General features: G+C 36.2%; 1 pseudogene; it reads left to right on the top strand.

The window, feature by feature from the left end:
• Nucleotides 1–39,072: 39,072 nt before the first annotated feature.
• On the top strand, nt 39,073–71,746 carry LOC141511955 (eukaryotic translation initiation factor 3 subunit E pseudogene; annotated as a pseudogene).
• Nucleotides 71,747–72,089: the final 343 nt, after the last annotated feature.

Below are 72,089 nucleotides of genomic sequence, written 5' to 3'. Positions count from 1 at the left end.
GGAAATATCATTTTACATTGAAAGATCTAAATGGTATGTCTACATTTCCTGTAGAGTTTGGGTTTTTTTCCTCCTGGGGGGGTCTCCATTGTGGTAAGTGAGGATGCTCCTTCTTTGCTGTTCCTTAGCTGCCACATATAGTATTTATGCATTTTTTCTGATTTTCTCCCATTCTGGAGAACTCTCCTTTCTCTTCCCTGTCTCTTCCATGACTTTCTACAAACCCGAACTAAAACCCCACCTTCACCCAATTCCTTTTAATTCTGGTGCTTTTTCTCTGTTCATTTCTTATAAATCCTGTACATAGTTCATATACATATTGGTTGCATGTTCTCTCTCCCATTACTTTGAGAACTCCTCGAGGGTAGGATTGTCCTTTGCTTTTCTTTGTATCCCTAGAACAAAGTACAGTATCTGACACCTAGTAGGCACTTAATAAATACTTAGAGATTGACTGAATTTGCCAATAATGGAGACATAAATGCTGATAGTTGTTAAGATATGGCCTTGAACTAACCATATGAATTTGACCATTGATTTTACTTTCATTTTTATGTTCCTAGGAAAGGGTACTCAGTGGCAGCAAGACCTGGCATTGGTCACCATATTTCCATTAATCTAGAATTTTATCAAGAATTAGCTATTCTTCTGGTTAATTTCACCAGTTTGTGAAAATAGTTGCATTTACTCATGTTTATTTCTCTGTCATTTCTCCTGTTCAAAATGCTTTCCCAGAGATCCTCAACTTAGTTAAACAATCATATCTTCAGCTTTTCACTTCTCTGGGTTGTAATTCATCCATGTCTAATGACTTGAATTTAAAAAGCCAACTCTCTTATTATGTTCCTGTTTATCTTGGGTTTCTTTACATTACTCCAAATTTTTTTATGTTTCCTAATTTAAAGATCATTTTCTGGGGTAGAGGAAAGAAACAAAATGATTAGTTCTGCCTTCTCATTCATTATCTATTATCGTTCACCCTTTGAACAGTGAACCTTTGCTTTCTTTGATATTCTTCTTGCAAATATCTTTTTTAAAAATCCTTTTTGTTTCTTTGGCATTCATCAAAAGCTTCAATTTGTTCTAGTACCTACAATTTCTTCTATTATTGTTAAACAACCAGCTCTTCTTTTCTATCCATCTTCAACTATTATTTTTCATAATAATAATAATAGCTAGCATTCATCTTGAATAAATAAAACCAATGTAGCCAAGAATAGAACAAATGCAGAAAATTGGATGGAATTCATAGGCAGTCTCTCAGAATATGATTGTGCTGGAATATCACTGTGTGTAGTAAATGATGAGCTGGTTGATTTAGAAAGACACGGAAAGACTTAAACCTATGAAGGAAAATGCTATCCACCTCTAGAAAAAAGAGTGGGCAATTGGAAAGCTGCATAGTAGGTCTTATAGATATGTACATGTTTATTGATAATTATGTGTATAGAAACCTACACACACACACACACACACACACACACACACACACACACACACACACATATATATATATATATATATATATATATATATATATATGTATATACTTGGATTTCTAAATCAACCAGATCATCATTTCCTATTCCACAGCAGTCTATAAAAGTTTTTCTCCAATTCTTTCTATTCTTGGCTACAAGATGATTGCTAGTTATTAAGGCTTATAAGAACATGGTATTACAATAGTCACACCCCCAATGAATCTATTATGAAGCACATAACCTATCTTCCTGACAAAGATGTTATAGAAGAAGATATGTGTCTGATATGTACATTGTATGAAAAAAGTAACGGTTTTTTCTTTCTAATTTTAAATGTGGGGTAATGGTGAGAGAGAGGGGGAGGGAGGAAGGGAGGGAGGAAAGGAAGGAAGGAAGGAAGGAAGGAAGGAAGGAAGGAAGGAAGGAAGGAAGGAAGGAAGGAAGGAAGGAAGAACACTGGTTTTGGTTCTGGGGGAGAGGGAGGGAGGAAGGAAGGAAAGAAAAAAGTAAAGGACAAAACAAAGGAAGATGAAAAGGAAGGAAAGAATGAAGGCTAGAAGGAAGGGGGGAAAAAGGAAGAAGAAAACAAAAAGATGGAAGCCACTACAATATTTCCAACAGCGAATAGAGGAGAACAGAATCAAGTTCAGAAGGAACCAAAGAAAAGCAGGACAGCTTTTTTAAATTAAGTAAAATATCATTCAACAAGCATTTATTAAGTGCTTACTATGTATCAGATACTGTAAGCACTGTGAATACAAAGAAAAGCAACAAAACAGTCCCTGCTTTCATGGAGCTAGCAATCTAATTGAGGAGACTAAATGTAAACACCTATACATACACAAGATATATACAGGGTAAATTACAGGCAATATCAGAGGGATTCATGATTCATCTTACTAGCTGTGTGATCCTAGGCAAGTCATTTAACCCCAATTGCCTCCCCCCCCAAAAAAAGGATTAATGATTTATATACAATCCCTTTTTTGTTTGTTTTTTTCTTTGTGAGTAGAATTGCTATTTTGGGTATTTTATTTTTAATTCAGAATTGTTTTAAGTCATGGCATTAAGGAACTGAGAGGGTCAAAAAAGTCTTGGGAGTCTATCCTATAAATGGATTTTGTTTCCATTCCCCACCACCACCACAATGACAAAGGAATTGTTTTATGACAAATTAAGGATGATTTTATTGCATGAGTTTTCCTTTTCTAGTGCAGTACCATGAAATATTCCATTATTTGATGTCTGGTGATTTGTCTGATTTGAGACTGAGCTTATATGGAGAATATATTTCCCTTCCTACATACTAAAATCAAGCACAATATGGGAACACCAAGTGTGAGACTCATGGCCATTATGACATTTCTGTGGATGATCAACAGGGATTTTTTAAATCATTTTTTGTTCTAAGGTAAATGTTGCCAGCTTTAGCCTCCTCCATCCCTTCTTCCCATTATATTCTAGGGAATGAGGGTGTAGGGTCAAGTAGAGGCTGCCAGCACTAACACTTCAGGGACCAATTGGTGATATTTTTTTTTCCGAATCTAGGCTGTAAGTTTTTAGGCTTTCTTGCCTCTTTCGCAACAAATGTGTGATAGTGATAAAATGCCATACTGTTTTATTCATAAGAATATAATTTATTGGTTTATCATGAGAGATATTTTACATATGTAGTATATGCATATAAATATTATAGATAGATGATAGAAGGATAGACAGGGAAAGAGAGAAAAATGGATAGATGGATGGATGCATATTTATACTTACATGATAAATTTGGAAATAACCATGGTATCAACTCAGTTACTATAGAACATTGCTATGAACATTTGGGGAGTCCTTATTGGGTATGACAATGATATTGGAAAGGGATATTTGATGCTGTCAATTCTTGGGGGAGGGTGGAAAATGCTAGTAAATTTAAAAGAAAAGTAGAAAACTCAATGAATATGCTTCATAGGCTTCCAGAAATCATGAAGCATTCCTAAATCCCCAAAGAGATATCTGACAAGTGGGATACCAGGACACTGATGAACAAAAGTTGGTAAAGGAGCTTAACACTCTTGGTAAGAGCAAGATGGACTGAATAGGATGTAAAAAGCACAGCTGAATGGAAATATGTCCTCCTTAGCATCCAGGAACCCTGTGGCAACTTCCCTCATATCTATTGTTCCAGTACCAAAAATGTTCTCTCTAGGAGCCAGTATTCCAGTAGCAACATGGGCAGGAGCTAGTTAGTTGTATAGTTAGTTAATCAGTACAATTTGGAGGGGCTCAATAAAGTTTTGGTCAATTCCAGGGAAGTATCCCTTGTCACCAGAACTGTGGAAACTCTGAACCAATATACACTGAGGGACCAAAAGTCAACCCAATATTTGATGAATGTTGGTTGAAACCAGTAGGAATATGGACTGCCCTTGCTGGAACTTTACCAAGATAGAAGTTGCCTTATATTGGGTCACTGCACAAGACCACTTCCTTGGGTAGTGTGAGCAGGGTCCTCTTAGAAAGCAGAAAGTCAGGGGCAGCTAGGTGATGCAATGGATAGAGCACTGGCCCTGGAGTCAGGAGTACCTGAGTTGAAATCTGGCCTCAGACACAATAATTACCTAGATGTCTGGTCTTGGGCAAACCACTTAACCCCATTGCCTTGCAAAAAACCCTAAAAAAAACCCAAAAAGTCAGCGGCTAAGCAAATATCCTGTTAGAGCTACAGCAAGAAACAAAACTAGTTCTCACAGTTAATTGTCCAGGAAAATATAAAGATGCAGTACTTGAGTCTTTGCACTTTTGGGTCAAGGTTTCAATTTATGACTGGCAATGCAGATAGAATTAGAGCTACTCCTGGGCCACCAGGAGGCAGAAACAATGGCAGAAGATGAATCCTGGTCCTAGCCATCACTAGCATCAGCATTGAGACTGAAAAGAGGGTAGAACAAGTCCCCCATGCAATAAGGCAAGAAGGGGTAGAGAACAGCTGCCTGCACAAAGTCTCAAACCATAACATGAGACTGGAGGCATAAATAAATAGAAGAAAATGCAGAAAAACAATAAAAAATGTTATGTTAAGAGAAACCCAAGAAGTGAATTTGGAAGAGCAAAATATCTCCACAAGTAGTATAGAATAGAATGATTTGACCACAAGAGATTCAACAGTAGATAGAAGAAACGAAGTAAGAGAGAAAACATGAAATTAGAGTCTTTAAGGGAAAAATTGCTAGAAGAAAAGCTTAAAGCAAGGAAAGATGACCCATGTAGTGACTGCCCTGACAAATAGAATGAACCAAAAAGGAACTAAATAATTCCACAAAACAGTAAGAATCATTAGAATAAAGTTGAAAACCTAAAAAATTGGAAGAATAAAGATTTTCACTTTCCAAAATGACTGAGCTATAAAACATGTCAAGAGAGGATTTTTAAGAATCATCAAGCTTCCTAAAATCATAACCCAACAAAAAAACCTATATATCATATTTCATAAACCATAAAAGAAAATTTGTCATATTTATTAGAATCAGAAGACAAAGAGAAAATGGAAAAAAATCCATCAGTCTTCTTCTAAAAGAAAGTCCAAATTGGAAACACTTTGTAACATAAAGTACACGGATCAAAGAAAAATTATTTTAAGCAAACCAAAAAGACAAAGATCAAGTACCTCTAAACTACAGACAGGACCATACAAAACTTAAAACCAATAACTTTTAAGGATAGGAAATCCTCAACAATGATATAAAGAAAGAAAAGTTTGCAAACCAGAATTATGTTACCTAAAAACAGCACAATCTCACAGGGACAAAACTGAACTAACACTGAGATAGTTCAATTCTTTATAGCACTGGTCATCTTGTGGAAGAGTAAGCATAGAGGTCTAGAACTATTGGATCCATTTTAGGTCTTTAACAGATGTGGGGAAATTCCCAACTACAGTATGACCTACACCTTATATTGCTCCATACATATTCTGCACAAACTTTCACATGCCTTATAAAATTCATCTCTTCTTTCCCAAAGGATACTTTTCCTGAATGGCCTATTGCTATGGCTATTTCCTAAATGGCATGCTAGCCTACCATGACAGTAGTAATGACATTTCAGTAGATGAAGATATTATTTGAATAAATTGTCACCACCTTCAGGACAAGTAAGTGCAAAAGCTTCAAAAAAGAACTCCTGTGAATCTGTGAAATCTCCTCTTCCAAACAAGAAAGAAGAGGCAGTATAACACGCTGAGTCTGGAATCAGGAAGACAAAGGCTTTTTTTCCACTTTTTTTTTACTTTATTTTTATTAAAGATATTATTTGAGTTTTACAATTTTCTCCCAATCTTGCTTCCCTCCCCCACCTCCACCCCACAGATAGCACTCTGTCAGTCTTTACTTTGTTTCCATGTTGTACCTTGATCCAAATGGGTGTGATGAGAGAGAAATCATATCCTTAAAGAGAACAGAATTCTCAGAGGTAATAAGATCAGACAATAAGATATCTGGTTTTTTCCCTAAATTAAAGGGAATAGTCCTTGTACTGTGTTCAAACTCCACAGCTCCTTATCTGGATATAGATGGTACTCTCCTTTGCAGACAGCCCAAAATTGTTCCCAATTGTTGCACTGATGGAATGAGCAAGTCCTTCAAGGTTGAACATCACACCCATGTTGCTCTTAGGGTGTACAGTGTTTTTCTGGTTCTGCTCATCTCACTCAGCATCAGTTCATGCAAATCCCTCCAGGTTTCCCTGAAATCCCATCCCTCCTGGTTTCTAATAGGACAATAGTGTTCCATGACATACATATACCACAGTTTGCTAAGCCATTCCCCATTTGAAGGACATTTACTGGATTTCCAATTCTTTGCCACCAGAAACAGGGCTGCTATAAATATTTTTTGTACAAGTAGTGTTTTTACCCTTTTTCCTCATCTCTTCAGGGTATAGACCCAGTAGTGGTATTGCTGGATCAAAGGGTATGCACATTTTTGTTGCCCTTTGGGCATAGTTCCAAATAGCTCTCCAGAAGGGTTGGATGAGTTCACAGCTCCACCAACAGTGTAATAGTGTCCCAGATTTCCCACATGCCTTCTAACAACTATCATTATCCTTCCTGGTCATACTGGCCAATCTGAGAAGTGTGAGGTGGTACTTCAAAGAAGCTTTAATTTGCATTTCTCTAATAATTAATGATTTAGAGCATTTTTTCATATGGCTATGGATTGCTTTGATCTCCTCATCTATAAATTGCCTTTGCATATCCTTTGACCATTTGTCAATTGGGGAATGGCTTTTAGTTTTAAAAATATGACTCAGTTCTCTGTATATTTTAGAAATGAGTCCTTTGTCAGAACCATTAGTTGGGAAGATTGTTTCCCAATTTATTACATTTCTTTAGATCTTGATTACATTGGTTTTATCTGTGCAAAAGCTTTTTAATTTAATGTAATTGAAATCATCTAATTGGTTTTTGTTAATGTTCTCCAACTCTTCCTTAGTCATAAACTGTTCCCCTTTCCATAGATCTGACAGGTAGACTAGTCCTTGATCTTCTGATTTGCTTATAATATTGTTTTTTATGTCTATGTCTTGTAACCATTTGGATCTTATCTTGGTAAAGGGTGTGAGGTATTGGTCTAATCTAAGTTTCTTCCATACTAACTTCCAATTATCCCAGCAGTTTTTATCAAAGAGGGAGTTTTTTATCCCAATGGCCAGACTCTTTGGGTTTATCAAACAGCAGATTATAATCCTCTCTTGCTTTTACACCTAGTCTATTCCACTGGTCCACCACTCTATTTCTTAGCCAATTCCAAACAGTTTTGATGACTGATGCTTTATAAAATAATTTTAGATTGGGTAGTGCTAAACCACCTTCGTTTGCACTTTTTTTCATTAAGCTCCTGGCAATTCTTGACTTTTTATTTCTCCATATGAATTTACTTACAACTTTTTCTAACTCATTAAAGTAATTTTGTGGAGTTTTGATTGGTAGGGCACTAAACAGATAGTTTAGTTTTGGTAGAATTGTCATTTTTGTTATATTAGCTCTACCTATCCATGAGCAGTTGATATTTGCCCAGTTATTTAAATCTGATTTAATTTGTGTGAGAAGTGCTTTATAGTTGTTTTCAAAAAGATTCTGAGTCTGTTTTAGCAAATAAACTCCCAAATATTTTACACTGTCTGAGGTTACTTTGAATGGGATTTCTCTTTCTAGCTCTTCCTGCTGTTTCTTGCTAGACATATATAGAAAAGTTGAGGATTTATGAGGGTTTACTTTATAACCTGCAACTTTGCTAAAATTGCTAATTGTTTCCAGTAGTTTTTTAGATGATTTCTTGGGATTCTCTAGGTAGACCATCATGTCATCTGCAAAGAGTGAGAGTTTTGTCTCTTCCTTCCCAATTCTAATTCCTTAAATTTCTTTTTCTTCTCTAATTCCTGATGCTAACATTTCTAATACAATATTGAGTAGTAGTGGTGATAATGGGCACCCTTGTTTCACCCCTGATCTTATTGGGAAGGCCTCTAGCCTCTCCCCATTGAATATAATGCTTGTTGATGGTTTCAGATAGATACTGCTAATTATTTTAAGGAACAATCCATTTATTCCTACACTCTCTAGTGTTTTTAAGAGGAATGGAGGCTGTATTTTGTTAAAAGCTTTTTCAGCATCTATTGATATGATCATATGATTTCTGATAGGTTTGTTGCTGATATCATTGAGTATACTAACAATTTTCCTAATATTGAACCAACCTGGCATTCCTGGAATAAATCCTACTTGATCATAATGTATTATCCTAGTGATGACTTGTTGTAGTCGTTTTGCTAAGATTTTATTTAGGATTTTTGCATCTATATTCATCAAGGAAATAGGTCTATAATTTTCTTTCTCTGTTTTAACTCTTCCTGGTTTAGGTAACAGTACCATATTGGTTTCATAGAAAGAGTTAGGCAGAGTTCCATCTTTCCCTATTTTTCCAGAGTTTATATAGGATTGGAACCAATTGTTCCTTAAATGTTTGGTAGAATTCATTTGTGAATCCATCAGACCCTGGAGATTTTTTTTAGGGAGTTCAATAATGGCTTGTTGAATTTCTTTTTCTGAGATAGGGTTGTTTAGATATTTAATCTCTTCTTCATTTAACCTGGGCAACTTATATTTTTGTAAATATTCATCCATTTCACTTAGATTATCAAATTTATTGGCATAAAGTTGGGCAAAATAATTTTGAATTATTACTTTAATTTCCTCCTCATTGGTGGTGAGTTCACTTTTTTCATTTATAATACTAGCAATTTGGTTTTCTTCTTTCTTTTTTTAAATCAAATTGACCAGAGGTTTATCAATTTTATTGGTTTTTTTCATAATAGCAACTTTTGGTTTTATTTATTAATTCAATAGTTTTTTTGCTTTTGATTTTATTAATTTCTCCTTTAATTTTTAGAATTTCTAATTTGGTATTTGATTGGGGATTTTTGATTTGTTCTTTCTCTAACTTTTTTAGTTGCATGTTTAGCTCATTGAATTCCTCTTTCTCCAATTTATTCATATAAGCATTTGGAACTATAATATATCCCCTGAGAGCTGCTTTGAATGATTCCCTAGGTTTTGGTATGTTGTTTCATTATTATCATTATCTAGGATAAAATGGTTAATTCTTTCTATAATTTGTTTTTTGGTGCACTAGTTTTTTTAAATGAGGTTATTCAGTTTCCAATTTTTTCTGGTTCTATATCTCCTTGGCCCAGTATTGCATATGAATTTTATTGCATTGTGATCTGAGAAAGATGTATTCACTATTTCTGCCTTTCTGTAGTTGAGCATTAGGTTTTTATGTCCTAGTACATGGTCAATTTTTGTATAAGTTCCATGTACTGCAGAGAAAAAGGTATATTCCTTTCTATCCCCATTCAGTTTCCTCCATAATTCTACCATATCTAATTTTTCTAACAATCTATTTACCTCCCTAATTTCTTTCTTGTTTGTTTTATGATTCGATTTATCTAGATCTGATAGCAGGAGGTTGAGGTCTCCCACTAGTAGAGTTTTGCTGTCTATGTCTTCCTGTAGTTCTTTCAGCTTCTCCTCTAAGAATTTGGGTGCTGTCCCACTGGGTGCATATATATTCAATATTGAAATGACTTTATTGTCTATGGCATCTTTTAGGAGGATAAAGTTTCCTTCCTTATCTCTTTTAACACTATCTATTTTTGTTGCTGCTTTGTCTGAGATAAGGATTGCTACCGCTGCTTTTTTTACTTCAGCTGAAGCAAAATCTATTTTGCTCCAACCTTTTACCTTTACTCTATATGTATCTCTCTGCTTCAAATGAGTTTCTTTTAAGCAGCATATTGTAGTTTTCTGGTTTTTAATCCACCCTGCTATTTGCTTATGTTTTAAGGGAGAGTTCATTCACATTCAAGGTTATGATTACTAATTCTTTATTGCCCTCTGTGCTAGCTTCCCTCTGTATTTTCCCCCTTTCCCCCCCTTTTATCCATATTCCCCAGTATTTTGTTTTTGAATACCACCCCCTTCAGTGTGTTTGCCCTCCTATATCACACCCTCCCCTTTCTTTCCCCTTTCCCTTTTTCCCTTTTCCTTTCCCTTCCTTTTGTTATTTCCCCTTATTTCCCCCACTCCCCTTCCCTTTCTCTGTTCCCCCCTCCCCTTTTCCCCTTTTAATACTTGAAAGTTTAGATGTTTTATAAGTTAACTGAGTATGTGTAGGTTGACTTTAAGGCAAGTCTGATGAGAAGAAGATTCAGGTGTTTCTCCTCTGCTCCCTTCTTCCCCTCTATTATGATAGGTTTTTTGTACCTCTCAGTGTAATGAGATTTGTCCCATTCAATCCCCTCCCTCCTCTCGTCTCTTACCTGTACTCCTTTTTAGGGAGGTAATGTATTTTTTTAGATCATTCTATCTAAGTCATAGAAAATTCTGAGTGTCTGTCCCTTCTGGTTCAGTATATTCTATTGAATAGGGTCAAAATTCCTGAGAGTTATTAGAGTCTTTCTCCCAAGTGGGGTTAAAGCCAGTTACATCCCATTAGATAGCAATCTCATGGATAGGTCATGGATGTCCATCATTTCAAGCTAGGTGTATTCTCTCTGTTAGAGTTACATTTCTCAGGATTTATGAGAGTCTCTTCCTGCCCCCCATGCTGGGATACAGCCAGTTTCAACTTACTGGATTGCATTTTTTTTCCTTTTACCGCCCCCTTTTTCTTCTTTACCTTTCCCTGTGTCTCTTGAACCTCCTGTTTGATGTCCAAATTTTCTGTTTAGCTCTGGTCTTTTCATCAGAAATTTTTGGAATTCTTCCATTTCGTTAAATGTCCATCTTTTTCCCTGGAAGAGAAGGCCCAGCTTTGCAGGAAAGTAGATTCTTGGCTGCTTTCCAAGCTCCCGTACCCTTTGCAATATCTCATTCCAGGCCCTTCAATCCCTTAATGTTGATGCAGCCAGGTCCTGTATGATCCTTACTGTGGCTCCTTGATATTTAAATTGTTTCTTTCTGGCTGCTTGCAGGATTTTCTCTTTTATCTGATAGTTCTGGAGTTTGGCCACAACATTCCTTGGTGTTTTCATTTTAGGATCTTTTTTCTGGTGTGTGTCGATGTACTCTTTCAATAACTATTTTGCCCTCCAATTCCATGATACCAGGGCAGTTTTCCATCACTAGATCCTGTAATATTAAGTCCAGGCTTTTTTTCTCTTCAATGTTTTCAGGAAGTCCTATAATTTTCAGGTTTCCCCTCCTCGATGTATTCTCGAGGTCAGTGGTTTTGTTGATGAGGTATTTTACATTTACTTCTAATTTTTCTATTTTTTGATTTTGTTTAACTGACTCTTGCTGTCTCATGGATTCATTAGCTTCTGTAGACTCCATTCTTTTTGGGGGGCAGGAGTTTTCTTCATTAACCTTTTGCAACTCCTTTTCCAATTGGTCAATTCTACTTTTGAAAGAGCTTTCCATTTGACCAATTGAGGTTTTGAGAGAATTAATTTCTTTTTTGCATTTTCTCATTTGAGGATCTGAGAGATTTATTCTCCTTTTGTGTTTGTCCAATTGTACTTTCTAAGGTTTTGTTTTCTTGTTGCAAGGTATTAATTATTTCTCCCAAATTTTTAGCTCCTTCCTTATTTCTTCAAGGAAGTCTTTCTGTGCTGGAGACCAGATTGTATTCTCCTCAGAGGTTCCAGGTCTCTCTGAGTTGGGGTCTTTCCCTTCCAGGAATATATCTATGGATCCACCTTTCCACTGACCCTTCTTCATTATGTTAAGACCTTGAGTTGGGAGGGGCTGGTTCACCTGTGCTTGGGATCGCCAAAGGCTTTACTGAGTGCAGTTTCTCTGGATGGCCAGTAGGAGGTGATGGTTGCTTTCTCTGGAGTGTCTGTGACCTTGGTTGAGAGGCCTTCTCCCTTTGCTTGAAGGGAGGAGTTGGAGCTATTGAATTCTTTTGCCTTCAATCAATGGTGGGCTTTACCCTGGCCTGAGGTCATTCCTCAGTTGGGCTGGTTCTTTTGCTCACACACCTGGGCCTGAGGCAGTTTGCAATTGTTTGTTTTGGAGGAGGCCTCAGTACAATGGAGGTATGGACTCAGAGTTTCTCAGACCCAAGGAGCCCAGCAATGGTGTCCGCAGCTTTCCTGCACCAGACCTCTCCCCGCAGCCCCTTCCCCAAGCTCCAGGGGGACAGCACCAACAGCAGTGCATCTGCTTCCCCGGGGACCCAAGCCCCTTTTGTCCAGCCCCACTGCTGATCCAGCAGGTCCGGCTCTCGGGCCCTCAGACTCTCGGTTCCAATTCAGCTGTTAATCTGGCTGATCCAGGGCTGATCCTCCCTCTGAGCCCAGACTCACCCACCGGTACTCAGCCAAGGCTGCTGCGGGAGACAAATCCTGAGGTGGATGTTCCTTCTCCTGGCTTTTCTTTCTGGGTTTTGTGGTTCGGATTTCTTTTAAGAGGTTTGTTTCATGTGATAGATGGGGAAGAGATCAGGAGACTTTAGAACTGTGCCTGTCTTCTCTCCGCCATCTTGGCCAGAAGCCAAGACAAAGGCTTTAATCTTGCCTCTAATAACTTTCCTAAATGACCAGGGACTGATCATATCACTTCTCAAAGTCTCAGTTTCCCTATCTATAAAAAGAGAACAATAATATTGACTACATAGTATGTTACAAAGTTCAAATGAGATCATGTATGTAAATGGTTTTTCAGACATTAAAAGACTATATAAATATCAGGTAACATAATTATTATGAAATTCACAGAGATCAGGGCGGCTGGGTGGCACAGTGGATAAAGCACCAGCCCTGGAGCCAGGAGTACCTGGGTTCAAATCTGGTCTCAGACACTTAATAATTACCTAGTCACGTGGCCTTGGGCAAGCCACTTAACCCCATTTGCCTTTGCAAAAAACTAAAAAAAAATTCACAGAGATTTTTTTACTGGTCAAGAATTTCAGTATTCCTGTACCAGGCAGTTTTAGGATAAGGATCCAAATCTAATAAATGTAGTATAGTGTGGGAGGTAAAGTATGGTTAGTCTAGAGATCAGTGGTGAGGTCTTGCTCTACCTTTATCTATAATAGGAAGAAGACTGCCACTTTTGCCCAAATGTCAGAGCAAATAGGACACAATAACCACCCTCCTTCCCAATAATACCCTAAGTAGATTTGCAATAAGTTTGTCTAGTGGAAGAAAAAAGACTGCTTTTTAGCAACATCTTCTCTATTATAATATTTCAAAAGTCTTCTTGAGTTCCTAAATGAATTCCCCTTCTGTGTCCACTATGAGAATATTATCAATGGAGTGTAGCCTAATAGAAAGGATAATGCAAAGATTATCTTTTCCCACTTCTTGGAAAAACCACTGATAATTTGTACTGAGTTAAGGTTTTCCTGCAATTGAGTGAAAGTATCCAAGGGACTACAGATGCTGTGTGTGAGGGTAAAATTCCTGTTTTTCCAGTGTTATTTAAGGCAAAAATTCAAAGAATCACAGAATTTTAAGTTGGATGGGATCTGGGTGGTCACCTAATCTAAACCAACTTTGATATTAAAAATTCTCTTTGAACTATCCCTAACAAATGGTCATCCATCCAAGCTTAAAGATCTCTAATGAACAGCATTCTACTTCTACTCAAGGCAGTGCATTCCATTTTGGAATGATTATGATTTGGGGGATTTTTCTGGCATTAGATCTTAATATGCCCCTTTGTGTCCTCTATCTATTGCTCTAATCTGTTTTCTGGGACCAAAAAGAATGAATACACTCACATGATAGCCCTTTGGATACAAAAAGACAACTATCATGTATCCATTAAGTCTTTTACTTCCCCATAGTGAATATTCCTAGTTCCTATAAGATTTCTTTATGTGGCTTAAACTTCAGAACCAGACTCATCCAGATGACTTTCCTTTAGATCCTTTTCAGTTTAGCAATGCTTCTGAAAATGTGTTGCCCCAACCTGAATACAACACTCCAGATGTGTCTTAAGAGCAGGGCTTGCCTCTTACCTTTCTTTCTATCCTTAGTACTTAGCACAGTTTCTGGAACATAGTAGACTTTAAATAATGTTGATTGACTGGTTGACAAGGACAGAGTACATTGGGACCACTATCTCCCTATTCTTGGACACTTGTTTCTCTTAGTTTGTCCCAAATCACATTAGCTTCTTTTTTGGTCATCATATACTGTTCATAGATTTAGAGTTGGAAAAGACTTTAGAGATCATCTAGACAAATACCTTCATGCTGCCTAATTATAATGATCCAGAAAAAAAATGAGAAGAAATGAGAAAATGCAATTCATTCCCTCTTTATAGAAGTAGGGCAATATAGGCATGGACACATATTATCCAATTCAGTTAATTGGTCAGTTCTGATGTAAACTCCCCAAACACACCACCACCACCATTACCACCACCTCTTTTTTATCTTATTTGTTACAAGGTACGGCTCTCTAGGTAAGGGTGAGGAGAGAGCTATTTTTAGAGATGAAAACTATATCAAAAGGTAGTAATAAAAATTTTAAAACATCAATAAAGAACTAATACTGATAGGTATATAAAAATTTCTCATACATAATCCTGTGATCATAGATTTTTAGACAGCATTTAATTCAACTACTTGATGAAGAAATGTTAAAATGACCTGCCCTAGATTGCTCAGTTAGTGAATAGGAAACCTCATTTCATAGATGAGGAAACAAATGGTTGTGATTGTGTGTGTGTGTGTGTGTGTGTGTGTGTGTGTGTGTGTGTGTGTGATAGAAAGAGAGAAAGAGATAGAGACAGAGAGACAAAGATAGACAGAGACAGAGACAGACACAGGATCAAAGTCAGAAAATAACTATAAATTCTATTATCTGATAATTTACAGTTGCAACTAGTTATCTCAGTTGGTTTGAGGATGGAAATAATGATGTCAAGGTCACAAGTTTAATTCCCTTTAAAGGAAGCATGCAAGGCATGTTTCAAAAAAATATTTCCACTTTCACAGAAGACTGAATAACATGGTGTCCCATTGGTTCAGTAGACATGTACAACTGTTACTGGAAAACAGCTGGACATTGCCTTCACATACAAATTAAAGGCAGCGTGGTTATTTAGCTAATTTATGGCCTTCCTTCTCACACCCCTTTCCATCACATGGAGCACATATTGAGCAGAAAGATGCAATCTCCTTCAAGTATAACAAGAGTTAATGACTTTGAATAGAACTCTGACTCTGGAGTTCTCTCCTGTACAATTGCTGAATGTGATTTAAAGGGTGAGAATTATTATGATTATAACTGAGTTAGATGCTTGACAGGTAGCTATGGCAGCACCAAACATCTCTGTGATCTAGATCTTTCTGGGGGCAGAAGTGAATGGTATTAGTCCTATATTGAATTTCTTTAGTTGAAAAGGTGAGAGACCTACTGAAGAGGAGGAAATAAAGGAAATATAGGCAATGTTACAATAACCTTGAGTGAAAGGTTATTGTATAGTGTTATATTGTATTGGAGATTTGGAGAAGAGTATTGTAGAAAGAAAAATATGGGTTGTTAAAAATTCTAGGTGTGAAACTAGAGAGACTGTTGATAAGAGCTGATGAGGCCTAGGGAACTGAATACTGCTTTAAGGGTTGAGAGCTCTCGGGTCTTTAAAACTTTCATGTTTCCCTGTGCCAGGTCTTTTTTCATCTTTAAAATGATTCCTGCTCCTTCCCTTCACAAGTAGTAGAGATGTTCAGGAGATGAATCAAAAGTGAAACTTCTAAAGTGTTTTCAGGATTCTCAAAAGGAAGCACCAAAGGCTTCCTTGAGAAGGCAAGAAAGGGCTGTCCCCATCTGTAGTAATATCTTCCTCCTGTGATATTCTAAAGCATACATTAACAACAATCTTTAGTGGTTTCATTTTGTTGAGCTTTTTTTTAATGTAGATAAGGCTTATCTGAAGAGACAGTTGATCAATAAATATTTATTATGTGCCAGAAGCTATGCTAATCATTGGGAATACAAAAAAGGCAAAAGACACTTCTTGGCTCTCAAGGATCATATATTCTAACAGGGGAGACAACATGCAAATAATTGAGAAGGTAGAAGATTAAAAATAAAACCCAGAACAGATTAAAGTAATTCAAAAGGGAAGGCATTACTAACTGGGGAGAAAGAGCTTCAAGGTCTCCTATAGAAGGTAGACTTTGAGCTGAGTCTTAATGGAAGTAACTAAATGTAAAAATGTAAAAGTAAATGTCCTACTTCTGTGGGGGTGCGGGGAGGGAAGCGAGATTAGGGGGGGAAATTATAAAATTCAAAATAAATAATTAAAAAATCAAATGTCCTAGAAGAAACTAAAATGGAGCAGTGAACAGAAGGAACATTTCAGACTTGAGCCATAGCTAGAGATGAGAGCTAGATTGTTATTTTCAAAGAACAAGCAAGAAGGTAGCTTGGCAATAGAGTGCCATCTGAGAAGACTTAGAAAGGTAAAATGTTGCAGCTAGTTGGCAAAATGAATAGAAATTCAACTGAACTTAGAGTTGGGAAGGTCTGAGTTCAAATCCTGACTCAGACACTTACTTAGCTTCTATTTACCTCAGTTTCCTCATCTATAAAATCCCAAGGATTTTGCAAACATCAAATGAGATGATGTTTGTAAAGGGATTAACACAATGCCCACTATATTGTAAGCACTATATAAATGTTAGATATTATAGCTATTATTATACTATATAATTGGATAGTGTGTTAGACTTGAATCAGGAAGATGTGAATTAAAATTCCTTCTCTGGCACTTAGTAGCTATTTTATCATGAGCAAGTCCCCTCTGTAAATTAAAAATACCAGTGGGGCTGACCTCACAGGATTATTATCAGGCTCAAATGTGTGTGACATTATTTGCAAATTTCAAAATGTGATATAAATGTGAGTTACGATGATATCCTTAACTAATCAACTTAGAGCTGAAAGGGACCTTGAGCACATTGGGTTCACCTTTCTTGCTATACAGATGAAGAATCTAAGAGGGGCTGTGATTTGCCATAGGTCCCTCAGATAGTAAGTAGCAGACTTGTGACATATCTGGCATCATCTCTATGCTGCACCACCACTGCTACACTGGTTTCCTTTGGAGTTAATGTCATATGCTCCATTGCACTCCCTACAGTCCCTAGCAAGGCTTAACATCTTTCAGAAATTGTTCTTAGCTCTGACTCCAGATCCTTCCCATAAACCATAGCAGTTGAGCAGTCTCTCTGTATTAATGATGCTCCTCATTCTAAACATAAGTCCCAATTCCTTAACTACTGGAGTGGGAAAGACCTTCTTCCAAAATTCTATTTCCATCTTCCTGGTTTGTTTGTTTTCTCAATTGACTCTAATAAGGTTTTCCCAATGGAAAGCATGGCCAGAGCAACTCAGGTATCTTTTCTCTCCTTTTCTCCCCTTCCCTCCCCTCCCATTTCAAACAGTTCTGACTGCTTTCTAAAGTCAGGGTTCTCCAATAGAATTCAAAACTGCCCAGTTCCAACTCCTCCACATTCCACTATTGTCACCTGAGACTTCACTGTTCTAAAGAGATGCTGAATTAAACTCCATGGCAACGCCATTATAGGACAGAGATCATTTAATCTTTACTATCATTTAACAATAATGGGGTAGCAAATAATACATGGGAAAGGATGAAAAATATCATATCATTTGTTTGACTTGCTAGCACCCTACTAAAATAATGACCTTCGTATATAAAGCCCCTTAGCATGAGACCACTGAGAATTCAAGTGCAATGATTCAGAAGACCCTGCTCTCTTCCAAAGGTTTCTACTACTTTGAAAGGAAAACTGACTTTTGAAACCACTTAATTTATCTGAAACAACATTTGCTCATGTTGGTTAGTGGGTCTAGCACCATTCTTGGAGTCAAGAAAATTTTTGGTTTAAATTTCTTAAGCATTTATTTATAGTTGTGTTTCTCTAGTTCAGTCTCTAAGATTCAGTCCATTTCTTTATCTGGAAAGGGGAGATAGTAATATTTCATTATGGACAGAATCATTTTCAAGATAAGTAAGATCTGCAATGTATACCACAGAAACAGTGTAAAGACTAAAAGACTGTCTTCTGGCAGGGGGAGGGAAGCGGGATTGGGGCAAAATTGTAAAATTCAAAATAAATAAATTAAATTAAATTAAAAAAAAACAAAAAATAAGTTCTGTCCCAGAGAAGCAAAGAAGCAAAGAAAAAGCTCAGAAGCTCAGAGTTGAGGAGTGGGGGGCAGGAGGCAGCATCAAATTCTCAGTGAAACATATAGTATATGAATGAAGTCAGGAAGAGGATTTTTTTAGAAAGATTTTATTTTGTTTAGCAATTTTCCCCCATTCTTGCTTCCCTCCCCCCACCCCTGACAGAAGGCATTCTATTAATCTTTACATCAGTTCCATGTTATACATTGATCTCAGTTGAATGTGATGATAGAGAAATCATATCATTAAAGAAGAAAAATAAAGTATGAGATAGTAAAATTTCATAATAATAGAGTTTTTTTCTAATTTGAAGGCAATAGGCTTTGGTCTTTGTTCAAAGTTCATAATTCTTTCTCTGGATACAGATGCTTCTCTCCATTGCAGACAGCTCAAAATTTTCCCTGATTGTTGTACTGATGGAATGAGCAAGTCCATCAAGGTTGATCATCACCCCCATGGTGCTGTTAGGGTATACAATGCTTTTCTAGTTCTGCTCATCTCGCTCAGCAACAGTTCATGGAAATCCTTCCAGGTTTCCCTGAGTTCCCATCCCTCCTGGTTTCTAATAGAACAATAGTGTTCCATAACATACATATACATACTACAGTTTGTTAAGCCATTCCCCAATTGAAGGACATTTACTTGATTTCCAATTCTTTGCCACCACAAACAGGGCTGCTATGAATATTTTTGGACAAGTGATGTTTTTACCCTTTTTCATCATCTCTTCAGGGTATAGACCCAGTAGTGGTATTGCTGGATCAAAGGGTATGCACACTTTTGTTGCCTTTTGAGCATAATCCCAAATTGTTGTCCAGAAAGGTTGAATGAGTTCACAGCTCCACCAACAATGTATTGGTGTCCCAGATTTCCCGCATCCCTTCCAATATTGATCATTTTCCTTTCTGGTCATATTGGCCAGTCTGAGAGGTGTGAGGTGGTACCTCAGAGATGCTTTAATTTTCATTTCTCTAATAAATAATGATTTAGAGCAATTTTTCATATGACTGTGGATTGCTTTGATTTCCTCAGCTGTAAATTGCCTTTGCATATTCTTTGGCCATTTGTCAATTGAGGAATGGCTTGTTTTTTTAGAAAATTTGACTCAGTTCTCTGTATATTTTAGAAATGAGTACTTTGTCAGAAATACTAGTTGCAAAAATCATTTCCCAATTTGCTACATTTCTTTTGATCTTAGTTACAGTGGTTTTGTTTGTGCAAAAGCTTTTCAATTTAATGTAATCAAAATTATCTAGTTTGCTTTTAATGATGTACTCTATCAGGAAGAGGAATTTTTTTAAAAAAGTTTAACTGAACATAATTCAAAAGTACATAGTTTGGTCATCCCTCAGTGGAGGTTTTAAGAAGAAGCTGACTGACAACTTTGACAGTTATGTTATAGTGGGGATTCAGAGGAATCCTTGTTTCTGTGGAACTGGGGTTCTATCTTGTACTAGCAACTCCTCCCAAGACTTAGAGTTTTACATGGTGGGGCCCACATTTTATGGTGATATGTTTCTCGGGTAAGGTCACCTGACTGCTAGGGTCTCCATCAATTTCCTACCTTTGCCTCAGTCAAACTAAGGGCTATTAAAGATCCTAACTTAAAAAATTCAAGGCTCCCCACTGCATTTAGGATCATCTCTATTATCTGGACACTGGACCCAGATGACTCTGGAGGAAAAATTGAGTGTAGTAACTTTGCAAAGTCCTCCCTCAAATAAATCCAATTTACTTGTATATCCGGTCACCAACTGGTCTTCTTTGAAAACAAAGGACAAACAACATCAACATCAGAGCCACCTTATTGCCATGATTTAGGCCAACCTGTTGAGTTGACCTACATGTTACTGGGAAAAGTAATTTGATACAGTGAAAAAATACCAAATTTGAGATCAGGGAAGTGTATTTAAACTGGTCCTTACCATCCATGTGACATTGAGTAAGTCACAGACCCTAATTTGACTTCCATTTCCTCATGCCCAAATGTTTGAACTAGAGAATTTTTGAAGTTTCTCCCTGCTTTGAAATTTATGATCCTATGATAAATCTTCATGATATTCAACCTATTGGTTCAAACTTCCTACTGCGTATATGAACTATACCTGGGACTCTCTTAGATAACCTTTCTCCTCCTGGTAAGTCACCCTAACAGTAACCAAAACTGGAGAGAGAATATAGCATAGTGGAAATAATGGAAGGTAGGAAAAAAGCAATACCTGTGTTGAAGATACAAATATAAACAAAAGCAAAAAACAAAAAACAAAAAGGAGGTCTTTGTCCTCAAGTAGACAAGGGAAAAGCATAATGCATAAAAGCAAACTGAAAGAGAAATGGTGGAGGGGATAAATGTACCTGTTAGATATACTAAAAGCAAGGAATAGAGCTAGGAGGGGAATAAAGATAGACTGACCCAGACTTCCTAACCCATAAAATAGAGGATTCAGAAGGAATTTGCCAAAAGGAGAGGGGAAGCTATACCACTATGAGCAAGTCCCAAGGAGGGCAGACTGTTCAAGAATGAGGAAGCCCAGACAATGAAGGAAGTTTTAGGATGAGCCAGAAGGAGGAGAGTCATAATTCTGAAGTCCAGAAAGTGAGGAACAAGTCTGGCAAGGGAAGGTCACTGGATTTGGAGTTGGAAGAACTCAAATTCAAGTCAGTTTTCTGTCTCTAGCTAAATAATAGCTTCTCTGAGTAGCATCTTCCTCAGCTGTAAATTGAAGATAATATTTGTTCTATTTACCTCACAGCATAGTTGTGGGAGAAGAGCTTTATGAACCTTAAAACTCTCCATGTACATGAATGACTTTTACTAATAGATGAAATCCATGATAATGGGTCCAATTAGATGAAATCTCTCCTAAAAGATTTTTTTTCCAATTTCACTTCTCTGAGATTCAATGCATACAAAAGCAACCAGCTGATAAGGAATTTAGTTTCCCAGTTTTGTCAGTATTTGGTACACCTGTATAATCTCTATAAGGAGGACAAGTATTCGAAGCCCTTGGGAAAGATAATCCTATGTAGAAAATGAGCTTCAAAGATTATCTATTCCCTTTAAATTTGGCAATTGTGAATCAATTCCCTAGGGTCAGACAGAGATAAGGATAGGAACTGAACCTGTATATTGTACTCCCAAATGAGAAAACTTTCTCTACAAATACAAGTAGGAATACAATCTCACAAAGTAGGACAACAATTTACAGGTTCTCCATATTTCCTCCACAAACAGAAATCACCACAAAATGAATACAAAGCAGCAAAAACATGTTTAAAGCAGCTGTCCTCTTAAGCTAGTTTGAGAGAACCTCAGAAAAGACAGCACTTCCCAGAACTGAGATTTGGTCTAAATGGAGAATGGACACCTCCAGGGACTCTATTAAATCAACAAACAGCAGCCGGAAGAGGTCCAGGCCTCAGGAAATTTCACCTCAACTTTCACCTCACTCATAGCCTCCAGAAATTTCACCTCAGGTTGGCACATTCTCAATAATTCTTTTACAAAGTTGTCGGGATGGGGGTCCTGCATGGGCATACTTCTACCAGTGAGGCTGAGGTTGTCATATCTCTAGAGCTAAGTAGTTCTGAGCTGAAGTAGTCTAAGCTGATTGGGTGTCTTCAGTCAATTGTACATTCATATTGGATTGATGGAGCAGCATCAGGCTGCCTAAGGATATACAATTGGATCCATGAGTAGGGGTCTATGAGCAACACTTCTGGCCTGAGCAAGAGAGGAAGACAGAGTGTTTAAAATAAATTGTCTAGCTTATGTGAACTGATACTAAGTGAAGTGAGTAGATCCAGGAGAACCTTATACACATTAATAGCAATATTGTGAGATGTTCAACTGTGATGCACAAGCTCCTCTTAGCAGTTCAATGATCAAGGATAATCCTGTGAGACTTGTTATGGAAAATGTCATCCATATCCAGAGAAAAATCTATGGAGAATGAATGTAGAGCAAAAGCATACTATGTTCACTTTTTAAATTTTCTTTTGTTTTTTTCTTTCTTTCTTATGTTTTCCCTTAGTTCTAATTCCCCTTTCACAGCATGATTAATATGAAAATATGTTAAACACATATGAATAATCTATAAAAATTACTTGCTGCTATGGGGAGGGGGGAGAGAGGGAAGTGTGGTAGAAAAATGTAGAACTCAAAAATGTGCAAAAGCATGAATGTGGAAAACTACCTTTGCATGTACTTGAAAAAAATAAATTTTTTTAAATTTTTTAAATTTTTAAAAAAATTTTTTAAAAAATTATCTAAGTCACTGAGAAATTAAATTATTTGACCTGGGTCATATTTCCTGTATGCCTCAGTCCATAGTGTCAAATAATGAAACTAAATATTTGAACCAACCAAGTTGAAAACCAGAACTTGGAGCAAAGAGCTAAACTTTTAGTCTGGCAACAATCAACAGAGACAGATATCGTCAAATCAATCAACAAGCTTTAAGTGTCTGACACTATACTAGATTCTGGGTGTGCTGTAATGAATTGTCAGGATAGAAAAATGGGAAAACCTAAATTCAAGTCTTACCTCTGCATTCTAGTTGTATGAACATAAACATGGATGGGCAAATCACTTATCCCAATGTCCTAGGCTTCTCTCTAAGACTCCAACTTATAGGTGAATTTCCAGTCTACCACTGATAGGAGTTTACACACCAGAAGTTCACTACTCCTGGAAAGTCACAGGCCCACTTGAATAAAAGAATTTGACCAAATTTATATCTAACAATTATCTGTCTAATGATTATCTATACATAAATGGACAGGTGGATCTACATTCTGATTATCTGGGTATATATGAACACACACACACACATACATACACACACACACACACACACACACATATATATATATATTACACAATTATCTTACACATGTTATATAAATAATATATGCATCTTACATACCATACTATATATGTTACATATATATGCATCTTAGACATATTGCTGTGTGTAGTAATATATCTTACAATGTATGTTAAAAGTGTGGTATATCTTACAAGTTTGCAACACATCTCTTACATAATGTTATATGTATAAGTTCATATGTGAGATGTATACAAATATATATATATATATATATCTTGTATATATATTTGTGCATGCATCTTACAAGAATGTTTTTATATCTTCCATATAAGTATAGCAACTAGATGACACAGAAGATAAAGAGCTGGACCTGAAGTCAACAAGACTTAAGTTCAAATTCAAACTCAGACAGCTACTAGCTATGTGACCCTGGACAAGTCACTTAACCCCATTTGCCTCATTTTCTTCATTTTTAAAATGAGTCAGAGAAGGAAATGGAAAATCACTCCAGTATCTTTGCCAAGAAAATGCCAAATGGGGTCAGACATGACTGAAATGACTGAACAACAACAAACCTATACCTATACCTTTACATATATATATCTACTTATCAATTTGCCAGCATAGTTATCTATGAATCTATCTTGTAATTATCTGTCTGTATTTTGTGCATATAGCAATTTATGGTCTTAATTGAACTACTTTTCTTTCAAAATAATATCATGGATAAATTTCTTTGTTTTCTCTTCAGTCATCATTTTTCTTCTCTTGTTTATAGTTCATTTCATTTCTAGTTCATTTTCTTCTCCTCAGCTAATTTCCTACTGCTTTGTCCAGTTTGCTATTAAGGAGAAAGAACTAACCATTTCAATGGACTACAGAATGAGAAAGTGCTGGCCCTAACATATGTTGTTTTAAGATCAGTATTTTACTATTTAGAGTAATTGTAGAATATATACATGCATTTAAAAAACCTTTATAATAACTATGCTTCTTATTAAAAGAAATTAATTTAAAACAGACAAGCCTCCCAATAGGTCACAGTTATAATGTCCCCCAGAAGTGAGTATATTAAAATGGTTTTTCCTCCTTAAGAGGTGGTAATTCATAACTGTGCATCATAACTGCTCATCGTAAGTCCATTAAATATGGTTTCCAAATACGGAGGAGATTTGGGTCATCCCAGTGGTGAATACACTCCAATTTTCATCCAGTTGAAATTTCCTGAAAAAAAAAATTTGTTTGTTTGTTTTTAGGTTTTTGCAAGGGGTTAAGTGGCTTGCCCAAGGCCATACAGCTAAGTAATTATTAGGTGATTAGGTGTCTGAGGCCAGATTTGAACTCAGGTACTCCTGACTCCAAGGCCAGTGCTCTATGCACTGTACCTAGCTACCCCCATGAAAAAAATATTATAAAAATATTGTTTATATCAGCATATAAGTTTTGTCTCAACCCAAAAATGAATTTTCTACTGGTATTCTCCATCTGTGAAACTGACCTCACATTTGCCATATTTCTATGAATTCAGAATTAATAAGCAACATCAGATTTTCATTGTCCCCTGTAAACCATGTCTCTTCTCTAGGTGGGCAGCTCCCTACCACTTCAAAGAGGATTAGTGAATACTTGGGGATTCTTGCAAGATTTAAAAGCCTCTTTGTAGTTACAGTGCTAACTGAAGTTATTTTTAATAGCTCAATAATTTCAGTAAATGACTTTAGTCAGATTGGGTGAGATCAGGGTCAAATTTTCTGCATGATGGAAGAGGGAAGAACTAACAATGATCTCATTTGCTCTAAGCTCTGCTTAATCTGTTGGGTGAAGAAAACTGAATGAAAGAGAAAAATATACCTATGAATCAGAAAACAAAAATTCATACTGTAAAATTCAAAACCAGAAGTAAAGCCCTATTAGAGAAATGAGTCATCTTCCCACAAATGGACAAATTATAAGCATTTTATTTCACTAAAGTTGGGAGAGTGGAGGGGTGGGAGGAGGATATGCGGGGGAGGGAAACCCTTAGTAAGTAACCAAGAATTCTACTACCTTTCCTATTTATCACTCACAGTATAAGTTTATAAATTTGAGCAACTATTGCCTTTTGCTTCTAATAGCATTTTAATGTTTCTCTCTTCAGACAGTTTTGTTTTGAACAGTAGGAGAGTGTAAAGATTTGGACATGCCAATCCAATAATGTAGTCAGATTCTATTCTGCTCAGTATGAAATGAATAGCAGGTCATTCTTCAGAGCAGCAGGATAGTTGATCAATCTTTCTTCAACATGTTCTCTCTCATTAATTAACTCATTAGTGGAGTCCAACTAGTAAACTTTGTCCTGACATTCAACATAGAAAGCAAAGATATTGAAATATGAGAATTGTCTCTAGGGAAGTTGGGGAGAGGCAAAGGGAGGCCTGTCATAGATGATAATATCATTAATACAAGTATCAATAAGCTGATATTTATACAGTATTTAAGGTTTTTGAGCCCTTTCAGATCAAAGATTTTGGGGTTGAAAGGAACTTTAGAAGTCATCTACTCTAATCCTCCCATTCTAAAGACAAATAAAATGATTACTGAAGAATTTGCATGACTTATCCAAGGTCATACAGATAGTAAGTGGCAGACCTGGGTTTTGAAACCAAGACTTCTAACTTAGAAATCCTCTATTCTTCCTAATGCACCTTTATAAATTATACAGAGGTTTCATTTGAGTCTGACAGTAAACCTCTTGAATTATTATTATTCCATTTTACAGAAGAAGAAACTGAGGTTAAGACCACACCGGTGGAAGAGATTTTTAACCCAAGCCTCCAAGAAATATATCCACAATGTCACCCTGTCTTCCATAACTAACAGCATACTGTATCTTGTTGCTTGAAGGCCAGTCAGGAGAACCCAAAGGAGCCAGAAGGGTATGTTGTGAATAGCTCATATAAACTTAGCTGTTATGGTGCAGGATAGGTCAGAAGCTAATAGATGTCATTTATATAGCAGTTTAAGGCTTGCAAAATGATATGAGCATAGTTATATGGATTTGCTCACACACATATATGTATACATAGATATAGGTATGTATAAATAAACATATATATAACAGAATATATATGTATAGCAAACGTGTATGGATGGATCTGTGTGTGTATATATATATATATATATATATATATATATACACACACATACATACATGAAATATCATTTGATTCTCACAGAAATTCGGTGAGTGAGATATCATTATTATCCCTGTTTTATAGACAAAACTATTACCCCAACTCTAACTCAGGATCACATAGTTAGGGAAGGGAATGGTATAAAGGAAAAAAAACCTTTATATATCTCCCACTATGTCCCATACCCTGTGTTAAACACCTTAAAAATGTGATCTCATTTGATCCTCACAGTTTTACAAGTATTGTTATTATTCCATTTTACATTTCAGGAAATTGAAGCAAACAAAAAAAGTGACTTGCCCAAGGTCACACAGCTAGGTTATGCCTGACTGACTCCAAATCCATACTCTATCCACTTTGCCACCTAATTAAGGGTCTTAGGAGCAAAGATTTTTTAACTGGAAAGGAACTAGTCAAAGTCTCATTTTTCAGGTAGGAAAAATAAAACATCTGGTGACTAAGATTAAGAGTCACACAGAAGAAGAACCAAGAATTGAATACAAGTGCTCCCTTTCAAATCCACTAATTCAAGGAATCAGTGTCAATATAACATGCAATGATTTTGTATGGGGCTGGTCAGATTAGCTGCCTCAGAAGCTGGCAATGGAAATCAAATGTGGGGGAGAACAGACTGTTTCAGTGAGAGGAAATTAGGATTATGAAAATGCCTCCAAAAAAAAAAAAAAAAACAAGCTAAGGTCTTTTGATCTTTCTTTCCTGGATATGTAGGATACATTTCACATCACTGTATCTTCATAGTAATGCTGATAGCTTAATTGCATCAAAGAGAAACATGGGGGGTACAGAGAAAATATCCCTTAAAAAGAGCAGTTATTTTATTTTCATTTGCATAATAATTACATTTGCATTTTTTCCTCCAAGGGCTATAGAACACAACAGGAAATGACAAATCCATAGTTAATGTGTTTCACGTCACAGTTTGGAGGGAACAATTTATTCAGGCTGTTTTTACCTTTACACAGCACAATTTTCTTGAGCATGAGATAACACCTAATATCACAGCATGGATGAAACCATTCATGTCACATATAGAATTAGATATGTTCATAAATTCATCTCAGAAGCAGATCATAATTTGCTTATGCAATCCCAGAATTGCTATTGCTTGTAGCTATTCTTTGTTTTATTAATTATTCACATGCATTAATAATGTATTTAGGGGCACTGTCTACCATTCACAGCAGGGCAAGAAGAATTTGCAAAACTGCTTAATAGGATCATAGGATCATAGATTTAGTAACAAAAATGAACTTAGAGATCATTTGTTCAATCCCTTTATTCTACATATGAAGCAGACTCTCTAAGAGATAAAGTGTCCTTTTTAAACATCAGTCATAGATGATGATTCATCTCTTTTGAGTATGGACAGAAAGCTAATGTTTGTGTGGGTAGCATCAGCAGTTATTCAAAAAGACTCAGTGATGTGTCTCAATGGATTGAATGCCAACTTGGAATCAGGAATTATTTATTACATACACATGTACACATGCACACACACACAAACACACATGTATATGGATATAGATATATGTATATATACATATATCCATACATACATTTGTGTGTGTTGTTTCTGTGTGTGTATCCACACATCTAGACACACACATTCTTGCTTCTTTTTGATTCACTGTAACTTGTCTAGATTATTACCCATATCCCTTTCCCCCCCCCCCACTCTGCCATAAAATCTAGAATACTCTATCAGATGTTTAATTCAAATCTGGCTTCAGATACTTTCTAGCTATTTCACTCTGGACAAATTACTTAAAACTACCTCCTAGGTTTGTTAGCATTCATTCATTTTTTTTTTTAGATTTTTTCAAGGCAATGGGGTTAAGTGGCTTGCCCAAGGCCACAGAACTAGGTAATTATTAAGTGTCTGAGGCCGGATTTGAACTCAGGTACTCTTGATTCCAGGGCTGGTGCTCTATCCACTGTACCACTTAGCCACCCCCTGGGTTATGAGGATAAAATGGGGCATTTTGCAAACCTTAAATCATTATATAAATGTCAGTTGTTGTTGCTGTTGATAAATGAATCGAGGTATAATATGGGCAAGCATTCATGGGATCACAGATTTAGATTTGATTTGGGATCTTGGAGACTACAAAGCCACTTGCTCAGGGTCTTGTTATTAGTGTCTGAGAAGATTTGAACCTAATTTTCCTGGGTTCCTAGCTCTAAATCGTTTTGTCTACTAGCTGTGAGGAGATCCTATAAGTCTGTAAGAGAGAATTCGTGTAGACTCACTCCAATGAGCCCTGAAGTAAAGGACTGTGTATGTGAAACTAGCACCTTGTGTCTTCTCCATAAACAAAGCATGACCCACTGCTAAATGAACTTAGGGGCATCTCAGATAGTAGGCACTTAAATCACCTATATGAGAAAGATGTCCTGGGTAAAGGTAAAAGTGACCTGACTGGCTAAAGCAAGAAGACTATCTACTTTTCTTCTGGGTAACAGAACACAAGAATTGTTTGTTCTTGTATATCTATGAATGTATGTCTGTGTGTATATACATATATATATTATGTATTATGTATTATATATTTGAACATACATAGAAGAGAAACTTCATAGGGAAGGGCATCATTTCATTTCAACTCTGTTATCTGTCTGTGTATTCCTAATAAGATGATAAGAAATACATAGATGGAACATAATGATACATAATAAGCACAATAAAGTGTTGATAAAACAAAAAGAACTTTGCAGGAGTTAGAGGGAAAGTCTTTACAATTCATATAAGGCATTTGGCAAGACACATGTGAACTCTGTAATCATTGGATTTTTTTAGATCATTAAGTCAAATTAAATATCGAAGGTGTTTTCTAGTCTGCATAGAAGAGTGTGGGGGAAGGAGAAGGGATATGGGTAATAAGCTAGACAAGTTACAGAGAGTCAAGAAGAAAGTGTGTGTGAGTTTATGAGTGTGTAGATGTGATTATGCAATCTATACTTATATACATAAATATGTGTGATAAATAAGCTAATACATTTCATATATGACAATACACACACACAGAAAAATTGGGTTTAAATCATGTTTTGAATACTTACCAGCTATGTGACACTAAATTCCCTACCTTCTATCATCCATCTATCTATCTATCTATCTATCTATCTATCTATCTATCTATCTATCATCTATCTATCTATCTATTCATGTATAAACAGACATATCCATGTCTATAATATATACAAATAATATACATGTATAATATGTATAGATTAGACATAAACCATATACAGCATGGCATGTAATATTATGTGATGTGCACAAGTGTGTGTGCATTGCTATGCATATATTTACACATATGATGTCCAGTCATTTCAATCATGCTCAACTTTTCATGACCCCATTTGGGGTTTTCTTGGCAAAGATACTAGAGTGGTTTGATATTTCCTTCTCCAGACCATATTGCAGGTGAGGAAATTGACTTATCCAGGGTCACAAAACTAGTGTCAGAAACCAAATTTGAATAAAAATGTTCCTGACTCCAGATCTAGCATCTGTGCCACCTAGCTGCAAGATATATGGACGTATATGTATATAATTGTATGTGTGTCTACACACATATATTTATATGTATATATTTACATATACATGCATGTGTGTACATGTGCCTATATATCCAAACATGTGAATGTGTATATGTATGTGTGCAGATGCATATGTCCTTATATAGATATGATATGTGGGTATATCTATTACATATACATATGTGTTGTGTGTTGTGCATGTATGTGTATGCAAGTATGTAATTGGACCCCAGGTATGTACTTTGCTCCCCTCTGTGGGTAGGGCAGAAGGAGAAAGATACCAGAAACTCTGATTCCCACACCTACTTTCACTTCAATCACTGAATCTTCTCACACTTGTCTAAAATCAACCTCTTCCCACATTAGACCGTGATTCTTTCCTCAACAATTGTCAACTCAATTTACTGAAATATTATCTTTCATCCCCACTACTCATCACACTCAGGGGCTTCCCAAGGGCATAGCTTGGACTGGCAAACAACTGAGAATTCTTACTTCCCCTGGAAGCTGTTTTAGTTTCAGTGGTGTTTTCTCATTCTGACAGATAGTACTTTCCTTACAAAGGCCTGAGAGGTCAGAATTACAAATATCACTTTCTCCATTTTATAGAGGAGGAAACTGAACCTCTGAGAGAAACTAAGTGGTCAGTCCACATAACCTTTATAAATCTAGGCCAGGTTCAGAGGTAAGAATATAATTTAGGACTACTATCTCCAGGACCAGATTTCTTTCCATTCTTTCACACTGCCTATCTTAAAGTAATAATAATATATAGCATTTATTTACTGTTTTAAATATGACAAAGTATTGTAATGTTATTGAGGCTTTTTTATTTTTTAACAGATGAAGAAACTGAGGTTAAGTGACTTGCTCAGATTCATATGATTAATAAGTGTCTGAGGCAAGATTTGAACTCAGGTCTCTCTGACTCCAAAGTCAGTGTTACCTAGAATGAATTCTATTCCACTCACATTCTAAAAATGAAAGCCTTCACCCTGGCCATTTATTGTGACTCTTCAGTCCACTCATCCAACCCTCTAGAGGAGTGTATCATTATGAAGGTGATATTCTCAGCTTCTAGAGAAGAGAAATAAATTTCCCTTTTCTTGACATCTACTGCCAGCTTATTCACATCACTGACAAGCTGATAAAAAACAGCCCCTTTCCAACTTACAGTAGGTACTTATTTAGAGCAATTATCCTGCCTAAACTTGGTTGAACAGGTCTGCAAATCCTCTGACTTGGTGGACAACGGCAAAAGCTGAATTCCGCCACTCCTGCGGTGCCAGTCAGATGAGACAGTTTCTGTTTAGGTCACATCTAGTGGTGGGGTGTGGGTTATGTAGTGTTGTCACTGGCTTGATGAGACACCTCTGGCAATAAGCAAGCAAAGTCCTTCTGGCTTCTCAGGTTGTTTTTTTTTTTCAGTTGTGTTTTAGTTGTATCTGACTCTTTGAGACCCTTTTGGGTGTCTTATTGGCAAAGAGGTTTTCTCCTAGTTTCCAGATGATATTCCTCCATCTGACCTTTCTTCTAGGGATTTCAACAATGTAATAGTGATCCTGTAAAGACCCTGAACCTGGCTCCCCCCCCCACCTCTACCCACCTCTACCTACCCACCTCTGCCTTTAGGAAGGTCTTTAAAGGTTCCTTTGACATCTTACCCATACATATATAATAGAATTTGAGTTATAAAATTGGAAGAGACCTCAGGTCAACCTCCTTTCTTAAAATTTTTTAATTTCTTTTTTCTTTTTTTATTAAAAATTTATTTAGAGTTTTACAATTTTTCCCCCAATCTCACTTTCCTCCCCCCACCCCCCCACAGAAAGCAATTTGTCAATCTTTACATTGTTTCCATGTTGTACATTGATCCAAATTGAGTGTGATGAGAGAGAAATCATATCCTTCAGGAAGAAACATAAAGTATAAGAGATAACAAGATCAGACAATAAGATATCTGGTTTTTTTTCCTAAATTAAAGGAAATAGTCCTTGAACTTTGTTCAAACTCCATGTCTCTTTCTCTGGATACAGATGGTATTCTCCATTGCAGACAGCCCCAAATTGTCTCTGATAGTTGCACTGATGGAATGCGCAAGTTCATCAAGGTTGATCATCGCCCCTATGTTGCTGTTAGGGTGTACAGTGTTTTTCGGGTTCTGTTCATCTCACTCAGCATCAGTTCATGCAGATCCCTCCAGGCTTCCCTGAATTCCCATCCCTCCTGGTTTCTAATAGAACAATAGTGTTCCATGACATACATATACCACAGTTTGCTAAGCCATTCCCCAACTGCAGGACATTTACTTGATTTCCAATTCTTTGCCACCACAAACAGGGATGCTATGAATATTTTTGTACAAGTGATGTTTTTACCCTTTTTCCTCATCTCTTCAGGGTATATACCCAGTATATTGCTGGATCGAAGGGTATGCACATTTTTGTTGCCCTTTGGGTGTAGTTCCAAATTTCTCCCCAGAAAGGTTGGATGAGTTCACAGCTCCACCAACAATGTAATGGTGTCCCAGATTTCCCACAACCCTTCCCACAATGATCATTATCCTTTCTGGTCATATTGGCCAGTCTGAGAGGTGTGAGATAGTACCTCAGAGAAGCTTTAATTTGCATTTTTCTCTAATAAGTAATGATTTAGAGCAAGTTTTCATATGACTATGGATTGCTTTGATCTCCTAATCTATAAATTGCCTTTGCATATCCTTTGACCATTTGTCAATTGAGGAATGACTTTTTTAAGGAAAATATGACTCAGTTCTCTGTATATTTTAGAAATGAGTCCTTTGTCAGAAACATTAGTTGTAAATATTGTTTCCCAGTTTAACACATTTCTTTTGATCTTGGTTACAGTGGTTTTATCTGTGCATAAGCTTTTTAATTTGATGTAATCTAATTCATCTAATTTGTTTTTAGTGATGTTCTCCAACTCTTCCTTAGTCATAAACTGCTTCCCTTTCCATAGATCTGACAGGTAGACTAGTCCTTGGTATTCTAATTTGCTTATAGTATTGTTTTTTTATGTCTAAATCCTATATACATTTGGTTTTTATCTTGGTATAGGGTGTGAGGTCAACCTCTTTTTATTTCACAGATAAATAAACTGAGATACAGAGAGTTTAATTATTTTCTCAAGGTAGAAACACATCAGTAGAATCTTACTTCCTTTTTGCTGTCCCCAGAGTTACTATATCCACTGTACTATTTGACTCTCTTTATAAGAAAGGTCATTTCCTACCTGATCTCCAAAGGTTTCTCCCCTGGTCTTGTGTTTAATCCCACTGTTGTGTAGAATAAAGGGATTAATGACCAGCTGCCCCAGCCAGGAAGGTCAGAACCAGGGAACCCAATTACAAGAAATAGACAGATATGAACACATAGCAAGGATATGAATGGATGTGGTACATGATGAATTAGTCAGCCAAAGTCTAGATGGGATGATATGAAAGGATCAGGACAGAAATCCATCATCATTCATGAAGGAAATTTGAGACAGTCGTGAGGAAATATAAAGGTCATTGCCTGATAGTACTTGTCTCTCTGCATTTCTCTTTCCAATCCTTTTCAATTCAACAAACACTTATTAAATGCTCACTGTGTACTGGATAGAAGAAATGTAGTGTTGTGGATCAAGAGCTAGCTTTGAGATCAGTAAGACCTGCATTCTACTCCTGTCTCTGACTTAGAGAGCAAATGAGGCAAGTCACTTAACTACTCAGCACTCAAAGCAATTTTCTAAGACAAAGTTATGCAGTTAAATTGCTTTCCTGCTTTGACAGAGTGTTCCTAAACTTATGAAATCATAGCTATGTACAAGGAACTGTGACAGAGGTGGTAGGGAGACAAAGAAAAAAAATGAAATGCTCTTGATCTTAACAGAGCTTTTATTTTAATTGTGGGTTATGACTCAAAACACAGAAAAGGAAATTTAAGACCATTTGAGAAGGGAAATAACCCTGAGAATTGAGTGAAAACTTCACAAGGGGATGGCACCTGACCTGGGTCTTCTGCATCTCATTTAACTTGTCTGGTGAGATCTGGGAAACAAATATTTGAAGTTTTACTGCTCTCATTTATATTGATTTCCATGATTCCAGATGCTGGAACTTCTTTTCAACTCTACCATTCTTATCCTGGAACATTCTTCTGAAACAATGGTCTTTTCCAATTGGTGTTCCTTAATATGCCTTCATTTTAGGGAAGGACCAAATCTGGTCAACCTTCATTCCCTTCTTGGCTTCTGACTATCTGAACTTTGCCACCATGCCCCAAATACCTTAGAATACCCTCTTCCTCCCTTTCCTTTTAGCTTTCTTTTTGTGTTGTCTTCTCCCATTCTTTGAATAGGATGCTTCATCTCCTAGCTCTGAGAGTTTTTCCTGGTTTTCCCCCAAGGAAGAAATGCTTTCCCTCCTTATTTTCACCTCTCAGTTCCTTGCTTTCCTTCCAATCTCAGGGAAAATCCCATCTTCTGTAAGAATCCATTCCCAGTTGCTCTTAATTATGGTGTCTTCTTTTCTGAGACTACCCCTTGCATTTTATCATATATGTATATATATATATACATATATATACATATATATATAATGTATAAAGATATACACATATTAAAATATATATTCATATATCTTCATATAGTCATATAAATTCATTTATATATATATATATATATATATATATATATATATATATATATATCCTATGCATGTTTTTCACTATTAGACTGAGACAGGGACTTTTTGCCTTTTTTTATATATCCCTTATCACTATGCCCAGGACATAGTAAATATTTAATAAATAATATAAATATTTAAATAGTAAATATAATATGATATAATATATGAATAGTATAAATAAATAATAAATAAAATAGTAAATACTTAATAATATTTAATAAATGTTTGTCTGCCTAAGTGACCTTACTAGGGTTATGCTGGAGCCAGCTTGAACAAATTTGTTAAATTTTCAGTGTGAGCATTTATACTTGTTATTTCAGTCACATCTCCCTCTTTGTGATCCCATTTGAAGTTTTCTTGGTAGAGATACTGGAATGATTTTATAATTTTCTTCTCCAGCTCATTTGACAGATGAGGAAACTGAGACAAAAAAGATTTAAATGACTTGCTCAAGGTCATCCTGTTAGCAAGTGTCTGGGTTCAGATTTGAACTCAGGAAGATGAAACTTTCTGACTCCAGATCCTGTTCTCTATCCACTGTATCCATTACACCACCTATATTTCAGTATTTCATTATCTCCAAGTACTATAAATAAAATGCATGAAATGACCCAGACTCTTTGCCAGAGATCACTGACTACTTTTGGAGGCTACTGGATTGCATCTTCAGACATTCTCATTCCTCAGATTTTCTCCTAATGTGGCTTGAAGTCCCCCTCAGAGACTCAAGACTAGTTACTCCCTCCCCAGATTCACAAAGAAGCTGATCTTTTGAATTTTCTTGTTCTGCTAGTTTCTCTTCTTCTTACCTAGTACAGGGGTTGTATAGCCTCTGGCCTTGAGCACAAATAAGTCTTTGATCCATGGTAAAGGAAATTCTTTCATTCAGTTGCATTTTATAATAGGCATTACATAGCCCTTTTTTCTGAATAGGTGTCAGCAAAATAATGAGGGATGCCAGGCCAACTCCTTCCATTAACCTTTGCTTCCCATTATCCATAGAGCTGAAAAATCCCATTACCCATAATCTCCCAGGAGATATGAATTCTGATATTTTCCTCTTTTTTAATCTTCATGATCTCCTCATCATGAAACATTTTTTCTCATTAATTTGAATTTAAATCAGTTTTTCAGTTTCATTTTTTTCTGACTCCTCTTGGTTAAAGTAACATTTTTCATTCAAAATGCCTCTAAATATCTTCCCAGGGAAAACTTTCAAAACATCAGCATGAAGGTCTGTATCACCTGCTTAGTCACATTGCTGTCAGCATTTAACATTTGTCACACAATGGTTCTTTCTATTTTCTCTTTCAAAATCTCAATAGTTTTTTTTTTTATCAAGAATTCAGCACCCAAAAGACTAGCAGTACTGGAAATCCATTTTTTATAGTTACCCTGAGATTTGGTTCAGGTTAGTCTGAATGGTTTTCATTATTGATCTGCTAATGCCAATCTATGATATCTAATTTAGCCCAATTTTACCAACTAATATGCCCAGTATCCATGAGATACTGGCCCAAAGGAAATAAGGCAGAGCACCACCCTGATAGAAAGAAAAATTAAAAAAGCTAATAAACATGTTCTCTGCTCTACCTTTGTTATGTCAGATTTTCATAGAAACCTGTACCTTGGGAAGCAACTCAGTCTGTTAACCAGTAGTTACTAGAATAAGGATCCTAGAGATAGATGTAAACAGCCCTGAGTTGTGGTTAAGCTATGGGAGATGGGGAGTGGGCTTTTAAAACTGGGTTCAGAAGTAATCCAGCCATTCTTGTGAGCAATTTGGAACTATGCCTACTGCTAAGTCTATATCCAAAGACATCAAAAAAATGGGAAAAGGATCTTTTTGTAAAAAATGTTTATAATAGCTCTTTCTGGGATGACAAGGAATTGGAAATTGCATGAATGCCCATCAATTGAGGAATTATTAAACAAACTGTAGTACATGACGATTATAATAGAATAATATTGTGCTATAAGAAATGATAAACAAGATGATTTCAGAAAAATCTGGAAAGATTTAACATGAACTGATACAAAGCGAAGTGAACAGAACCAGGAGAATGTTATACATTGTAACAACAATACTACTTGATGAGGGATTGTGAATGACTTAGCTATTCTCAGCAAAACAAGACAAATCCCAAAGGACCAGCGATGAAGCATGCTATCCACCTCCAGAGAAAGAACTGATATTATTTGAATACTTTATTTTATGCTTTTTTCTTTTATTCAAGTCTTCTTGTACAAAAATTACTAATATGGAAATGTTTTACATGATAAAAATAATTGTGTTCAGAGTCAAATGGGCACACTGCTTTCTGGGATTGGTAGAGTTGTGGAAATTTAGTATAGAGTAAGAATGTTGGACTTAGAATCAAAGGAACTGGATGTCATCCTCATTTCTGCCTCTTAGAATCCCTACTTCTTCTCAAGGTTTGGAACACTTTTTAGAAAATATTTTTTTATTTATTTCATTATTTCCCAATTAGACATAAACATTTTTTAATCATTTCTTAAAATTTTTAGTTCTAAATTTTCTCTCTGCTTTGAGAAGTCAAATTATTTGATATAAATTATACTTGGAAAGTCATACAAAACAGATTTCTATATAAGGCATGTTGCCAAACACAAAATAAAACAATTAAATATAAAGGAAATTTTTTAAGTATGCATCAATCTGCATTCTGAATTCATCAATTTTCTATCTGAAGGAGAACATTTTTCTTCATGGGTCCTTTGGAACTGTCATGGATCACTGTTTTCATAAGACTTGCTAAGTCTTCCACAGTTTATCATCCTTACAAAATTGCTGTTCCTGGGTATAATATTCTACTGTTTCCGTTCACTTTGTTCTGCATGAGTTCATATAAGTCTTTCCAGGTTTTCCTGTAATTTGCCTGTTCATCATTTCTTAAAGCACAATAGTATTCCATCACAATTATATATATGATAAATTGTTCAGCCCCAATTGATAAGCATTCCCTTAATTCTAATTCTTTGCCACTACAAAAAGAGTTGCTATAAATATTTTTGTACAAATAGTCCTTTCCCCTTTTCTTTGATCTCTTTGGAATACAGTCCTAATAGTGATATTGCTAGATTAAAGGATATTCACAGTTTTATAGCTCTTTGAGCATAGTTCTAAATTGTTCTCCAGAGGTTAAACTAGTTTAAAACTTCACCAATAGTGCATTAGTGTCCCAATCTTTTCATAAGCTCTCCAAACTTATTTTCCTTTTCTGTCATTTTAGCCAATCTAATAAGTGTGAAGTGGTTATTTCAGAATTGTTAGATTTTGTATTTCTCTAATAAGTTGTGATTCAGAGCATTTTTTCATATGACTATTATTTGTTAGCTTTGATTTTTTCATTTGAAAACTGCCTGTTCACATCCTTTTACCATTTATCAAGTGGAAAATGGCTCAATTTTTATAAATTTAGCTCAGTTCCCTATATGTTTGAGAATATCAGAGAAATTAGCTATAAATTCTTCCCAGTATCTTGCTTTCCTTATAATTTTGACTGTATTAGTTTTGTTTGTTTAAAAGTTTTTTAATTTCATGTAATTAAAATTATCTATTTTACTTCTCATAATCCTTTCTATCTCTTGTTTGGTCATAAAGTCTTCCCTGTTCTCTAAATCTGACAAGTATGTTTTTCCATGCTCCTGTAATTTACTTATGTTATTATCCTTTATGTCTAAATCATTTATCCATCTTGACCATATCTTAATATATCAGGTGTGAGATACTGGCATATGCCTAGTTTTCTTGCAAACTCCTTTCCAGTTTTTCCAGCAATTTTTGTCAAATATTGAGTTTACACCCCCAAAGTTTGGATCTATGAGTTTATCAAACATTAGATTACTATGGTTGTTCACTGCTGTGATTTATGTACCCAATCTATTCCACTGATCCACTACTCTATTTCTTAGTCAATACCAAATTGTTTTGATGATTACCACTTTGTAATTTAGTTTGAAATCTGAAACTGCTAGACTAGCTTCCTTCATATTTTTCCATTGATTTGATAGAATTTTTCAACAGTGCCTTTAAATTTTTTATTGAATTATTTATTGAAAGGAATACCAATGTTCCTATATAACATTATTTGAGTATATTTAATCTAGGATATTCAGGAAATTAAAATACTTTGATTTTCTTATCTTATAAAGAAACCACAGAAACAGTATGATAACAAAGGCAAATAAAAGCATGTGACAGGATTCATCTTCCAGATGAATTTTGCTGCTACTTTTTCCTAACTCCATAAAATAATTCTTTAGTAGTTTAATTGGTATGGTACTAAATAAGCAAATTACTTTAGGTTGCACTGTTTTTTATTGTATTGGCTCAGCCTACCCATGAGCAATTAATATTTCCATGATTGTTTAAATCTGACTTTATTTGTGTGAAAAGCGTCTTGTAACTGTATTCATATACTCCTGGATTTGACTAGGCAACCATCTCTTAACTTTTGTTCTGTACCCCTTTAGATTGATTTATTGATTGATTGGCTCCAGTTATTTTTCAGGGTATCAGTTCTCCAAAGGTTTTTCTTAATTTAAATTTTTCTAAGTATCAGAAACATTAAAATCCTTATTAGAAATGGCATTTTTACCACCATTTATCACTGGGCTCTTGAGAAAAGTAGAGGACCCAGTCGTCCTCTATGAAGCTAGCGGTAGGATTCCCTGCCCCTGAAGAAGTCTGAGAGAATGATCTGGAGAAAAACAAATACTCAAATTCTAGTTGCAGTTTTGCATTAATTAACTAAGAGTCTAATGTAAGGAAAATGATCATTCCAGCATGGGGTGAGGAGGGAGGGTAGGAATAGTCAGGGAAAAGGCACAGGATACAACAATGAAGGGTTATATGTGAAAAACAGCTGGTAAGCAATGGTAGACAGATAAAAGATCATGGAGAGGGAAGTAAAATGTATAAAGCCTGAAAAGGTAAAAAGGACCCAGGGCCTTAAATGCCATACCAAGAATTTTATATTTTACCCTGAGATAACTAGGAGGCCTTAAAATTTATTGAATTAAGAGGGGGTTGTACCATGAGCAGAACTATACTTTAGGAAAATAATTGGTCTATTGTGGTGAGGGTGACTTGGATTGGGAAACGATTTGAAGCAGGGAGTACAATCAGAAGGCTCCTGAAACAGTCCAAGGATAAAATCTTGTAATGGTGGCAGCTATGGATATTGAAAGAAGAGGGCATATTACAAGAAATATACAGGATGTATAGGTAGAAATGAAAAGATTTGGCAACAGATTGGCTATGTGGCATGACACCAAGAATGACACCAAGGTTGCTAACCTGAGTACTCCCAAGAATAACAGGGAAATTTGGAAAGGAAAAATTTCGGAGTTTAAACAATAGACATCCAATCGGACCCATCCAAAAGCTTTGACAGCTTTTCCAGCTTGAGAGGTCCTACTATAGCTTGTCTTCAACTGGTTTAACCTTCAAGATTCCAGACGTACTTCTCCAGGTGCTGAGATCTAAGACAGAAGAATATAAGCTCTGGTAAAGCCTTGAAAACTACAAAAACCTTATCACCACCAGCACCACCACTATCACCATCATTTTATTATTCGTCCAAGACCATTCATGCAAGTTAGAGCAAAAGATTATATCATTCTGTAGTTTTCCTGAATCATTCAGATAGACTGTCTAGCCCATGTTAAAATCATGGTATTACCTGACCTGTAAAAAAGTCTTCTTGGTCCTGAGACAATTTGCTCTTACACTTAGACCCACTGAAGGTCTGAGAATTGTCAATGCTGCTCTGTGAATCATTATAATATTCACAGTTGAACTCAGCAGACTCAAGAAATTTTAGCAAACCAGACATCAGGTCTCTATTCTCTTACTTTCTTAGATCATCCACAGTATATCAAAGAAAGGCTAAATATTTTTTTCTGCAGCCTGTCACAATCTTCTAGCCTGTCACAAATTTAAACAACTGATAGATGAGATTTTCTAGTATCAAAGAAATTAACTAGGAAATGACTTTATACAGAAAAAAAAAACAAGGGAAGAGCACAGTCAGGAGAGAAAAAGATGCAGAGAAAAGAGAAAAAAGACCGTGGGTGGTCCTATTACATTTTTTTCCTGGATGAAAGATGTCTAAAGTATCCCAGTTTTACAGGACACATTTTAAGAAAAATATTGTCAAGAGAAGCAACCCGGTATATGTATCTGTATGCACATATATGCCTGTATATCTATATTGATAACCATGTCTCTATGTATGTGCATACACATACATGCATGTATACTGTGTATTTCTACTTTGTACATGTATATGAGTATATCAACACAACTTTATAGACTCTAGATCTAGAACTGGAAGGGATCCTGTAGGTTATCTAATCCAATTGTATCACCTTATAGGAGAGGAAACTGAGGTTTGGTGAATTAAGTGATTTGTCCAAAGTTATATGGGGAATATGGCATCAGGGAAAGGATTGAACTCAGGTCTTCTAACTCTAGTCAGTATCCAGTAGTATTTTACTCAGAAAATGCTACAGAGCTGAAGAGTTGAAAGCAAATCAAAGAGTCAGAGAAGCTGAGTACAGACATTTTCTATAGATCAATATAGCAAAACTTCCCACTGTTATTCCTCGACTTCTCTAAGAGATTGCTATAGAGTTTGACTCAAGGTCATCAAACTGGAGAAGGTTCCTATTTGAGATAAATAGGAGATCTTAAGGATTTTAAGCTAATGATTTAAAAGGAAATCTTTGATCTTATTGTGACAGAAAATCTATATTTCCAATAAGAGATAATTATTAAGTCAATTTCTTAGACTTTGTGGGGCTTTAAAGGTAAATACTGACCAATATGCCTCCTCCTCACCTAATACAAAACCTTTGAGACATCTATGAACACATTAAGGTAATCTGAGATTAGGATATTAGGAAGAATAAAGCAGATTCATATGAGCAATATTCAGCAGTAAGTCACAGCTTTCCTATTTCACAACTGAGTGAAAAGATGCAGAGAACACATGATCAAATTGTGCTTATTTTTGATGATTATGAGAAAGTATTTGGTTCAGCAGAGCAGAACTCTACCTTAAAGGTTCTTTTCCAAAGGGTCAATCTACCCACACATCAAAATCATTCGAGAGTACTTGAAAGGCATCACAACAGAAATGATCCCATTGAATGATTCTTTGTTCATAACAGAGGTGAATCAAACAAAAAGTAGGGCAGTTTGGCTGTTATGTAGAATGTTTAAAGCAAAATAATACGCAATAAGCAAAGAAATATAGGCTGGAGACAGATTGTAAAGGTCTGTATTAACTTGAGTGAACTTTTGTTCTCCTTACAGGACAACATGCTCACCAAATAGGTTCACCAATGTGATAGCGGAGATACAGCAGGGCATCCAAGTTGAAGAGATTTTTTTTTAGACAGAGAGGTCCTCCAGATACACCTATTTGTAGATGTATCTTTAGGAAAACTTGCTATCAAGTCCTGAAGTATTGCAGTCACCTCAAAGGGTTATTTATCAACTCAAAAGAATTGAATGAATCATCCATACAGCAAAGACTAAGTGAATGTGGAATGTTTATTCTCCAGATGATGACATGAAGTGAATTTATAAAAAATGAGTAGAGACTGTCCCTCAGTATGTTTACACTTCTATAAGTGTGTAAGTCAACTAGCATTTATTAAGAGCCTATCATGGGCCAGGAAAAGTGCTGGGGAAACAAAGAAAGACAAAAACAGTTTCTGTGTTCAAGGAATTCACAGTAGACTGTGGGGGAGATAGCATGTAAATAAGATATAAACAGGATAGTCTCAGAGGGGAGGCAGTAAAGAGGATTAGCAAAAGTATCTTGCAGGTGGTGGGACTTTAGATTTATATGAGTAATATATACTATATATGCATATACACATATATTATATATACATAAATTGCATATATATATACATATATATATATATATATACTCATTTTTGACAGACCATTCAGATGGCCAATGATCCAATGATTTGGTCCTGGAATTGAACTGAAAAGGAAATGGATTGAATTGCTTTAGAAAACTGCAAAATTCCTTTATTTGCTCTTAATATGAAAATAATATGCCCATCTTTTAGATGCCAATATTCTAATGATGTTGCTAAATGACAGCAAGACAGGGACTACAACAGTTCCCAAGTTGAAATAAATATCACACCAAAGACCTTGGAGAGGCATATGGTACACATAAGCAAGCCACAGTATATAATCATTGAAAAACGTCAAGGAAGAACAAATATGTGATCAAGGAAATATACAGAAGGATGAGAAGATGGCTCAGTCAAGCCTAAGACAAACAGTCAGCTAGATGCTCAACTTGTGTCTTTCTATGTTAGGAGAAAATGAAAGCAGACCTCCAGAATATTTGGTGGACCTATGATATGCATTGTTGGAAGGATTTCCTAAATTGAAGGTCAGGGATTCATTTTGTATAAGAATACCCAGTATTGTTTTAGCGCTTTATAGAGAAACTAGCAGTGTATCTGCTGAATTCCATTTCATTCTGTTTTCATGCCTTTAGCACAATTTCCAAAGAGTCTGAGTGGTTTTAAGCCATTAAAGTTTGAAATACCCTCCAACAGTCCCTCTCCACTTGCTTTTTAAAGCCTTTCACAATCTGGAGTCTGCCTAACCAGACTGACAGGTTATTCCCCTTTATACCTTTAAAGTCCCACCAAGTGACCTAATTTTTCTCTACACTACCTGTGTGAAGCAGAGCAAGTCAACTATCCTCTCTGAACCCCAATTTCTTCATTTTCTAATTCTAAATGTATAAGCCAATGAGTCTATGAGCCAATGTTCAATCTTTGAAGTCTCTTCCAACTCTGAGATATTTTCATGTTTCTACAACTAAATTCTTCTTCAACTTAGCTACTTCTCCTGTTCTGAACCCTATTCAAGAATTCTTTTGTCTCTCTCAGCCTGTCTCTGGACATTTGCTTGATCCATTCCTCAATTCAGTTATATTTAATAAATATTTATTTACTCAGTTACTTAAGCCAGTCATTACTCTTTACTGGCCTTCAGTTTCCTCCCCCCATGAAATATGGTGTAGGGATAGAAATAAATGATCAGTAAGTCCTTTCTAGCTCTAAATTTTCATTATCCTTGATGACAAACAATGGGGATTTGATCACAGGATTAAGCAGATAACGAAGGACAAAAAGAACCTGTTTTAGTAGTATTTTGATCAATAAGATAATCTCATACCAGTGATAATGAAGACTATATTATAATGAAGCTCCAATATATATGATTTTTTCTTGGATTTCAGTGATTCAGTGGTCCAGGGAGTGGTGGGGACCAAAACTATCACCCCCCAAAAATGATTCTTCCTTGTTTTGCAGCAAAAGTACTATTTTTAAACAATGCCGAAATCTCTTCTTAATTTCTTTACATTATTATCCTCAAGCACCCTTAATATAATAAAGAATAAAAAGTGGATAGAGTGCTGGATCTGGAGTCTGGAAGACTTATCTCCATGAGTTCAATTCTGGCTTCAGACACTTACTAGCTGTGTGACCCTAGACAAGTCACTTAGTACTATTTATCTCAATTCCTAATCTATACAGTGACCTAAAGAAGGAAATGACAAATCATTCCAATATCTTTGCCAAGAATAACCCAAATGGGATCCTGAAGAGTCAGACATGACTTAAAAAAAAATTGACAATCTCTAATTGCAAATCAGGCAACATTCTTCAGTCTTTGTTGCTCTGCATTCCAAAACTGCTTTCCTTTGCTTGAAGTTGTCTTTATCACAATATATCCATAAAGAATGCATTCTGCTTGTGTATCACAGAGTCCCTCTCCTAAGCTTCACTGTGAAATGGAGTTGTGGTCCCAGGAACTGAGTCTCCTTTGTGAAAACCAACCTAACTAATTATGGAGAAGTACAACACTAGTAGATTACCTGTGATAAAATTTTCAGCAAACATGTTAACCTGTGAGACAAAGAAAAATTTCAAATGCTCCTTTGCCTTGTACAGCCTCCTTCTAATCTTGAAAGGACTCTGTCAGAATAGCAGGAAGGCAGAAGTTGCTAAGTATCACACTGTTTTTAGAATGTCAACAAATTTTACTGAGCTACTGATATCTTAAAAGTAAGATCTCTATGCCTTGACTAGCCAAAGGACACATTGCTGGAGGAACTGAATTGCATCAATTTCAATATTTTTACTATTAACAAAACTAGAAGAAAGTTACAGCTAAATGGCAGCATGGCATGTAAGTGCAATTTTGAAAGGCAAAAGGAGGTGATAAAGTAACTTTGATGGTAAACTTAAAAGCTACAAAAGTGTTGCTTTGTGGGACATTTGGTCATCACATATTGCATTACTAATGGTAAGTATTTGCAAAAAGAGCAGCAGTAACATAGTTGCATTTTAGATAACAATATTGCTGAGGATAGAATGGTACAAGAATTACTTAAAGAACTATACAAGATGCTCCAAATCAAATATGTGCTTGAATATTTGGGGATTTTAATGCAAAGGTGGGAAAAGGTGAAGATGAAGGAAAATAGTAGTTGGGAAAATATGATTCAAGAGAAAGAAATTAGCGAGGACAAAGATTTTTGGATTACACAGTAATCTTATATCTCTATATCATGAACAATTTCTACTAAAAAAAATTGGAGGGGCAGCTGGGTGGCACAATGTATAGAACACCAGCCCTGGAGTCAGCAGTCCCTGAGTTCAAATCCAGTCTCAGATACTTAATAATTACCTAGTTGTATGGCCTTGGGCAAGCCACTTAACCCCATTTGCCTTGCAAAAGTTTAAAAAATAAAGAAAAATTGGGCATGCCAAGCACAAAATAGCATCACGAAGTAGAAGCTGGTTATATTTTAACAAAAAGGAAAAAGATTTATTGACATTAGACTTATTTTTGATTTAGATTCTGTGTATAATCAGAACATAGTGCTAAACTAAGAATTATAATTTAAATAAATAACAGTAGTGAGAAAAATATAGAGAATACAATTAAAATGTAACCTTGATTTCTATAAACAAGTTATTAAAACTTTTTAAAAGTAAAATGGAAAACAGAAAGAATCAATGTCAATTACAATAATTTCATTCTTCAGTTAAATCAACATAAATTAATGACTGCAACAAAGTGACCAAAGTAACATAGAGACTTAGCAAACATTTTACTTACTTGTCAAATAGAGAAAATAGTTATCCAAGGCAATACCAAGTTATAATATAAACTTTTCCGTGAAATCTTAAGAGGAAGGATAATGTACAATTACGAGCAATATTGTCTCATAAATCAAAGAGAAGCAGTAGAGAGTAAAATCAGTTTACAAAAAACTTGGCAAGATATCCAGTTAAGCAAGGTTATCTCAAGGGAATGAAAGTAGAAAGTGTGCTAAACACAGAAGAAAAATGGAAAAGATTTGAAAAAACCATTTGAACAATCTGATTTTTCTGCCAAGGATATTGGAACTATCATGCTTGGACCCAAACATTAAGGTCTTTGATGGACTTGTGAAGAAGATAGATGGCAATAAAGAAAATAAAGAAAAATCAGTGGGACCATATCGTATGTGTGTGTGTGAGTGTGTGTGTGTGTGTGTGTGTAATAGTGTAATATGAGATGAAATGATGTGTTCTGGCAGTTATATAATTGTGAAAGTATCAAAGGACTGTTATACAAGATATGTGAAGGAGGGGAATATAGCAAGAGCATGAGGGAAATGCCTAAGACCTTATTAAAATCCCTTAAAAAATGTGACTAAAAGAACATCAGTACCTATTGATTTATATGCCTACTCTCCCATCAATACAAAATCTTCTTGGGGTTCATCTACACATGAATTAAGCTAATGCCCAATGGTGTTTTTGTTTTGAAAAAGGCAGACTTTTCCAAGTAATAGTCAATAAATGAACCACATCTTGCTATCTCACAATTGACTGAAAATGCAGAGAACTTAAGATCCCATTGTGCTTATTGCCTGTTGATTATGAAAAAAATCAATGCAATAGAATAAAATGCAGTCTACAGTCTCTTTGCTAATAACGTGTCTCCCATTCATATATTTTGATCTTTCAAGATAACACAAGAGAAATAACCTTGTTCAATAACTCTCTGGTAATAAACATCAGGCAAGGCATCAAGCAGGGAAATGTATGCTCACTAAAGTATTTGGCATGGAGGAGATCTACTGCAAAATCCAGAGCAAGGAGAATTTCCCTGTGGATACTGAGGTCCTCCAGATTTTCCTGTTTACAGATAACATTATTTTGATTACATTTAGTCTCAAGACACTTGCAGAATCTTCTAGAATAGATTAGTAATCACTCAGTGGAGTTGGGTTTGTCTATACACCCAATAAAGAACGAATAGATGAAAAATGTCTGTTACCCTGATTTCAGCATGTATCTGAATGGGCAACCTCTAGAACTTGACCCTCTATAAGAATATGTGAGATAGGAAGTACTGATGCACAGTGAATGAAGCCAGAACTTAAAAAATGAAAAGGAGAGTGAGCTGGTTTACTTTGGGGGAAATTACAATGTACTTTTACTACACTCATCTCCTATCATAACAAAGGCCAGTAATTTTAAGGTGTATGCTTTAATGGTGCTGCTGCTGTTTGGCAGAAAGTTTCTTCTTCCAAGGAGCTAAAAAAGTGCATCATATAGAAGGCAATGGGAAAGTATGGAGCAGGTATGAATCCTACATAATTAACATTTGTCCTTCATTCTTGAAGACCTCGACATCAGGGAGGTGACGTCATGACAAATACCTGAATTGGATTTGAGTAATGGGGTGCTGTGCAAAGTCACCAGCCTCACTTTCATCTCCAGAGTCATCTGGGTCCAGTGAATAGATATGAATCAGGATGACTAAAGATGACCCTGAATGCTAGGCAATCAGGGTGACCTTGGTCACCCAGCTTGTAAGTGTCAAGTGTCTGGCAACTAGATGCAAACTTCTGTCTTTCTGATTCCATGACCAATGCTCTATCCACTGCACCACCTAGCTGCCCTTAGCAAGGGACTCTAAAGAACAAGAATGATGGATGCTGTTAATGAATAGCATTACAAAAGAACAGACTTAGGAGCAACTGGTCTATGGCCAGAGTGCTCCACTGGTACCCTCATGATGTCAGGAAAAAAGGGGGGAGAAAAGGCTTCCAGAATTCTGGGTGAATCTCCTGTAGTAAACTTTGTGGAGGACAGGAAGGATAGTCATCCAGGATGGACTGCCATGAAAGGTTTCTAATCAGCATCATTGAATTGAATTTCAGAATTTACATGATCACAGATCCATTTGAATATCTGAATGTTGATTTACAATTTAACAGTATCTAAGCAGCTAGGTGCTACACAGTTTTAATGAACAATCCACACAAAAAAAGAGTGCTATTATGGGAAACATCACATCTATATCTGTATCATGTATGATGTCCAAGAACTCTGAGTCATAGACCTATCTTATTTAAATGGTATGTATGTGCTATTAGGTCTATACCCCCCCCCAAAAAAAGATATTAAAGGAGGAAAAGGAAAATGTACAAAAATATTTATCTCAGTCTTTTTGGTGGTGGCAAGTAATGAAAAATTTGGGGAACACTCACCAATTAGGGAATGGTGAGCAATTTATGATAAAAGAATTCAATAGGATACAATTGTGCTATAAAAATGATGAAAGAGATATTTTCAAAATTACAGTAAAAATTATCTGAATTGATATAAAGTGAAGTGAGCAGCTAGGTGATGCAGTGGTTAGAGATTTGGCTCTGGAGTCAGGAGGATCCAAGTTTGAAATCAATTTCAGATACTAAGTGACCCTAGGCAAATCATTCAACCCTATTTGCCTCAGTCTCCTCATCTTTAAAATGAGCTAGGGAAGACAATGGCAAACTATTACAGTATCTTTGCCAAGAAAACCCCAATTAGGATTGTGAAGAGTTAGTCACGACTGAATGACTGAAAAACAGCATAACAAAGTGAGCAGAATTTTAAGAAAAATTTCTACACTAAGAGCAATATTTTAAAGATAAGCAGCCTTGAAAGACTTAGTAACTCTGATCAACACAATGACCAACCACAATTCTAAAGGACTAATGATGAATCAGACTATCCACCTCCAGATGAGAACTTACTGATTCCGAGTGCAGATTTTTTTCTCCTTATTTTTTGAACATGTTTAATGCAGAAAATTGTCTTACATAACTATTTATAAGGGATATAGTTTATATATATATATATATATATATAATGAATTTCATTTTTCTTGCTTTCTCAATAAGTAAATAAGGAAAGGAAGATAATTTAAACTTGAAAATAAAGTATTTTTAAAGCAATAGAATGTTTATTAAAGATATTATTTGAGTTTTACAGTTTTCCCCCAATCTTGCTTCCCTCCCCCACCCCCACCCCACAGATAGCACTCCGTCAGTCTTTACTTTGTTTCCATGTTGTACCTCGATCCAAATTGGGTGTGATGAGAGAGAAATCATATCCTTAAAGAGAACAGAATTCTCAGAGGTAACCAGATCAAACCATAAGACATCTGGGTTTTTTTCCCAAATTAAAGGGAATAGCCCTTGTACTTTGTTCAAACTCCACAGCTCCTTATCTGGATACAGATGGTACTCTCCTTTGCAGACAGCCAAAAATTGTTCCCAATTGTTGCGCTGATGGAATGAGCAAGTCCTTCAAGGTTGAACATCACTCCCATGTTGCTGTTAGGGTGTACAGTGTTTTTCTGGTTCTGCTCATCTCCCTCAGCATCAGTTCATGCAAATCCCTCCAGATTTCCCTGAAATCCCATCCCTCCTGATTTCTAATAGAACAATAGTATTCCATGACATACATATACCACAGTTTGCTAAACCATTCCCCAATTGAAGGACATTTACTGGATTTCCAATTCTTTGCCACCACAAACAGGGCTGCTATAAATATGTTTGTACAAGTAATATTTTTACCCTTTTTCCTCATCTCTTCAGGGTATAGACCCAATAGTGGTATTGCTGGGTCAAAGGGTATGCACATTTTTGTTGCCCTTTGGGCATAGTTCCAAATAGCTCTCCAGAAGGGTTGGATGAGTTCACAGCTCCACCAACAGTGTAATAGTGTCCCAGATTTCCCACATCCCTTCCAACAATGATCATTATCCTTCCTGGTCATACTGGCCAATCTGAGAGGTGTGAGGTGGTACTTCAGTGGAGCTTTAATTTGCATTTCTCTAATAATTAATGATTTAGAGCATTTTTTCATATGGCTATGGATTGCTTTGATCTCCTCATCTGTAAATTGCCTTTGCATATCCTTTGACCATTTGTCAATTGGGGAATGGCTTTTTGTTTTAAAAGTATGACTCAGTTCTCTGTATATTTTAGAAATGAGTCCTTTGTCAGAATCATTAGTTGTAAAGATTGTTTCCCAATTTACTACTTTTCTTTTGATTTTGATTACATTGGTTTTATCTGTGCAAAAACTTTTTAATTTAATGTAATCGAAATCATCTAATTGGTTTTTAGTAATGTTCTCCAACTCTTCCTTAGTCATAAACTGTTCCCCTTTCCATAGATCTGACAGGTAGACTAGTCCTTGATCTTCTAATTTGCTTGTAGTATTGTTTTTTATGTCTATGTCCTGTAACCATTTGGATCTTATCTTGGTAAAGGGTGTGAGGTGTTGGTCTAATCTAAGTTTCTTCCATACTAACTTCCAATTATCCCAGCAGTTTTTATCAAAGAGGGAGTTTTTATCCAGGTGGGAAAATAAAATATTTTTAAGTCATGGATGGATTAAGATGTTAAAATGATTAAAGAAGATAGAGCTCAGCCATTAGCCTACGCCTGAAAGACTAAAAAGAATCTAGATTTGGGGTTAGAAGATATGAGTTCAAGTACCATCTCCACCATTTCATAGCTATGTGCCTGTGGTCAAGTCATATAACCCATCAGAGGCTGAATTTCTTCACCTATAAAATAGTAATAATAATGATAATATATTCGAATATTACAGGCTTGTTGCAACAATCCTTGACATCATTGGGGGGTTTCTTTTTTTTACAAGGCAATGGGGTTAAATGACTTGTCAAGGTCACACAGCTAGGTGATTATTAAGTGTCTGAGGCTGAATTTAAACTCAGACCCTCCTGACTCCAGGGTCAGTGCTCTATCCACTGCACCACCCAGCTGCCCCTATAGGGGGGTTTTCTTGGCAAAGATACTGGAATGGTTTGTTGTTTCCTTCTCCAGCTCATTTTAAAGAAAAACTTAGGCAAGCAGAGTTGAGTGACTTGCCCAGGGTCACACAGCTAGTAAGTGTCTGGGCCAGATTTGAATTCAAGGAGATGACTCTTCCTAATCCCTAGGCCTAACACTCTACCCACTGCACCACCTAAATTTTTATTATAATACTTATTAATATACTACTATTCAATAAGATTGGTTAGTTCATTATAAAGATCTGAATATATTCTATGACAGCACCATATAGTGTAGTTAGAAATTCAAGTTGTATGCAATGTCATTGGCCATGGCTATTCAACATAGAGTCCCAGAATATGGCTATAGGTAACATGAGTATCATTCTTTAGAAGTTCACAGCCTGCTCTAGTTCTAAATTAGGCAGTAAAATCTTATCTGTTTCGCTGATTGTCAGGTAGGGATTTACTTTAGTATCCTAAGGTCCACTTTTGCTTATATGAGGAACCCCATCTTAACCAAGGCAAAGAAGGAGAGTTAGCTCTTCAAATATGAATTACTTCTTGCTTTCAACTAGGGTTCTGTTGCTACTGATCTGGGCAAATGTCCCCATGGGGACCTAGGAAACTAGAAGAACTTCATTCATCAATGCATTGTGCATCCTTATTAAGTTTCTATAAGTATTCCTCTTTACTTCTGCCTCTGCCTCAGAACTAATATTCCAGCATCTGCCATGGTGTCCCAGGCTCCTGATTGGTTATAGACCTCCCTATCTAGTCCAATCTAGATCCAATATAGTGCTCTCCCAACCATTTTCATATACCATGGTGCTAAGTATACCTTTCCTCTATACCTCCATCTAATTTTTTGATCAATATTCATATCAACATGACCATTCCTAGAAAGGACATATCAATGAATAGCTCCATTCACCTTCACTGTGACTTCTCCGACACAAATGACCCTTCCCTGGATACCATTCCTATTGTGTGTTGTCTTTATATGTTCTTTAAGGTTAATGAGGGCAGGAATTGTCTTGATTTTTATATTTCCAGAGCTTAGTGTAGTGTATGGCACATAATAAGCACTTAGGACTTCCCATTCATTCATAGCAAAGTTTGTTGATTTTCCTTCTGTCTTGTCTACTCAGTTTCACCAAATCCAAATCCTATATATAGTTTCAGCATGCACCTCTCCTGGAATATAAACCCTTCTTGGTGTTACTAACAGAGGACTAGAAGAACCAGACTCAAGCTGTAGCTTCATCATGTGGGAATTTAGGCAAGTCACTTGACCTTGTTAGGCCTCTAATCTCCATCTGTAATGTGAGGGATTTGGATTGGATCTCCAAAGTCCCTTCTAACTCAAGATACCCTGTTCATTTATGACCTCATGTGTTAGTCATGCTACAGTGACTCCGACATCCCTGTCAACAGATGCATACACAATAATGGAGACCATTAAACATTTGAGTGTCAGGCCAGTAAGGCAATAATAATTCATCATGGCAATATATCCTATTTCATGAGCATGAATACTGATTTAAGATTCCCTTCTTGGTATTTCACCATTTTTCTTCTCTGCCCTTTGGACCATTCAATTAAGCTAGCCCCAGTTATTGAGGGCTTGCTATCTATCTATCTGACAATGTGGGTGTTAAGAAAGGAAAAATACAATGTGTAACTACAGGTAATGAGACATTTTCCTCAAGTTGCACAAGAAAGTTTTTCATTGCTTTATAACCTTATGTTTATAGATCCTGTTATAAATCCCTGGAGGAAGGGTGAGAGACAGCTCAGAACTTAAAATTTAACTCAAAAACCAATAAAATAAAATTTAAAATATATCAAGAAATCTATATTCTATACCTACATATGTATACATATATATATATATATATATGTAAGTACATAAATATGTGAGTAATAAAGGCACCCTTAGAAAGGATGGCACCGTATGCTTAGCCTTAAAAGAATTCTCACAGGAATTCTTTCAATCAGAGATCAAGAAAGAGGACATTCCAGGTAAAGGAAATAGTAAAAAGGCATTAAGACAGGAACCAGAGTGGTCTGTGGGAGGGACAAGTAGGCAAGTGTAGCTATTTTGGAGCTTAAGGGAGTAGAATGTCTAAATATGAAAAGGGGTTAGATGGTAAAGAGTTACAAATGCCAAACAGAGGGAATTATATTTTATTCTGTATGGAAATATGAGAGCACTAAAATTCATCAAGTAGTGGGGTGACCTAGTTCAGACCTATGCTTTAAGAAAAGCAATTCAATATAGGCTATACAGAGCTATTCAACTGCATGTGCTTAAGCTATTTTTCCATTGGCTGGTTAGGATTTTAAATTTCTTACAATGAATTTTTACCAGCATGCCTTTTCTATTCTTTTCCCCTAAATCTTGACCACTTTCAGAATAGTTTTCTGAAGAGAAAGCTTCACTACCTCCCCTTTCCTCTCTCCCATGCCCTTTGTATGCAGTATAGTATAATGGATACAGTGCTTGACTTAGAGTTAGGAAGCGTGGAAGATCCCTAGTTCAAATCTCAGTTAGAAACATAGATTTAGAACTGGAAGAGACCTTAAAGACAATCTAATCCAATAAGCTCCTTTTTCATATAGTCCACAGTGGTTAAGTAAGTGCTCTAAAAGGCAAGAAGTAAGACTAACCCAAAGTCACACAAGATAGTAAGTGATCGATATTTGAACCTAAATTCTTGGACTCCATAAGCAATATTCTTAGCACTGAACTGTACCTACTAGTTGTGTGACCCTGGGTAAGTCTCTTAACCTCCCTGAAGCTCAGTTTCTTCCTTTGTAAAATGTAATTAACCCAAAGAACCCACATCACTCTTATTTCATTTGAACCTCACCAGTAAAATACTTTGTAAGTATTTTTAAAGTATACTTTACCTTATAGTACTATAAAAATGCCAGCTATTATTTTTATCAGATCTGAGAGGTACCATCTAAATTATGTTGAAATGACACAGTCTAGGAAGTTTGACTTGCTCATATACATCCTTTCACAGTCAGCCTTCCTCAAATGTATTGACATTATAATTAGCTACAGTTATGTTACATGTACTTTTTAATTTACCTGAGAGGCTTAATTAATTGCCCCATACAATATTGTTAAGTTTTTCATCACATTAGAGGGTTACTGAATTCCTTCCTTCTCCTAAACTAATTAATCTACCAGCAGTAAATATGGACTTAATGCTCACTGAATCATTTCTGAGCAGGTACAGATTTTGCTCTGCTTTGTCTTAAGGAAGAGACAGGCCCAGGTGAATCTCATGGCATGAGTGTCAAAGCAAACAGCTCTTGTTCTACTGGAATTTTCCTCTCCAACCTCCTCAATGAGATTTTTTCCCCTTATTTTAGTGCATTAATATTTTAGAAGGATCACTCATGTTTCAGATATAAGAAAAGTGACCTCCTACTCCTTTGAAGTCCTCCTTGGTGTCACTACTTCCCATTAAACTAAGAGAAGCAGCTCCAAGTTGAGCTATGACCTAATATAGGGATGGTCATGGTAAGAGTCCTTTTATTATATTTAGCCAAATCCTGTTATGCCTTTATCCCCACTCCTAGAGCCAATATAGTGTATGGATGGAATAGGATTGTATTAGCTAGACTTGGTCCTTAGAGACCATCTAGCCTAACCGAAACTAGAGTTATATGGAAAAAACAGGAAGAGGGAAAGGCCAGTAGCAATAAAGAATTTTTTACAGTAGAATTTTAAAATCTTTGACTAGAGAGACTATTTTTGGTTTTGTTTTTCCTATTCCCAATGTCTAACTTGGTTCTTAACACCTAACATCAACATAACAAGCACTTACTCTATTGAACTGAATTTTGGAGGACTGGAATGTGTTGAGCATCAGCAGGGAGAACCTTAGGCATGCAGGAAATAACATAAAGTCGAGGAATTTTAGAATTGAAAAGGAATTCAGGGGTCATAGAATTTAAAGAATTTAGCATTGGAAGCAAACTGAGAATCTATCAACTTACAAATGAAGGAACTGAGGCTCCCAGAATATCAGTGTATCTGATGCCAACTAAGCTAACCCACCCCTGGAACAGGAATCCTTCATACAGGACCCTGACATTTGGGTATCTCTGTTTGGGGACCTATAGGAAAAGGCAGCTCACTATCTTTCAAAGCAGATGGGTATTGGGAATGAAGTGGGAACTGATCATGGGAAAAGGAATATAGAAAGGAAAAGCGAGGTGACTTAGAAGACAAACTTCACCTACTTCACAAGGTTTGCTGAGCATCAGCCCTGATTTCTGCTCCTGCATTTTTAAATGCACCAATGCAAGATGTCATGAAACCATCAATAGGGTTGACAAAAACTCTTGGTTCAGGTTTAAAAGACAGATAAGACTTTTTTTAGCTGCCTGGAAATAGATTTCTATTATGCCATGGGTGTATGATTAATAAAAGCAGGTTGGGGCTTTAAAGATATCCACAAATATCTCCTGTCTCAGTTCAATCAATGAATAAGTATTTATTAAGAGCTTATTATATTTGAAATATCAGTTAATCATTAGTTACAAAACAAAAAGGAAAGAGTCTCTGGCCTCAAGAAACTTTCTAGCCAGTTGGGGAGGCAACAGATACATATGTGCATGTATCAAATAGATACAAGTTAATTTGTGAGGAGAAGTGAGTGGAGATGGTATGACACACTTGAGCAAGTGAGTGAGCCAGCTCTACCAACATTGCCTGGGGGTGTTGTTCATCACTTCTTGATTTCTTACCCTAAAACTATCCTAGAGTCTTTAGGTTGCTCCCAATTCCATATCACAAAACAACCTCAGTAACTTTAGTCTAATCAACTACCTCACCCTAGTTGCATTAAAGTATTTTGTGTGTGTGTGTATATATATATATATATATATAATTTGTGTTCATTATATTATCTATGTTATATAAATATTTCATGTATTTCTATTTCTGCTGTATATATTCAAATATGTACTTATCTCTTCTATTTCAATGTGAGTTCCTTATGAGTAAGAATTGTTTCAATCTTTGTCTTCAATGTTACTAGCAGAATGATTTGCTCTCAAATCAATTTAGCGTAGGCCCACCACTCTAAAGTGTTTATCTAGTCATCTGTAGGATAAGAACACACTTGTGGGAAGTGAAAAGTAAGTCAGAAAGAATATAGAGACAAAAAGGAATCCAAATAGAAAATGCATAACATAAGGAAAACAGCATTAAGAAGCTTCAGGCAAGCCATGATTACTGAATAAGAGGAATAATGAGTTAGTGAACAGAGTACTCAACTGGTGGTCAAGAAGACCTGAATTTGACTCATTCATCAGAGAAAGCAGAATGTCGCAATCTCTCAAGGTGTGGTTCCTCTTTTATAAGATGAGTAGGATGGATTTGATCTATAAGATCTGTCTCAGTTCAAAATCTATAATTCACTGAGTTTACAAATCTAACTTTCACAGATCCAGCTCCTTCAGCTACCACCTGTAAGGAAGGAAGGAAGTGTTAACTAAATACAGGACTCCAAAATTTGAGCCTGCAACTAAGCCATTTTAGTCGCTATTTCCAAATTTCAAAATTGATATGCTACAGTGGAAGTCTAATCTAAAGCTCAAATCATCAACCCATCCCAGGTACTACTGTGATCCAAAGACTGTTCAGCAAGCCTGAAACAATTGTAAATCTCAAAGAATGGCTGCTGATAAGAGTAGGACCCTTCTGCCCAGAAACTCTTGGCTGCTCTATATCAGAGCAATCTTGTTTATTCCAATGAAAATCCATGAAAAGATGCAATAAGTACAAATAAAGATCCTCAGCATACATTATAAATGCCTTTTCATTCATTCGTTGAATGAAGTGAGGTTGGTCATATACTGTACATCTGACTAGATTTGTTGGTTCTTAGAAGTCATCTTAAAATGATGCAGTGTGGTAGAGTGGAAAGAGCACTGGATTTTTGGAAGACCTAATTTTCAGTCCTGACTCTTCCATTCACTACCTATATGACTCTTTGTAAAATCACTTAACATGTCTGTTAACAAAAGAGAACAAATAGATGTTTGTTCAGTTATTATCCCTGGCACTTTCCATTTAATATTCTATTCTTCACTCAAACCAGTGAAATTTTAAATTAGGATTATGAGAGTCTAGATTATTTTAAAGGAGGATGTAGCATATAATCTAGATTATATATAGATTATATATAATCAGATTGAGAGAAAGACATTTTCTTGACTTTTCTATCTTTAGTAGTATCAATGTACTTAGCTTAGTGCCTGGCAAATAGTTAGCACTTAATAAATGCTTATTGAATGGCATATATTATATGTAGATGTATATATATATGTATGTACATATATATCTTTACAAATATGCCAAGAGAGTTAGTAGAAATATTATTATAAGAAAGAATACTTAGATTTGATAAGACTGGCAAAGGAGTCCATGACATAGAGAGGTTAAAGATTCTTGCTCTAAAGAATCCAAGTGTGATCTCTGTGGCATTGGATGCATGTTTTCCAAAGCTGAAGCAGTATAAGAAAATGACAGACATTCAGTTTTGGAATTGGGGCTTTTTGTAATAGATATCTAATATTTATGAGGTAAATCAGTACACTTATATGTGGCTATTATGAGAGTTTGAAAGGACTTCCACTATACTAGGATAGAGTACGGAGAGACAATCACTCCCTAACCCTAGTTGCTTGATTTTTAAAATTTTTATTTATCTAGTATTTTATTATTTCTTAATTGCATATGAAAACATTTTAATGTTCATTTTTAAAGATTTGAATTCCAAATTCTCTGCCTTTATCCTTCCCTACCCCTTTATTGAGAAAGCAAGCAATTTGATATGTCATAAATGTGTAATCTGCAAAACAATTCCATAAGTCATGTGAAAGCAAATTCAGACATCCCCCCAAAAAAAGAAACCTCAAGAAAAATAAAGTTTAAAAATTATGCTTAAATCTGTATTCTGAAAACCATCAACTCTTTCCCTGGAAATGGAAAGCATTCTCCATTATAAGTCCTTCAGAGTTGTCTTAGGTCATTGTACTATTGAGAAAAGCTAAGACATTCACAGCTGATCATCCTACAATATTGCTGTTACTTTGTACAAGGTACATTTCATTTTGCATCTGCTCATGTTAAGTCTTTCCAGGTGTTTTCAAGAGAATTCTGCTAATCATTTCTTATAGTAGAATAGCACCCCATCTTAATCACATAACACAGTTTGTTTAGCGACTCCCCAACTGATGGGGAATTTTTAATGCCTTGTCACTAGAAAAGATCTGCTATAAATATCCTTGTACACACATGTCCTTTTCCTTTTTGTTTTTTTTTATATCTTTTAGAATAAAGCCCTAGTAGTAGCATTGCTAGTCAAAGATTATATGTGGCTTTATAGCCCTTTGGACATAGTTCCAAATTGCTCTACAGAATGGTTGAACCAGTTCACAACTCTACCAACAGTATATTACTCTCTCATTTTCCCTACCTCTTTTCCACCATCTACCATTTTCCTTTTCTGTCCAATTAGCAATCTGATAGGTATAAGGAAATACCTCAGAATTATTTTTATTTGCATCAATAGTAAGAACATTTTAAGGGGAGGCTAGGTGGTGCAGTGGATAGAGCATCAGCCCTGGAGTCAGGAGTACCTGTGTTCAAATCCAGCCTCAGACACTTAATAATTATTTAGCTGTGTGGCCTTGGGCAAGCCACTTAACCCTATTTGCCTTGAACAAAAACCTAAAAAGAAAAAACATGTTTTTACCTCATCCGTAAACTCTTCATATCTTTTGATCATTTATCAGTTGTGGAATGGCTCTTATTTTTATAAATTTGACTCAGTTTTTATATGTTTGAGAAATGAGACCTTTATCAGAGAAACTTGCTTCAAAAAAATTGTTCATGTTTCCTATTGCTAACCAAATTTTTCTCCCTCCTATTCTCACTCCCCTTAGTTCATTCTATTCCTTCTCTCTTTTCATCTCATCCCTCCTCAAAACTGTTTTGCTTTTCACCATTCTCTCTAACAATCAACCCTTCCTTTCATCATGCCCCTCCTTCTCTTATTCCATTCTCCTCTTACTTTCCTGTAGAGTAAAATAGGTTTCTATTCCCATTTGTGTGTGTATGTTATTCCCTCATGGAGCCAATTCTGAGGAGAATAAGGCTCACTCTTCCACTCCACTGTTAAAGCTTTTTCTTGCCTCTTTTATGTGAAATGATTTATTCCTTTCCCTTCTATAAGCACATTTCTAATACACCCCTTAATTTTATGTTTTAGGTATCATCCCTTTAGAATTAATCCACACATCTGACCTCTGTCTATATATAACTGTCCTGATAATGAGAAAGTTTATATGAATTACCAGTGTCATCTTCCCATGTAGGAATATAAACCATTCAATATCATCAAATCCTTTATGATTTCCTGTACTTGTTTACCTTTTCATGCTTCTCTTCAGTATTGTATTTGAAAATCAAATTTTCTTTTCAGTTTTGGTCTTATCACCATGAAAGCTTGAAAGTTCCTTTTTTCCGTTGAATGTTCAGCTTTTCCTCTGAAAAGAGTGTGCTCAATTTTTCAGGGTAGTTGATTCTTGGTTGTAATTCAAGTTCTTTTGCCTTTTGGAATATCATATTCTAAGCTCTATGAGCTTTTATTGTAAAAGTTGCTAAATCTTATGTTATCCTGACTATGACTCCATGATACTTTGTTTCTTTTTGGTTGCTTACAATATTTTCTCCTTGACCTGGAAGTTCTGGAATTTGGCTAAAATATTCCTGGGAATTTTCATTTTGTGATCACTTTTAGGAGATCAATGAATTTTTTTCAATTTCTATTTTACCTTCTGCTTCTAATGTATCAGGGCAGTTTTCTTGATAATTTCTTAAAAGAAGATGTCTAAGATCTTTACTGGATCATGACTTTCAGGAAGTCCAAAAATTTTAAAATTATCTCTTCTAGGACCTATTTTTCAGGTCAGTTGTTTTTCCAATGAGATATTTTGTTTCCTGGGTGGAGGGTACATTGTCCCAAGCTTCTATTGTTTGTACAATTCTTCTCAAAGATACCTCTGGGGACCTGCAAATTTTCCGTTCTTCCAAGGTCCTATGATCTAAGGAGAGGTTTTTACTAATTTACCAGCTTGTGTTTTGTTCAAAATATCTTCTATTTTTTTCATTATTTTGGTTTCATTTTATCGTTTCTTGATTTTTCATAAATTCATTAGCTCCCATTTGCTCAATTCTCATTTTGAAGGAATTCTTGTCTTTAGTAAGCTTTTGAATCACATCCTTTTCGAATTCTATTTTTAAAAGAGTTTTTTTAACTTTAATGAATTTTTTTGCCTCTGTTTCCTTTTTGCCAATTCTGCTTTTCAAGATATTTTCAAGATATTCTTCTCCTCAGGTGACTTTTTGAGCCTCTTTTACTATTTGTCCCAGTGTGCTTTTAAGGTGCTATTTTCTTCAGAATTTTGGGAGTCTCCTTTATTTAACTGTTGATTCACTTTTCCATGATTTTCTTGTATTACTCTTATTTCTCTTCCCAATTTTTCCTCTTCTTCTCTAACTTGATCTTTTGTTTTTGTTTTTGATGGTGTTTTTTTTTTGCCAAGGCAATGAGATTAAGTGACTTGCCCAAGGTCATACAACTAGGCAATTATTAAGTATCTGGAGCTGAATTTGAACTCAGATCCTCCTGATTTCAGGGCTGATGTCCTATCCACTGTGCCACCTAGCTCCCCCTAGCTTGCTTTTTCAAAATTCTTTTTGAGCTCTTCTCTGGCCCGAGACCAATTCATATTTTTCTTGTATGCTTTGATGTAGGAACTTTGACTTTGTTAACTTCTTCTGATTGTGTGTTTTGATCTTCCTTGTGACCATAATAACTTTTTATGATCAGATTTTTTTCCTGTTGTTTGTTTGTTTTCCCAGCCAATGACTTGATTTTAACCCTTTGTTAAAAATAAGGCTCTGCTTCCAGGGTAGAAGGTGCACTGTTCCAAAGCTTCTGTAGTTTGTGCAGCTGTTCTCAAACAAACTTCTGGGGATCTGCAAATTTTCAGTTCTTCCAAAGTCCTATGATCTAAGGAAAGGTGTTTATTGATCTCCTGGATTGTACTCTGGTCAAGCACTCTTTGAGGCCCTGTAATTGTGAGGAGGGTCCCCACTCCCCTTTGGCCCCAAGTTCTACTCCTTCTTGCCCTAGCACTGCCTCTCAAGAGAGCAAACTATATCTGAGTATGGGATTCAACAGAATCCTCCTAGCAAATCTTTTTGCAAGTAATCTTTTAACCAGTTTTTCCACTCCCTTGCAGCCTGTGGGTTGAGAGCTCCTGAAGCAACCACAGTTGACTCAGTGGCTCCCAACACCTACTCCTAGTTTGCTCTGGTGGGGGGCTGTGCTGAGGCTACCTGCACTGGACTGTGGTCCACTCCCACCTAGGGACAACAGACATTTTCTGCTGACCTTCCAAGTTGTCTTTGGAATCTCTGGGCTGAGAGATCTAGAAACAATCATCATTACCATAGCTTCAGTCTCCCAGGCCTGCTCCTGGTTTGCTTGGGCCCCAGACTAAACTGATTGCAATGGACTGTGTTACTCTTTCATTCTGGTGCAAGAGACCTTTCCTGGCACTCCTCCAAGTTATCTTGGATTGGAAAATTGTTTTTGTGGGTTCAGCCACTCTAGATTTTGTTTTAGCATCATTATTTAGGTATTTGGAAAGGTTTGGGGAAGATCTCGAATGAGTTGCCTTTGCTCTGTCATTTTGGCTCCACCCTACTTGATGTTTTTTTTAATACAGTTAAATTTGTGTTTAATTTATTTTTAGTTGCCACATCACCCTGTCATTCCATGTTAAGTTTTCATCCATATGGAAAAATTAAAATGGTTCTGTCCATATGGACAATCTACCACATGGATAAAATCCTTTGAAGAATAATGGAAACATCTTAAGGGTAGAAACAGTTTCTCTTTTGTCTTTGTATTCCCAGTTCCAGGTATGTGGTAGGTACTTTAAAAATGCATATTGAGGGGCGGCTAGGTGGTGCAGTGGATAGAGCACCGGCCTTGGAGTCAGGAGTACCTGGGTTCAAATCTGACCTCAGACATTTAGTAATTACCTAGCTGTGTGGCCTTGGGCAAGCCACATAACCCCATTGCCTTGAAAAATCTAAAAAAATGCATATTGAATTGAACAAGAATGAATATTTAGGGAAAAAAACATGGATGTTAACATAGAACCAGATTATGGGTTGGAAGGAAACTTAAATAGCTTTTAATCCAAACCACTCATCACACAGAAAGATGAAACTATAAGGACTTAATTGACCTTAGGAAAATCAAGTTTCTTCAACTGTAAAATGGGAATAATAACAACACTTACCTTTCAGGGTCTTTGTAAGGATCAATAAGTTAATACTTGTGAAATGTTAACTATCTGGCACATCAGTCAGTTGTATCTGACTTTTCATGACTCCATTTGGAATTTTCTTAGAAAAGATAATGGAATGGTTTGCCATTTCTTTGTTTAGAACATTTTACAGAGGAGGAAACTAAAGCAAATAGGTTAAGTGACTTGCCCAGGATCACACAGTTGGTAAGTGTCTGAGATCAGATTTAAATGTATAAAAAATGAGTCTTCCTGTTTGCAAGCTCAATGGTCTGTCTACTGCACCACCAAGGTGCCCCATGATAGATTAAACAGTAGATAAATAATGTTCAAGGTCATGTGGGAAATAAAAAATTTTAATCCCAACTTCTCTGATTCCAAATTCAATATTCTTCTTACTATAACAAACTATATTTCATAAAAGATATGATCTAAAGATTTGAAAGTATGATTAAGTTTTTTGTAATGATCTGCAAATTTGACACAATTTTCATTTTAGCAGAATCATTTTATAAGGAGTTTCATGTTGGGGTTTTTGGTTGTTTTTTGGGGGGGTTGCAACACAATGGGGTTAAGTGACTTGCCCAAGGTCATATAGCTAGGTTAATTATTAAGTGTCTGAGGCAGAATTTGAATTCAAGTCAACCTGTCTCCAGGGCCCGTGCTCTATCCACTGCGCCATCTAGCTGCCCCTATAAGGAGTTTCTTTAGTGAGACACTGGAAGTTAATGTGCTGACATCTAACTGATGCTTCCTTGATTGACTACTTGATGTCAGATTTCCCACCATGAGCAACGTTATTTCATTTCTTCTCTGAATATGAAATGCCACCTTGAAGTTGTCACATTTTTTTAAAGGTTATTCTTTTTGTAAAGCTCCTTTAAAAGCACACTTCTAAACCTTTTGTGACATTTATTTTTTATTACAAGGCTTACTGACTTGATTCCTTGCATTACCATTTGCCAAAATATTAAATTTTCTAGATCATTTTGATAGTTTGTGGGGAAAACAAGCCTGAAATTTGAAATTGGGAAAATCTCAGATTTTCTAAGATGTATGGTTATTTTTGGGCAGCTTGGGTAATATTTGTGGGAAAAGAACTATAATGAGATTCAAGAGACCAGAGTTTTAGTCCAAACATTCACTGTGTGATGATGGGAAAGTCATTTTCCAGTTCTGGGTTCCATTTTCTAAGCCTGTACAATGAGAAATAGCTCTAGATGATCTTTAAGTCCCTTCCAACTCTGATTACATTGCTGCATGCTGCCACAAAGAATCCTTAGCTGAGATCTATGTCCATGGATACTTCATTAACAAGTGTCATCTGATGTTGAGGGACAAAGCACCTTTTTGAAAACCCTTATGCAACTTCCAAAGTGTCCATAGATCAGGTCAAACCTTGATTTATATAATTGCTGAGTCCCTTAGCCTGATATGATATGACTTGTCTCTCCTGCCCTACTCATTAACCTCCAGCTGTGTAGTTTCTTGCCCAGTAGGCTATTTACACTTGAGCAAAACTTATCCTAGCTTTTCCATCCAGCTATATAGGGCAGGGAACCTGGTAATGAGCATGGCTTATTTTTATCCACCTCCTTCTCTGCATTTATGACACAGGCCAGTTTTTCTGTAGACAAGTTATGTCTCTGCTTTTAGACACTGGGTTAGTTTATACAGCCTCTCTTAGTATTAAAGGTCAAACTCATATTGGTCCAATCAATCAATGAGTTTTCATTAATTCATTAAGCCCACTGTATGCTAGCAATGATGTTAAGAGACTGGGATAAAAAGCAGACTTTTTTTCATTCTTTGTGTTTTTATTCCCAGTGCCTGGTTATAGAGTCTGTCATATAGCAGGACATTGATAAATACATGATTGATTGGGGAAATAAAGACAGAAGAGGAACTGTCTCTGATCCATGCTTATACACTAATGATCTGTGTCACTCTGGGCAAGTCATTTAAACTCTCTTAGTCTCAGTTTCTCATCTGTAAAATGACTATAATCATGATACCAACCTCCAAAAGTTGTTGCGAGGATTAAATGAGAGGATCTAAATGCTTTACAAATTCCCAAGTGTTATATAAATAACAGAGGTTATGATTACTGAGGAAAACAACATGATTGTAGACAGCAAGTGGGGAGGGGGGAAAAGGGGGGGGAACCAGAGTAATCTAGGAAAGTCTTTGTAAAGGAGGCAGCACTTGAATCATGAAGGAAACTAGGAAGTCTATGAGATTGGGAGAACAGAGTAGGGAGTGCATCCAGGTACAAGATAACCATTACAAATTCAGAGATAAGAAATAGAGATTTGTGTATAAGGAGCTGTTATAAGGTCTATTTGTCTAGACTATAGAGTGTGTAAAAGGAAATAATGTGTATAAGACTGGAAAGTTTGATTGGGATCAGATTACACAGGGCTTCAGAGGGAGACTGGACCTAAAGTCTTCATGGCCTTTACTTCCAGTTACAGCAGTCTGAGGGCATAGGGGTCATTTATGAATTCAGTAGTAACCAAGAGAGAAATATTTCCAGTTCTTATGATTGCAAATCCAATGTTCTTTCTAGCCTACCACAGTTAAATTCACCCCAAGGTGTGAGAAGCAAGACAAGATGTTTTGTCCCCTGGGGAATTTCCATTTTAACCCATTAAAATTGTGAAGTTGAAGGATTTGTCACATCTTAAAGGAATTTTTAAGACAGCAGGGAGCAGGCAAGAGAGGCATTTGAGAAAATTAGACTATTTCCTGGTCCTTCCAAAAGAATGTCACATGTATAAAGGGAAAACTTTTTCCCCCAGCAATTTGGGCAGGGATAAAACTGAATGGGACCAACAACAAATTTTATAAAGTGGCACAACTGTCATTCATCACACTGTTTATTTCCATTGAGTATAAAATAAGGATGTATGTTAAAACAAGTTCAGACATTTGACCTTGTTATAAAATGTTTCTCACATGTGCTACCTATTTCTACCTTTCAACAGGTAACAAGCAAAGATCAATAATCTGTTTAACTTCAAACTTTCAAAATATTATATAATATATATATATATATATATATATATATATATATATATTTGGTGTTCAGTTATTATATCCAGTATTGTGTAGTTAATCATTACAGGTGATAAAAGAGAATATTTTTATTTCCTTACATTCTAAGATAACTTAAATCCATTCAAAATTTTCAAAGCATATTTTTTAGTTTGTTATTCAATTGTTTGCAATAGTGTACCAGTAATGTTTTTAAAGTGGGAATCAGAAGTACTATCTAAGGTTCATCTTTACTGTTAAAAACGTATCAATTTCAGAGACAGTGTCCAAACTTTTTTCCCAATTTTCCTTTTTTTGTACTGTAGGTTGCCCTTTTGATTCTTCTGATTGCAATGGTCCTTGAATCACTTCACAGAGGGCACTCTAGCAGACATTATTTTCTTGTAATACTTTGTGGTTTCTACTATCAAGAAGTGGGGTCTCCACCTACAACTTTTGTTGAAACTGTTTGAGATTAAGTTGGAGCCAGATCACCCAGAAGAACATTATCAAGGGAGGTACTGCCATGCCATAAACCAGGTTATCTCAGGGATACCCTTCTCAGTGGAACTAAAAAATCAGGGAAGAATTTTCTGACAAGGGAAATCTTAGAATCAGGACAGCCAAATGAGCCTATATCTTGGCTCCTGCTGGGCTAGAGTCATGAAAGACATTTTCAAAACTCCTTGGGGCATTGATACCTCCCTGGGCTCCAACTTCTGTATTCTTATGGTTGATCTCCTGACATAATTCCCAAGATTGTCTTGGTCTTTCACTAGATATTATAAGCCAAAGAATCTTCAAATGAAACCAAAAGAGGAAATAGCTGAAACTAGCAGGGTTTTTTGAATGCCTCTACAGCCAAAGAATTTTTTCTTCAACACATAGTTCATTGACCAGAACCAGTTAAAGAATATCTATACATGCTTCTATTCTCTGTCTCTAAGACCCTTACCAAGGATAACAGATTTCCTGTAAACAACTTTCCAAGGAACACCATGTGGGCAGATATCATCCTAGGCTCACCCTGTGTGTTTGTTATAAGATCTTTTTCCTTTCTTAGTTTTGGTCTGTTGGAAATTGCAGGAAAGAAGATTTAGCAAATGTGGTGAGAAAAATAGAGCCAGCATAATACTTTAAAAAAGCAAACAATAAAAATAGAAGAAAACAGAGACAGGATAGGAGTAGGATAGTTTTTTTTCAGTTGATAGCATTTTATTTTTTAAATTACATGTGAAGTTAACATTCAACATTCATTTTTGAAGTATTTTTTGAGTTCTAATTTTTTCTCCTTCCTTGCCTCCTCTCATTGCCCAAGACAGTAAGTAATTAGATATAGATTATACATACAAAATCATGTTAAACATATTTCCATATTAGTCACATTGTGAAAGAAGAACCAGAACAAAAGGGGAAAAACCAGAAAGAAAAAAGCAAAAAACAAATTTTAAAAAGTAAAAATAGTATGCTTTGATCTACATTCAGACTCCAAAGCTCTTTCTCTGAAGTGGATGGCATTTTCCATCACAAGTCTTTTGGAATTCTCTTTGATCACTCTATTGCTGAGAAGTGCTAAGTCTATTCTAATTGAGCATCACACAATGTTGTTAATATGTTCAATGTTCTCCTCCTTAAGTGGGAGGGTTTTAAAAGTAATACATAGAATTGATTACATACTTTAAAATGGCATGAAATAGATGTTCACAGTTTCCCAGAGGATTCTTTTTTATGTGTTCTTATTTGTGTACAAAAATTTTTCCTTTAAATTTAAGTTCAAAATTTAAAATACTATATGTAAAGGATGGAGGTGGTGTGTTTGAAGGAAGGTAGGGAAAGAATCAGTAGCTAAGGAGAGACTGAAGTTTTAAAAGAGATGGTTGTCAATACAATCTTCTAAAGAAGACAGTAGAGCATGGGCTTATGGAAAAGAAAGGAGGGACAAGAGCATTCATTAAGTGCTTGCTAAATGTTGGAAGAGTTGACCTTCACAATGAAAAGATTCACTTCTGTCAAAGGAAAGAGGGAGAAAGTAGGAGAAAATGGAAAGAGAGAGCTTATGTCAAATGTTCTTAAATATCTAGGTAAAGTAAGTTACAATGTCTTCAAATGAGAAAACAGGGTAGGAAAGGTATGGGAGGCTTGAAGAGGGAAGAGAAGCTTTGAAGTAGTTTCTCTGGGGAGCAAGAAAGGAAATCAATTAAGCAGGAAGGGCCTTTTCTGTAGTGAGAGCCATGGTAAGGTTGAATAATGTGGCTTTCTAATGTACTTAGACTTTTTCATTGTGAAAGAAGTGACTTTTTCAATATCTCAAGTAAGAGTGTGGGTAAATGATGGGAGTAATTTGGGGCTGGCTGAAGTTTTCAAGAGACACCAAAAGGATGAGGGAATAAAAAATTCAAGTATAAAGAGAATATAGAGTTGAAATGGTAAGCTATTGATTTTAGATTGGAGAAGGAGAAAAATAAGGTCAGAGCAGAATTAATGGTCTGAGAAAGAACTAGCAGGTGGAGGGGTTGGAGTTGTGATCAGCTAGGTAAATATCAGATTTTCTAAATAGGGAGGCTTGTGGGTAAGATTAAATAAGAATGTGTGGCTAAGGTATAGTGAAAGGGTAGGTTATGGGATTTAAGAAGGCTAAAGAAATGTGAAGAAAGAGATGCGAGAGCTCCCAGGTCCATAAGGAAGACTTAGGAGCCAAGAAGACCTTTGTTCTGCTAGGCTTTGGGAGAGGACCCCCAGGCCTTCTACACATATAAAGCAGCCTAGAGGTAGGTAGATTTTCTTTCTTCCACCAGAGCTAGATGAGACTTAAAACTCTAGAGACTAAAGGGTGTGGAGATGATGATGAAGGGACATGGTTTTATTTTGAACTCCTTAGGTCCAAGGTGTTTCCTCAGATAACTGGACTGTAGTTGAGGACCTGCTCTCTCTCTCTCTCTCTCTCTCTCTCTCTCTCTCTCTCTCTCTCTCTCTCTCTCTCTCTCTCTCTCTGTGTGTGTGTGTGTCTGTCTCTCTTCCTCTCTGTTTCTCTGTCTCTTCCTATCTCTATTTTTATCTTTCTCTGTTTCTTAAAAGGCATCACATAAGAATTTTAGAACAAGGAGCAAAATTACTTTCATTTCTTTTACAAGTCTCAGGAAAAATATACAATGAAAAGGAATCACTTCAAGGAAAATTGAACCTTCTTAGTGACATAAACATGGTGGACTTTGCAATTGATTTTTATAAAAACCCTCTACTCTGATGACATTCCTCATGCTTTGCATGAAAAAAGAACAACTAATGTTGCACAATTGAAACAGCTATAGGCAGAAAAATGAACCAATAGTCAAGATTTTTGAAGATCCAGAAAAAACAAGGCAAATGCAATTTACCAGGTATGGTTGGATGCTATTTTAGACAAGAATATTTAGATACATTCTTTTTTTGACATTTCAACATTTTATTTGTTTTCCAATTATATACAATAGTATTATGTACCCATCATTTTTTGCAAGGCTTTGAATTCTACAATTTTCCCCCCTCCTCCCTTCCCTCCCCCACCCCAGAAGGCTGACAGTCTCTACATTGTTTCCATGCCATACATTGATGTAAATTGAATGTGTTATAAGAGTAAAGATAAGAACAAACATAAACTTCCTCCCCCCCAAGAAGATGAGAAACCTCAAGAAAGAGAGAGAGAGAGAGAGAGAGAGAGAGAGAGAGAGAGAGAGAGAGAGAGAGAGAGAGAGAGAGAATTGTACTTCAGTCTGTGTTCAGATTTCAATGGCTCTGTCTCTGGGGTGAGTTGCTTTCTTTATTTTAAGTTCACCAGAGAAGTTGCTTCACTATTTTTCCTACAGTTGCTATTACTAGCTGTACCTCCACTCTATTTCTCCCCACTCTCATTTACTCTATTCTCTCTCTCCTTTCATCCTGGCCCTGTCCAAAAGTATGTTGAATTTGAGTGCCCTCTCCCTCCATCTTCCCTCTCTTCTATCACCTATTCCCCCTCCTTCCCTCTCCCAATTTCCCCTCATCCCATTCCTTTTCTCCCATCCTTCTCCAGGGCAAGATAGATTTCATCACCCTATTAAATGTGTATGTCATTTCCTCCCTGAGCCATTTCCAATGACAATGAAGGCTCACTCATTCCCCCTTGCCTTCCCCCCCCCACTCCATTGAAAAAGCTTTTTCTCGACTCTTACATGAAATCTCTCAGCTTCTTCTTCATCTCCCTTTCCTTCCTCCCAGTACTTTCCCCCATCACCCATTGCCTCCATCCCTCTACCACATCATACAATTATATTCCACTCCTTCCTATGTCCTGTCTATATATGCTCCTTCTATCATCTCTTATAAATAAGAAAGTTCATATGAGTTATCAATATCATCTTCCCATGCAGGAATACAAACAGTTCGACATCATCAAGTTCCTCATAGTTAGGCCCTCTCTTCCACTCCCTCTGTGGTTCACCAGAGTACTCTACTTGGAGATCAAACTTTCTGTTCAGCTCTGGTCATCTCAATGGGAAAGTTTGAAAGTCCCCTGGTTCATTGAAAGTCCATCTTTTCCAATGAAAGAGGATGTTCAGTTTTGCTGGGTAGTTGATTCTCAGTTGTAAACTAAGATATTTTGCCTTCCAGAATATCATATTCCAATCCCTACAAGCCCTTAATGTAGATGCTGCCAGATCCTGTGTAATCCTGACTATAGAGCCTCAGTAGTTGAATTGTTTGTTTCTTGCAGCTTTTAGAATTTTCTCTTTGATTTGGGAGTTTTGGAATTTGGCTATAATATTCCTAGAAGTTTTTCATTTGGGATCTCTTTCAGGGGATGACCAGTGAATTCTCTCGATTTCTATTTTACCCTCAGCTTCTAGGATCTCAGGGCAATTTTGCTGTATTATGAAGTCTAGGCTCTTTTTCTGATCATGGCTTTCAGATAACCCAATAATTTTTAAAATACTTCTTCTGGATCTGTTTTCAAGGTCAGTTGTTTGTTCCAATGAGATATTTCACATTTTCTTCTACTTTTTTGGCTTTTTTTGGAAGAGTTTTATTTCTTCCTGATTTCTGCACTTCCAAGGCTTTGGAGCTTTTTTGTTGGGGGGGACACCCCACTGGGACCTTTATTCCTCCAAGGTCTTATGCTCTCTAGCTTTTGCTATACTTCCCTCTGTGCTAGGGCTATAAGGAGGGATCCAGCTTGGTTATTTAGTATGGAAGCCCAAACTGCAATATCTGAGTGTAGGCAAACAGCAGAATCCTACCCCAGGAAGAGCAGAGAAATATTTGCAGATTTCCCTTATCATCTCTGCAGGTGCAGGCTGCTTTATCCTGATTCTGCAGCCATGTTCCTCACTCCACATTCATTCTGGTGCAGCAGAATTCTCTCCCCGCCCCTTCAAGCTGTTGCTGTTGATCTCTGGGCTGCACTGGACTGGACTGGGCTGAGCTGGGCTGGGCTGGGCTGGGCTGGGCTGGGCTGCAACAGTGACTTTTTTTTCCAACCCCTGGTCCTGGTAAAACATACCTTTCCCATGGAACTTCTAAGTTATCTTGGACTGGGAAATGTATCGCTCAGTATTTTTGTGGGTTCTACCCCTCTAAATTTTCACTAGAGCCATCTGTTTGGGTTTTTTTTTTGGAGGTTGGGGCGGAAGGAGTTCTGGGTAAATGCTACCTTCATGCTGCCATCTTGGCTCCACCCCCCACCCATACACTCTTTAACAATGCAAAATTCCAGTGTGAGTATAGCAACTACTCAGAAGCACCAGAGTAAATCTACTTCTTTTGGATGGTTGCCCCCCTCACCTGATAGAAATGCTTTGAGGTTACTGTGGGAGAAACTAGCATCTGAAATTTTAATGCAGAATTGGATTGCAGACATAGAAGACAAATCATATCAACTGAAAGTAATCAGAGGTAATAATTCTGTCAATTCTCTACTTCATTTCCTTCAGCAGAGAACTTGACTGATTCACTGGTCTCTTTGACTACCCAAAAGGTTAAGACAATATTATCGATCTTTTTCTTTATCTACCATAGCATCTTAAAGCAATTCCAACTATGTGTCTCAAGTATTTGACTATTGTAGTCATAACAAAAAAAGTATTTAAAACTAAAGACAGGTATTAAAAGACCTAGTCAAAGTTATTCAGCAGGAGTCCTACACATACAAAGATTTATAACAGAGATTGTTTATATATTAACTTTGACTTTGATGGTGCCCAGAAAAGTTAAGACAATATGAATTGGTTCTTGTAAATAACTTTTTCTTAGTGACTTGCCTTGAGGATTTCAGTGAAAATGCTCAACTCTTCATATTTGAGACTTTCTATCATATCTATCAATGTATCAGCATCAGCATGTTAGCAGATAAGTTGAACCTAACTCCTGAAGAAGCTGAAATATGGATTGATTAGAAATGCCAGACTTGATCACAAATTGGGCCTTGTGGTTATGAGTCACAATATAATCCCACCCTATTAGCAAGTGATTGAAAATACTATAAACCTTTCTTTTCAAAGCAAGATAATAATCATGAATATTTAATTTAAAAAAACTTATTCAGAGTAGTAGGTCAGAGGGTTTTAACTGGGCTACTCAAAAGTCTGGTTTCTACTAAAATACTTTGGAAGAGGAAGACATTAAAAAATTTCCACTTAAGTAAATATATTAGAGAAAATATTTAGTTCTAGAGATAACCTGAAATATTATGAATTTGAATTTGAATAAAATTGACTATGTTTCCTTTTTTTAAGAAAAGAAATGTAAAGTTAGGGATGAATGTGAGAAGTGTTCAAGGTATTCAGAGTCAAAATTGGGGAACCCAATACTTAGTGAGAGTTCATAGATGAAAGGAGTTCAAAATTAAAGACATTTTGTTCATCATGGAATCAAATGTGAGGACAAGATTGAAGTGGTAAATGGGTGGAGTGCAGTTGATGAGACTGAGAATAAGAACAAGA

This window comes from Macrotis lagotis, chromosome 2 (assembly GCF_037893015.1).
Source record: "Macrotis lagotis isolate mMagLag1 chromosome 2, bilby.v1.9.chrom.fasta, whole genome shotgun sequence".
Classification (NCBI taxonomy): domain Eukaryota; kingdom Metazoa; phylum Chordata; class Mammalia; order Peramelemorphia; family Peramelidae; genus Macrotis; species Macrotis lagotis.
The sequence above is the reverse complement of the archived record's forward strand: the minus strand, read 5'-3'. Positions and strand labels throughout refer to the sequence as shown.